The following is a 72,089-nucleotide window of genomic DNA, read 5'->3' as shown; positions in this document are numbered from 1 at the left end:
TAACCCCTAAACCCCAAACTAATAACCCATTACCCCATAAGCCCCTAAACTATAAACCCCTAAGCTAGCTTAACCCCTTAATTCTTAATCCTAGACCACTTAAACAATAAACCCCTAATTTACAAAACAAATATGCAATATAAAGACATATAATGAATAACTTGTAAAGGAACAGTATTCATGCCCGCCTTCAAGGTGTCCAAATTCTATAAAATCTTATTTGTTTATTTTTATTAAAAGTATTTTCCTATTGTATTCCTTGCATTTATTACAATGGAAATAACATTCTTAATCTCCCACTTTTCCTTACCAAACTTTCAATATTGATTATCTTAAAAAATCAAAAACTATTTAATTGTTTGTAGTGAAATTAATAAATTATTTCTAAGCGAAAAGTAGCCCTTATATATATAAAAAAATCATTAAATTTTCAATGCTCGTAGACTATGGAGAAACATTCTATATGGATCAAAATAATTGACCTCATCAAATGTCAATATTCGGACATTGTTATGGCTAACCTGGTCAAACATAAAAAAATGATTAATGTTGCATACACATTGGGTATTCGATGTTATAAAACTTCATTAGATATTTGACAAACCTGTTAGATATTCGACACATTCATGTAGTTCCTCAGATATCCAATTCTATTAGGGGATATTTAAAAGAAATATAGAATTCGAAATAAAATATGACAGTATGACTGATTTTATCAATAATATCAGAGTAAAGCATCAATTTTTTTACGCTAATAAGAGTACCACCATTATTACTTTGTAGGCAATGTGAAATGATCCTATCACAATTTGGTTGGAGATCAAACCTACATGGAAGATAAAAGAGGCTCCAAGGGACATGGATATCACATCCTCTCCATCATAAATTCACAACATTGTCTACTATAGCTATAAAGTTGGATCCCAGAAAACTTTGATCTTAGCATATTTCAGACACTGTGATTATGAATGTGGGAGATCCTCCTCTTTTAGATCTATTAGAAAGCTCATAGTGGTCAACTTCTAGCACCACATTTCCAACTATAGTTGAGGTTGTATATGTTCCATTACCCTTGGTGTATCTCACTGATAATGATCATTCCCTCTACGTTATTTCCTTCCCTGCTCCTTTACCATTGGTTTTATTGTAATATTGTGTGCCAATTCTTTTTCTATTTGTACATAACCAAATACTATGAAATATTTTAATGTGATAATTGTGGTATTTGACGTGTAATATTACTATAAATGAGACTATATTCATATTTAATGTTGATCTAACATGCACTACCACAACTACATTAGTTAATGTTGCTGATATACACAAATCCATTTCATTTTCTACCTTTTATATGTTAATCAACATATGAAAATGGCATTTATTGACATATATCAACCACATTTAATGTTGATCTAACATGCACTACCACAACTACATTAGTAAATGTTGCTGGTATACGTAAATCTATTTCATTTTCCACCTTTTATATGTCAATCAACATATGAAATTGGCGTCTATTGACGTATATCAACCACATTTAATAGATTTTCGTGGGGTTTATTAATAGAACTTTGTTGACTATGGTTAACAATGGCTAAATATGTTCAAATTATGGTTGAGGGTTGATTATGGCCAACATATAGTCGACTATGGATTACCGTGGTTGTTCATAAATAACTATAGTTGACTATGAGAGATTATGATTGACTATGGTTAATTATGGCTCACTATGGTTACCCATAGTTGACTATGGTTGGGTATGTTAGCCATGGTTAACTTGGTTGACCATGGTTTGTTTAATTTCACCATGATTGACCAAGATTTGTATCATAGATTACAATTGTCCATATTTATAATGGATGGCCACAATTGACCATATTCAACAATGGTGACCTTGGTTGAGATGGTTGACCATGGCTTGCCATGTTGAGCTTGGTTGAGCATGGATGACCATGATTTTCCATGGATGAATGTGGTTAGTTAGAGATGACTATGGTTGTTCATGCTTGGCCATCATTTACTATGGTTGACCATGGGTGACTATGGCTAACTAAATTTGGCTATGATTGATCATGGTTGGACATGGTTAACTATGGTCAACCATGGTGACCAAAGTAAATGATGGTTAATGATGGTTAACCATGGTTACTATAGTTACCTATAGGCTACATAGTTGGATATGGTCAATCATAGTTAACCATTATATAGCAAGGTGACCATAGATGACTATGGTTTAAAAAAATGACTATGGTTAATAATGATTGAGCATGGTTGATTATGGTGACTATGGTTGATTGAATATGACCATGCTTGCTTATGGTCAACTGACATTGGCAATGGTTGAGTATGGTTTACTATATGGTTACTATTGTTGATCAAACATGATCATGCTTACACATGGTCGATTGAGGTTGACTATTTTTAACTATGATTGCCCATGGTTTACTATGGTTGAATAAGATTGACATAGATGATTATGGCTAACTATGGTCAAACTTAGTCAACCATGATCAACCATGTTTCGATTTTTGTTTTCCACATTATAATTTTGATTTTTTGTTTGTCACATTATAATGTTGGTTTTTTATTTATCACATTGCAATGCTAATTTTTTGCTCATCACACGCAACATCAATTTTTATTCATCATATTGTGATGTTTATTTTTTCTTGTTAGATTGCAACAATGATTTGTGTTTGATACATTGCAACATTGATATTTAATTGTCACATTGTGATGCCAATTTTTGAACATGGTTGTCTATGGTAAACTATGGTTAACTATGGGTGTCAAACATGATTGAGAATGGTTGACTAAGTATGATCATATGATTGACCACATTCACTATGAGTGACCATTTGAACCATGCTTGAGCATAGTTGAGTTGGTTTGATAATGGCTAAATATGTTTGCATCATTCAAAGATGTTATAAAGTTATATTAAAAATTAAATATCGAAAATATTTCATCACATTGTGATGCTGATTTTGGTTCATTTTTATCATGACCCTAGGGAATCCTATGGTTATGAGGTGTTTTTTTGCCACACTTTGATCCCTCGACCATGTGGCATTGATGTGTTTCTCATATGCCTTATGGAGCATATATTTATTCCACTAGGACTATGCCTCACAACAAGTTTACTCATATAATCTCTATACCATTAGTTACTTAGCAAGATATCATAACTCTTCAATATAATGCAATAAATATCACTCTATTCTACATTTATTAAATATCCTTTCATAATTACATGAGAATTATATGAAAGACATCAATTCACCAGTAACATCACCATACACATGCACAAGACATCATAAAGGAACAAACCTTTACCATTTTTCTTTTATTAATGAGACTATAATATATAATTGATATGAATGCTTGGTCTATAACAATAAATAGCCAAAATAGCCAATATGAATAATTTCAATCATTGATCTACCCTTTAGACCTTGGCTAGGTCTCTTTGGCACCCTAACTGGTTGTCTCAACACCCTATGGGTCGTCCTGCCACTCCATGGGTCATATCACACTAGCGGGTTGTTATCACTTGTCTCAACTCATCCATGATTGGTCACTATAGGCCTTGATCATCCCTCCTTCAACTCGCTTATACCATTAATTCATTTCTTAAACATCCCCTTCACACTTGTTACAATGAGGCTTTGGCTTGAGCTAGAAAAAATTTTGTTCTCACCTTATTTAATTTGTTTATGACCATCATGTGGATTCCATGCTATATAGATAATTTCCTACCCATATAGTTTCTAACCTTTCAATATTAGGTCGGATCACCTTTGTAGGTTAGGCATCTCAGATTGGGATGACTCCAATGTCTCACCCAAGCGCTCTCACATTTTCCCACTCATTTTGTCTTGTTTTATTTCCATGTTACTTGACTCATTCTAGTCAACATGATTCCATGCACAGTTGTCATTCCATTTGGCTAATGTCTACCCTTTTTCAACCCAATGTGCCCCAGGTCAACCTCTTCTCCACTTGCTCGCTCATCTCGAAGAAGCCTTGGGTTGTGCCTATGGGTGCCCATGTCCTCATCCATGGTCTCATTTTGGGTATTCTTCCCATCACTAGGTGAAGTAGGGCATTTGATAAATCATGCCCATCGTGCCAAAAAGCTACCGACATGTGCCTAATGGAAACTGAAAATGTTAATTTTTTGAGACCTCATGTTGGCACACCCTTGCCCAACATCCCCTTTCATCATATTTCCTATGATATCTTCATCACAAATCATGTGATTGAGATGTGACCCATGGTGTGCACCTCGGTTAAAGGTGCACCCAACTCTAGGGTATGGAACCCTTCCCCACACTAAGTTATTATCATACCAACAATAGTCTAGACATAACCCTTTGGTCATCTCCCACTAGATATTATCATCATGATGTAGCCTTTCTAGATGATATCTCTAACTGCATCTCTAGAAATCACTCTTGCATATCGACATGTGATATATCCCTTAAGTTGTGAAACTAATCATGTATCTAATATGATGGTAACACCAAGCTCCACAAGAGATCATGTATCATAGTGAAATAACCTATCATCACAACTCCATCAATTTCTCGTTCTAAAGGCACCACCCTAGGTACCCCCGTAATCTTGGCTCGTCATCTGAATACAATAGAAAGAAATGTCCTCATGGCCCAATGAGATGAAAAAGAGTGTTAGTGATGGTGACCTCTAACTTCATCTCCCATATGATCTACTAGAATCACTCCTCCATACTTCCTCATCATGTAAGCCAGTAAAGAAGGATATGACCCTATCATTCCTTGTACTTCCACAACAAGTCTATCAAGCTCAAGATCACATGGACAACCTCTTGGGATAAAAATAAATGTACCATCTCTCTCCTTGGCCTAAATATACCGAGGCACACCTCCCTGGTAACAACTCTGAACCACTGTTGCCATATCATTCTATCCCACATACTCTATTTTTCCTGTCCTATTATCTAACTTCTCTATATTATCTACCAGAGTGGACATGATTGATGAGCCCCAAAAATGGGTAACTTATTTGGCTCATTTTTCCTATTGTTCTTCATCAATCCACCATTTTTCATAGTTTATGCATGTTTTTTGATTATATTTGTATTAGTTGAACGAATGAGGGTGGTCAGTTTACCAAGAAGGCTAATACATGGTTATTTCAGGTTTTTTGGACAAATTTTGGAACAAGGCCAAGCAATTATGAGCCAGATGACAGCCAAGCATGAAGGAACAAGGGTGAGGATTCATATGAAGGGTGTATCTTACATTAAATGTCCCTTCCTCAAAATCTCCACCCTCAACTTGGAGCTCAGCAGGCCACCAAAACGAATCCTAAAGGCAGTCGAGCAGCTTTGTGAAAAGTGACTGTTTACTGGCGGTTTGAACAGCCGAGCCCCTTGAGTTAAGGAGGGATGTTGAGGACCCTCGTAGTGCATAAATAGGAAGGCTTTCAGCCTTCGTAGGTTACTTTTTGAACTGTTGTGTTTTGCACTATAGTGCTGTCATTTTCTCAGCTCATTTTCGTAATTACTGTTGTATAACTTTCTTGTGACATGGTTATTGTTGAGTAATGAAAAGCAGCTTTATTTGGCATCAATTCCGAGTTTTTCTTATGATCCTATAGCTATTGGGGTTGGGCCCAACCCAAGTGCAAAGGCTTCCTTTGTGTACTGTTATTTGCTTTTTATGTCTTTGCAAATTAATTTTTGTTAAGTAGATTAAAATCTTGCTGGTTACCTACGTCATTGTTGATGATTAGAAAGGATTTTTATGTTCAGATTGAGTTGATAGGTTAATAACAGGGAATATCTTCAGAAAAAGGCCATCAAGCACCTCTGATCTCACCTCTCCCTCAGTGGGATCGTGAGCTGGGACAAAGGTGACCTTGCTGCCAACAGAAACACTATCTTTGATTCACCATGCAATCATTAGTGTTAGATTATCATTTGCAGAAATTGATACCAGTTGTGGTTATGTGTTTAGGTTCATGATTTCTTAGTTTTCATAGCTATTTCACGTAATTTCATTGCAAATAAACTTCTGTTCGTTTCCTTTGCCGTTACTTAGGTCAGATTAGAGTAAAGTAGCTAGGTCATTGGTTTTCAAAGTCATTGTTTGTTCAGTTTGAGAAATAACTTGTAGAGTACCTGTAATACCTCTCCATATACCCGTACTCCATCAATCCCATCTGCTCCATCCCCTAACTCGGATTCTTGCCTCACGTTTGCCACATTCGCTCGCGTAGCCCTAATTTTTGTGCAACATTGCTCTACTCCTCCTTGAACAAATCCAACCATCCTCATCACTCCTCAGCTCCATCCACCAAGTATTGGACCTCCTCACACCCTTATCCTACCCCCATACTCACTTCTCCACCTTTTTCTCTCCATCCACCCTCCAAAATCCCATTTTTGAACATCCTGTAGAAAATACAGAACATCCTTGTAGAACCCTTGCAGACTTCCTATAGAAGCTCACGAAAGCGGTTTCTTGATAGCCAAACTCTGTGAAACTCTCTGGAAGGGTGCTAGAGACCCCTTAGGCCCTCTTCTAACCTTCCCAACCTCCTGCAAGCATTTCCTCTTGCCAATCCACCTCTGCACAGTCAAAAACCAGTTAAAGCACATGTGTGACAATTCTGACACTTTACTCAAAAATACAAAAAGATGTTTTTTTTTTTTCAGATTTTACTGTAGAAGTAGCTTAGACACATGAATTTCACCTTCTTAGAAGTCAATGGCATCTCTTTCAGTAGCTTTTGTCCTCTTTCTTGCATCAGTAGGATTAGCTGGTAAAATTAGGGTTTGCTAGGGTTTGCATTTCCTTTCAACTTTTCAGTTTCTTTCTACAAGTAGATTAGCCTCCTTTGAGTTAGCTTCCATCCATCAGTTAGAAAGCTTATTCTTAGAGCTCATAGAAGTTGGCTTAAGCTCCTAGCAGACTTGTGCCAGCTGACCAAGTGACAGCTACGACAAGAGCTAGTACTTGTGCATACAGCACCGTCGCTTCCAAGTTTGTTACGAACTACCGGGTTGATAAGAGTAAAGAAGGCAGTCCCAGGAGTTGTAGTATTATTGCTGCAATACTGTAGCCCACCATCTTTTTGGCGCCAGTGCCGGGGAAGTGTCAGAGTATTTGTGATTGCTTCTTTTCTTCTATTTTTCTACTACAACCTTCTGCTAAGTAGTTTATTTCATTTCCATTCTGCAATTTCAATTCTACAAGCGTAGATTAGCACTTTAATTCCGCAATTTCAATTCTGCAAGCGTAGATTAACATTTCAATTCCGCAATTTCAATTCCACAATTTCAATTCTGCAAGCGTAGATTAGCATTTCAATTCCGCAGTTTCATTTCGGCAAAATAGATTAGTCCTTTCTTGCTTTCGTTTCAATTCCGCATTTTCATTTCCGCAACATAGATTTTAGTTAGTTGCAATTCCATCTGTTTCAGTTTTGCAGGTACAAGAAGAAAAAGGCAAAAGCAACCAAAAATATTTCATTTCATGCCTAGTAGGAATAGAGAAAATACCGGAAAATTCTTGCCTAACACCCCCACCACATCACTGAGTCACCCTTCTCTCTTCTTTGGTGGCAGTGATCTAGACGAACCTATATGTGAACCTCTTGAGATATATGAAGATCCTATAACATAAGAAGAGCGAGAGAACATTCCTCTTGAGACCATGGCCGAGCACAGAAACGGTAGAGAAGATGACGAGAGAATAGAAGGTACCTTCCCCATCTGAGAGACCAATGGGGACATGAAAATGAAAAACATAAGCCCCTCAGCCTTACCTCGCTTCCATAGATTGACCACTGAAGACCCTGATACCTTCCTATTTGAGTTTGTTGTCCTTTGTTGAACTTATGACTATGTTGAGGACGAGCAAAAGTTGAAACTCTTTCCTTCTACCCTCAAGGATGCAGCACTACGCTGGTTCATGGGGTTACCTGGAAGCAGTATCACCACTTGGGCTCAGATGCAGCAAGCCTTTAACAAAAAATATCGGGACTATTGTAGTTCCAAGGAAACAAAGGGAGAAATCTTCCGGATGGCCATGGGAAATGATGAGTCTTTAGAAGACTACGAGGAAAGGTTCCAACTTATTTATAAATGGGCCAGGTGCACACTTGACCTTGAATCTCTGAAGCTGGTTCTGCTCTGAGGAGTCCCTAAAGACCTTCTAGATACCCTTCATTTGCTAGTTGGAGGGGACATCTACCAACTAACTTATGAGGACATAAAGACTGTGTTTAGAAAACATTCTAGGGCAGCCCAGAAAAGAGGTAGGGGGACTCCACTTTCAGCTAGTGCCGCCTTCTCCAAGCATGAGTTTGCTAATCAGATTGAAGACCTCAAAAGTGAGATGAGACAAGCCATTGCCATGCAACTTGATACTTTCTGAATCCAACAAAAGAAAGAGGAAGCTGAGAGGGCTTTGGCCATTTTCTATCCCAGATGTACGAGGAAGCACCCTAGGAACAAGTGTCCATTGCACTCAATAGAGGTATGTTTCGTTTGTGAGGAATAACACCCCACAAACCAATGCCCAACCTTACTCGGATTTAAAGCCATGTACCAAGGGACTGAGGCAACCACTGAACCTCTCTACTTCCTCAACCAAAGGAGGCCGCATGGGCCCAGACCTTACCAGTAGGGGATACAAGGAATATCCCAAGATTATTATAGCCCCAACCAATCTGCTCACATACCTTCTTGGGCCCCCCCTACTCATCCTTCCTGGTCCGCACCTCCTCCGTGGTCTTATCCATCTCAATACCATACTCAACCCACTGCTCATTTGTTTCACTCACATGTCCAGTCACAACCTCAGTGGAATGCACCTCAACTAGGGTGGAGGCCCCAATACAACTCTCCTTCCACCATTCTGCCTCCACCACTGGCTCAACCACAACCATTACCTCCTGCTCCTCCAAGATAACCTTAGATGGCTGCTCAACCGAGCCCGAATCCCAACAACAGAAAGGCCCAGCAGGTATACACTGGGGAGACAACATGCCCTACCTATGCTGTGGAGATCTAGGATATCAACCTATGATCTTGGAACATCCTTCCAGATCGCCAAACTCCTCCCCTGGAGGATGAGGAAGAGAAACAGGAAAGTGAATGCAAAGACATTCCACCCTTTCCTGAGCGAATAACAGTAACCACGCAACCAAACCCAGAGGAGACTCAACTTTTGGGAGAACTTAAACAGTTGTGTGTGAAAATACCACTTCTCCAGGCCATAGAAGATGTACCAATATACAACAAATTGATCAAGGAGAAGTGTTTTAGGCACCCAGGCAGGCGAAAGAGAGATGCCTCGACTATCAATGTCATAGGACAACTGTCCGATCTAATGTTGGGGCAAGTAATCTGTCCAAAGTATTTGGACCCTAGGAGTCTTGTAGTTGATGTCCACATCAATGGCACCATAATCCCCCATACCTTGATTAATCTAGGGGTTGCCATTAATGTGATGACCAGGGACACTATGCTTAAACTCAACCTTCAGAGTTCCTTAAGGAAGACCTCGACAGTACTGTAGTTAGCAGACCGCTCCACCGTGACTCTCGAAGGGATTGTGGAAGATGTCCTGGTCTTTGTTGACTCTTGGGAGTACCCTGCGGACTTCTTGGTCCTTCAGCCAAAGGAAAAGCTCACTGGATACCCCCTCATTTTGGGCAGGCCTTGGTTAGCTACTGCGGATGCTTATATCAGTTGTCGAGCTAGAAGCATGAACATCAAGAATGGGCCTATGTCCAAACAGCTGGTCCTATACCCTCCTGCCCAACCTCTGCTAGAACATGAATTACCACGGAGATGAGGATGAGGTCTACTCTGCACCATTGTGCACAGTAGAAACCACCAGGGGAGGCCCTCAAACCGAAGATGACTTGATTGAGGATTTGATTCAAAATCCACCTCCCAGTGCACTGTCCTTAGAGGAGTTAGTGGAAGGTACCCAAGCCAACGCTTTAATGGACCTCTGTGTGACTGATCCGACCTCTCCCAGAGTTAAGAATGTGGAATTTGGCCCTGAAAGAACCTTAAAGATTAGCTCCTCCCTATCTCCCTCCCAGGAGAAGGAGCTATGTAGCTTACTGAACAATCATCTGGATGCTTTCGCTCAGAGCTATAAGGAGATGAAAGGAGTCCACCCTTCAGTCTGTACCCATCACATTTACATTAAAGAATATTGTAAACCAGTCAGGCAGCCTCAGAGGAGAATGAATCCAACCCTTAAAGACATTGTCAAAGAAGAATTGCAAAAATTGTTAGATGCAGGATTCATCTACCCCATCTCTGACAGTGATTGGGTCTCACCTCTAGTGCTTGTGCCCAAGAAAAATGGGAAGTGGAGAATCTATGTAGATTACCAAGAACTTAACAAAGCCACCAAGAAAGACCATTTCCCCTTGCCTTTCATAGATCAAGTGTTGGATGGACTGGCAGGGAAGAAGTTCTTCTCTTTCCTAGATGGGTTCAGCGGGTATAATCAGATCCAAATCAGCCTGGAGGACCAAGATAAGACCACCTTCACTTGTCCATGGGGTACCTTTGCCTATCGAGTCCTTCCCTTTGGGCTATGTAACACTCCTGCCACTTTCCAGAGAGCAGTATTGAGCATATTTTCTGAGTTGGTCCACGATTCGGTAGAAATCTATATGGATGACTTTACTCCTTAAGGGTCCAACTTCCAAGAAGCATTGACTAACCTGGGAAAAGTTTTAACCAAGTGCATTGAGATGAACCTGTCCCTCAGTCTTGAAAAATGTGAATTCCTGATGACTGAAGGGACTGTGATAGGTCATACAATTTCTCAGCAAGGATTACAGGTGGATCCTAACAAGATTGCTATCATCCAAAAGGTTCCCCCCCCTCAAAAGGTAAGAGATGTTCAGAGTTTCCTAGGCTTAGTAGGATATTATAGAAGATTCATTAATGATTTTAGTAAGCTAGCCTCGCAATTGTTTGGCCTCTTAGGGAAAGATGTTGAGTTTAAATGGACTGATGACTTTCAAGGGGCTCTGGATGAGTTGAAAGATAAGCTGGTGTATGCCCCGACCTTGAGAGGTCCAAACTGGGCCCTATCTTTCCACATCCACACCGATGCCTTGAACAAAGCCATAGGGGCAGCCTTAGGACAAGTTGAGGAGAAACTACTCTATGCCATATACTTCATCAGCAAAAACCTGTCCAAGGTAGAGATGAACTATACTGTAACCGAGAAAGAGTTCCTGGCTGTAGTCCATTCCCTAAACAAGTTCAGATACTACATCATTGGTTATCAAACATTTGTACACACTGATCATGCTGCGATTAGATATTTAATGAATAAGCGTAATGTAAATGCTCATATCATTAGATGGTTACTTTTGTTGCAGCAATTTGACTTGACTATTGTCGACAAGCCAGGTAAGGAAAATGTTGTTGCTGACTTTCTGTCTAGATTGGATTTGCCTACAGGTGAATAAGGTACAGTGGATGACCAGATGCCAGATGAACACCTGTTTTCTATATCAGTACTCTCTCCATGGTTTTCGAATATAGCAAATTACTTTGTCTCAATACAGCTCCCTCCCCATCTATCCTCAAAGGAGAAGAGAAAAATTGTGAGGAAGAGTGCCCCCTTCACTTGGATCGGGGGCAACCTATTTAAACTTGGCCTAGATCAGATCTTGAGGCGTTGTGTTAGGGAGGAGGAAGTCTTTGACATCCTCCTAACCTGTCATGATGGGCCCTGTGGAGGCCACTTTGCAGCAAAAAGGACTGTCTTCAAAATTCTACAGGCAGGCTACTATTGGCCTACTCTTCATCAAGATGTCAGAAGATACATCAGCCAGTGTAACCAATGTCAGAGGATGGGGAACTGAATCCAAGGGATGAAATGCCTCTCCAACCTCAAGTGACCTTCGAGCCATTTGAGAAGTGGGGCATGGATTTTGTGGGTCCTATCAACCCTCCTTCAAAGCAAAGGTCTTAAATCAATGTGTGCACCAACTACTTGACAAAGTGGGTAGAAACGAAGGAAATCAAAGCAGTGACAGAAGAAAAGGTGGCTGAGTTCTTAAGGGAAAATATCTTCTACAAGTTTGGCTACCCAAGAGAGTTAGTCACCGATCAAGGAAGCCAATTCACCTCTAACCTGATTGAAGACTTGCTCGTTCATCACAAGATCAAGCACAGGACTTCCACCCCATATCATCCACAAGAAAATGGGCAGGTGGAAGTCACTAATAGAGCATTGGAAGGGATTTTGACTAAGGTGGTGAGAAACAGCAGAAAGGATTGGGCAGGTCGCATGGTTGAGGCCACCTGGGCCTACAACACCACTTGGAAGACTACAACAGGTTTCACACCTTATGAGCTGGTCTATGGGAAGAAAGCTTTGATGTCCATAGAGTTCAAGTACAACACATTGAGGGTGGCAACTCAGCTAGACTTAGATCTCAGCCATGCTCAACGTGAAAGATTGCTGCAGCTGAATGGATTAGATGAACAGAGAATGCAGGCCCTCCTCCACTCAGAAATAGTTCAACTATAGAGGAAGATATGGCATGATCGACACCTTAATGAAAAGCAATTCTAGCCAGAAGATTGGGCGCTGCTGTATGACTCAAGATACAAGGATTTCAAAGGGAAGCTGAGGACACAATGGTTAGGACCATATACAGTGGAGAAATGCAATGACAATGGTTCAGTCCTTATCAGGACCATTGATGAAGAATCCATCCCCATGCTTGTCAATGGGCATCGATTGAAAATCTATAGGAAACCCCTTTCAAGGCAGGAGTTCATTGAAACTTTGGAAAAATCAGTGCTGGTAGTGGAGCAGGGCTCTGCCTCTATTCCACCCACACCTTGATCATCAAAAAAAAAAAAAAAAAATAGGAATAAAAAGATCCTTGAGCAAAAACCTCTCTGAGGTGCCCAAGGCAGACAATGAGGGTGAAAACCTCATGGAGGTGCCCCAGCTGTCTCTCAAAAAATAAAGAAATGGAATAAAAAAAGATCCTTGGGTGAAAATCTCTTCGAGGTGCCCAGGGCAGATAGTGGGGGTGAAAACCTCATGGAGGCACCCCAGCTGTCTCTCTCTCTCTCTCAAAAAAAAAAAAGAGGAAAAAAAGAGAAGAGAGAAAAGAAAAAAAGAAACAGGCCTAATCTCTGTAAAATAATTGCAGGTTGCAGGGAATACATTGCAGGTAAAGAGGGTCGCGCAAAACGAGGACAGGGGTCCGTACCAGGCTACAGGACATCCTTACAGACACTCCCTCCATGGCCACTTGCCTTTCCTAGGATTTGATCACATTCGGGTCGAGATTCCACCTCCTACAGGAAGTTCTGGGCTTTCTATAGGAAGTTTTGTATTTCTATAGGAAACATCTTGTAGAACCTTTGGGTGGGCCAAATTCAATTTTGGAAGGGGATCTGAAGCTTGGAATCTGTTGGTTAGGCCTGCAGCCACCCCTCTATTCCATCCATCACTGTATGTCACCCCTGTTTCATCTCTTTCCACCTCCATTGCACCCACCTGGTTATGTGTTCCTGCACAGTCATACAAGAAACCCTGTTTTCTTCAGATGGACAGAAAAAATTTTCAAGTGACAAGTCAAGCAGCAAAGGCTCACACACTCTACCTATTCAAGCTCCATCTAGACTCTTCATCAGCGAATATAGCCCTGCTCGTTTAGCCTGCATCCCAGGAGGAGAAGCAGCTACAGGACATCCTACAGGAATCCTGTAGCGGCTGATCCCTTTGGAAGACATACTCTAGAGGCAGGGGCAGTAGAAACCAAAAAAGGGAACATGTAAAAAGGCTCCTCCTCGACGTGAAAACATCCTCGACAACTGAAACCAAACAGAACCTATGCATGCAGCGTTGCCAACCGAAGGATCGGGTTCCAAAGCCATGCATACAGCATCAAAAAATGAAAGAATGGGTTCTAGCACCTGTGCATGAGGCAGAAACAAGCGAAGCAGTGGTTCCAAGTCCTGAAGTCTGCATAACGCATCCACATCCACGCAGGTAAGTGTCTAACCTCATTTGTCAATTGCATAAACTATATTTTGAAAACTACATGTCTGTGAAAATTGTTCGGATTGAATGAATTCGGTGGCCAGTCAACTGGCCGCCCATAGCCAGTCACATAGCTTCGTGGGATCCGAACAAGCTCAGTTACGTTCAAATTTGCCAACAAGACATGCAGCCGACACATGTGGAGTGTCCAGTCGGGGAAAATCGGCAGGATTGGCAATGGTGGTGGTGGTTAATGGCAGAGGAGAGGTAATGGCGGTTAAGGACATGCAGAGAAATGATGGCCGTGACGTTGGCTAACGGTTCGGTCCGGCCACCTCACCCCCTCGCCACGAATTGTGCCGTAGTTCAAAAATGCTCGGCTGAATACTCACATTACCCGTTGTTCATTTGCACTTGCAAACGTCTTCGGCTGAAGTACGCATCCTCTGCTTCCACAATCTGTAAAACACTCTTCCATGCATGGTATATTTCGAAAAAGTGGTGAATTGAGCTGTCTTGAATTGGAGGGTTAGAGACAAGTCTTCCTGTGAGTCAAAAATAGCAATTTATTTGTGTGTTGCACGGAATTTCTTAGTTGGTTCTGCATCAAAATTCTCCTCCACCGTTCTTGTTAAGAAAATTCCTCCAGTAGAAAAGATAAAGCACTATGAAGGCTAACCTGTGTATGAAGAATGTGAATTTTACATGGTTGTATGTATGCTGGGGATGAAAATTGAGCTCTACACTCTGTCTATGGAAACCTAATTCTTCCTTTTATACATGGACAGCCGAGTTTTGGGCAGCCAAAGCATTAGAACCAAGGAATTGGTGCAAGTTAAAAAATAAACACCTGAGAGATCCTGTCCTTAGGTTCAAAGGAGGAAATCATAAAACAGTAGTCCCTCTCTGCTCAGAGCATAAAAAAGAGCACTCTCACCATGCCAGGGGGATTTATCAGGAAGGAATCCTCGGATTCCAAAAAAATTCGTGAACATCCCGAGGTGGTGAACCTCTTCACCCGTGCCAATTGGATGACATTTTGTGACAAAATTCTGGGTCATGACGATGAGATAACAAAGGAATTCTTAATGTCCCTGCAACCTATATCAAAGACACTGGCCACTATGAATTTCAAAGGGTTGACCCGAAAGCTTACCCCTAAACTCATTAGTCGAGTTACTGATCTGCCATTGGGGATACCCTAGAGCAAAGAGGAGAGGGCATTGGGCCAAAAAGCCAAGAAAGAATTCTTCCTACCCAAGGAACAGTTTGCAGAAGATAAGAACGAGGTCCAGAGAGCCAGCTTACATCCTTTTTGGAGCGAAGTCAGTTTCCAAATCATGAAATACATTACCTATGAGGGGTGGTTCAGTATTGTCTATGGCTATCATTTCCGGTTGCTGAGTGAACTCAGACATGGGATGGATTTACCTCCAGAACAGAAGTTAAGCATCCCCTATTTTCTTCTGCAATCATTAATTGAGTGTGGCACAAAATTGAAGGAAGGGACACCAGATCAGCTAGCCCATCATGGGCTCATCAAGCTTTTAGTGGAAGATGGCCTTCACACCTACACTATTCCCCTCTCCTAGGAGATTTTCTGCAACATGTCCAGAGACGATGATATTCGAATTCTGGTCGAGGAACTCACCTTATCCAGCAGTGAGGAGAGGGAACATTGAGGCAGGAGAGAAATCCAGTGGTAAAGAAACACATGACAGATCACCACAGGAAGAACAAGAAGAGAAAAAAGGGAAAGGCCAAGCTACTGAGCCTAAAACTATGGGAGGAACAATGGCACAAACACACAGGGAGAAATGATTGCAGAGTAGAGCAGAGAGGACTGAAAAATTCCAAACAAAAGAGGTCACAACCAAGGCAACCACATAGAAATTAAAAGGAAAGACACATCCAACCAAGTATACCGAAACAGTTGGAACAGTTTCTACAGGAAGCATGAAAACAATTGACACAGGACTTTCTACAGGAAGCATGGAAACAGAGTAGCAAAAGGAGAAATCACATGAGATTTTGGCCAGGGAGGCAACAGCTGTGATGGTTGCCTTAAGCACATCTCCAAAGCAAAAATGGAAGCGAAAAAGGGAGCCTTCCATGTATTTTAAGGCAAGAAGGAGCATGCGGATAAAAACTGGCAGACCCCAGCCACAGTCAAAAGAGCCAATTACGATTGTGGACACCCTAGCTAAATAAAAGGAAAGGTCTCCTTCAAAGGCATCCATCACCTATGAACGGGGAAGCCTGAAAACGTCCACCTGGAGAGAAAGGATTAAAATTTTGGACACAAAGACCTCTCCACAGGATGCTAAGACTGTTCTACAGGAAACACTGGCTAGGCTAAAGGAGACCAAAGAATTGGAAGGAAAGGTAGCTAAATCAACACAGAAGGAAGAAAAGGCTGAGAACATTGTGGAACCAAGCCCCCATCCTGGCTTGGGCTCCTACTATAACTTGTTAGAGGCCATAAATATCATTCCCCAAAAATTTGCAGTGCCACTTTTCTTTGCACTAGAAGAAGAGAGAGTGAGGACCCACGCTTGGATGAAGATCGCCAAGTCCAAGTGTGTGAAAGATATAGGTCCCCTGGAGGAACAACTCAAAGAGGCAAGAAAAGAATTGGCTATGGTACAACATGTGGAAAGTAGCTAGCGGGCCAAGCTATAGGAAGAAAACGAGCTGCTTAAACAGCAGCTACAGCTACAGGGACAGTATAAGGAAGACAGGCCCCATATTTTGGGAGAAAAATAGCAACAGGAGGAGCCCAAAACAGACAAAGAAACGCTGATGAACAACAGAGAAGAGATGGGTTGCAGGCTGAAATTGAGACACTAACTAGACAGCTACAGGAGAAGGACTTGCAAGCAGCACAGGAGATACAGTCTTTGAAACAGCAGGTGCAAGAAAAGGAGGCCAAACTGGCCTGCATGGCCAGCTAGGTGATGGAAGCTCTGCAGTGTAGGCAACCTGCCAAATCATACACCCTATACCTTAAGGATCAATGGTTGTAGTTTCAGATTAACACCTTGGCCCAAAGAGGCATCACTCCATTTCAAAATTACCATCAATTCATGGCTTTATGTGACAGCAGCTCATCAGAGGACAAGGCCAAACTATCAGAGTTCTACCTCCACAATTTGGCCCTTCCCAACATGAATTTGTGGGACCCCAACGCTGCGGTAGGAGACGTGCAACTTATGGCCATGGCCTCGTGGATAAATCATGAAGAAAAGAGAGCAGCATAGGTCCGAAATATTATGAGCAGGGAACTTAGTGAGCCACTAATGATCGGAGCAAAGTTGGAGGATCCCTCAGCAGTGATAAGTGCCCACCAGCACTTGGCCAATAGCCCTCAGGATTTACTAGATTACATTGAGCAACAGGCTAAAGCTATTGCCCACTTTGAGGACATGGAGAGACTGTTGGGGGATAATTGCCTTCATGCCTGCACAAGGCGGTGGAACACACTACCCCACAGCTTGAAGATAAGAGAATACCACTCTCCAACCAGGATGAGGGAGGCCTTGGCAAGGGTACCCCTCTAAAAATAGTCAATGAAAAATCTGTAGGCCAATTGGATCGGCCTAAAATTCAGTCCTCCCTTGCTTTTGGGATTGCTAGAAGGAGTGAAGGAAGAGGAGGAAAACAGACAATGGGAGGAAGTGGAAAGAAAAGCAGGATTTCATGACCGGGAACAAGACATCACCGTGGAGCCCTGGGATGTGAGAGAGGCAGTCAAAGCTATCAAGGATGATGAGCTAGATTAGTTTCTTAGAGGATGAGAAACCCATTTAGCAGGGGGGTGATGATGAGCCCCAAAAATGGGTAACTTATTGGGCTCATTTTGCCTACCGTTCTTCACCAATCCACCATTTTTCATAGTTTATGCATATTTTTTGAGTATATTTATGTTAGTTGAACGAATGAGGGTGGTCACTTTACCAAGAAGGCTAATACGTGGTTATTTCAGGTTTTTTGGAAAAATTTTGGAACAAGGCTAAGAAATTATGAGCCAGATGATAGCCAAGCATGAAGGAACAAGGGTGAGGATTCGTAGGAAGGATGTCTCTTGCATTAAATGGCCCTTCCTTGAAATCTCCACCCTCAACTCGAAGCTCAGCAGGCCACCAAAATGAATCCTAAAGGCAACCGAGCAGCTTTGTGAAAAGTGACTGTTTACTGGCGGTTTGAATAGCCGATCCCCTTGAGTTAAGGAGGGCTACTGAGGACCCTCGTAGTGCATAAATAGGAAGGATTTCAGCCTTCATAGGTTACTTTTTGAACTGCTGTGTTTTGCACTATAGTGCTGTCATTTTCTCAGCTCATTTTCGTAGGTACTGCTGTATAACTATCTTGTGACATGGTTATTATTGAGTAATGAAAACTATCTTTATTTGGCATCAGTTTTGAGCTTTTCTTAGGAGCCTATAGCTCTTTGGGTTGGGCCCAACCCGAAGTGCCAAGGCTTCCTTTGTGTAATGTTATTTTCTTTTTATGTCTTTGCAAATTAATTTCTATTAAGTAGATTAAAATCTTGCTAGTTACCTAGGTCACTGTTGATGATTAGAAAGTATTTTTATGTTCAGATTGAGTTGATAGGTTAATAACAGGGAAGATCTTCAGAAAAAGGCCATCAAGCACCTCTGATCTCACCTCTCCTTCAGTGGGATCGTGAGCTGGGACAAAGGTGACCTTGTTGCCAACAAAAACACTGTCTTTGCTTCACTATGCAATCATTAGTGTTAGATTCTCATTTGCAGAAATTGATACCAGCTGTGTTTACATGTTCAGGTTCATGATTGCTTAGTTTGCATAGCCATTTCACGTGATTTCATTGCAAATAAACTTCCGTTCATTTCCTTTGTTGTTACTTAGGTCAGATTAGAGTAAAGTAGCTAGGTCATTGGTTTTCCAAGTCATTGTTTTTTCAATTTGAGAAATAACTTGCAGAGTGCCTATAATACCTCTCCATCTACCCATACTCCATCAATCCCATATGTTCCATCCCCTAACTCGGATTCTTGCCTCATGTTTGCCACATTTGCTCGCGTAGCCCTAATTTTTGTGCAACATTGCTCTACTCCTCCTTGAACAAATCCAACCATCCTCATCACTCCTCAACTCCATCCACCAAGTCCTAGACCTCCTCACACCCTTATCCTACCCCCATACTCACTTCTCCACCTTTCTTTCTCCATCCACCCTCCAAAATCCCATTTTTGAACATCCTGTAGAAAATACAGAACATCTTGTAGAAAATACAGAACATCCTGTAGAACCCCTACAGACTTCCTGTAGAAGCTCACGAAAGCAGTTTCTTGATAGCCAAACTCTGTGAAACTCTCTGGAAGGGTGCCACGGACACCTTAGGCCATATTCTAACCTTCCCAACCTCCTACAAGCATTTCCTCTCGCCAATCCACCTCTGCACAGTAAAAAACCAGTTAAAGCACATGTGTGACAATTCTGACACTTTACTCAAAAATACAAAAAGATGTTTTTTTTTCAGATTTTATTGTAGAAGTAGCTTAGACACATGCATTTCACCTTCTTAGAAGTCAATGGAATCTCTTTCAGTAGCTTTCGTCCTCTTTCTTGCATCAGTAGGATTAGCTGGTAAAATTAGGGTTTACTAGGGTTTGCATTTCCTTTCAGCTTTTCAATTTCTTTCTGCAAGTAGATTAGCCTCCTTTGAGTTAGCTTCCATCCATCAGTTAGAAAGATTCTTCTCAGAGCTCATAGAAGTTGGCTTAAGCTCCTATCGGACTTGTGCCAGCTGACCAAGTGACAACTACGGCAAGAGCTAGTACTTGTGCATACAGCATCGTCGCTTCCAAGTTTGTTACGAACTACCAGGTTGATAAGAGTAAAGAAGGGAGTCCCAGGAGTTGCAGCATTATTGTTGCAATACTGGAGCCCACCAATGATATCCACATTCCATAAGATAAAATACTCTAAATCATTGCAACTCAGCTCTCCACATGCATCTCCACAAAACCATTGTTTACTCTCGAGATGTTGTTAATTCTCATTTTCGTATTAAGGTTTCCTCTGTAATCTAGTGAGAACCCCACTACTTACATCAATACAACCTTACCTACGTCTTGTTGCTTCAAAGAAGCCACTTTTTTCTTGATACTAGGGAAATTCCTTGGTAAGTGATATTCTCAGTAGATCCAACAAGATATGTCCTTCTTCTCTTTGGCTACACCTGCTGGTTTGTCTTCTTTGGAGTCTTTCCCTTCTCTTGGTCCTTCTTCTTCTTCTTTCCCTTACTACTTAACACTTTGTCCTTATCATTCCCATCTTCTTTTTAATCAAGGAGTTTCTCTACAGTGGTGATGGTTGATACAAGATTCTGGACTCCTTGATTCATGACTTCCCTCTTTTTCCATTGCTAGAGATTGCTGACAAAGGACGACATCCTGTCCTTATCATGCATATCCGTAAGCTCCAACACAATACCTAAGAACTCCTTAATATAGGTATGGATATTTCCCATATGATTTATCTCTCTCAAATTATCCCTTGCCACCCATGCTTGATTCCTTGGTCCAAAATACATGTGCAAAGCCTCTTTTTGCTCCATCCAAGTCTCAATCCTATTTTTTTTTATGAATGGCTACTAAGTATTCAACTTGTGTTCTCCACCAAAATTTCATTGTTCCCATGAGATACATGGCTCTTGCATTTACTTTCATCTCTTTTCAACAACACTTTATTTGTTCCAGAAAAAGTTTCCAAGAAACTTAGTGCTTGTAGTCTCATCATACATCTTTGGTTCTTTCAACTTCACCTTCATAGACGTACTGGTTAAACTCTTCCTCATTTAATGCTTCAACACTACCATGGTATCAACCTAATCTCTTGTGAGTTTCATAAGTGACTTCACTTGATCCTCTGTGTCCTTCATACAATCTTTTTGATCCTATACTTGTCTCACTACATAATAAATGGAATATTAAAATGATTTAATGGATCCCTTAAATTCTTGAATGGCTTATCAGGTTTCTTCAAAACAATTTCCATGGCCTTGCACATTGCCTACCATCTATGCCTAGGTTGTCTCAAAATATGGAATCTCTCATATAGTGCCACTTCATCTTGGTCCATTAGGTTAGACCTAGTGTTAATAATCATGACTTATTTCTTCTAGATGTGACCTTTTCAGACTCACTTCAAATTTCTAACTGTAACATATAATGAGAACCAATATTTAAAATCTTCTTTCCCAATTGGAAATAAATTGAAAAATCCCCTTCCCTAATGACATGCAACTAAAAGGAAATTGTATCTATAATTATCCTTTGACTCTTAATTCTTTCGGTACCACTTCTAGTGTCAGTTCCTGTACTTATAATATGTAGAGTAGTAGCCTTCTGAACCTGCCTCTAGATGGTCAATGCTACTAGCTCCTATATTTTCACCTTTATTTATTGTGAGTATCAACTCTAAATACCAACTTCTCATGGTAAAGAGCTTCACCTAGTATTTGCATTTTCTCTAATACCACCTACAAGTTGGTGAAGATCACACTACTACTTCTGCTTTAGCTCTAATACACCCTATCGTCACCCTAGGGACTCTTGTACTTACAAGGTTCATTTTTGGGTGCACAATGATCCCTTGAATGAGAAATATAGACCCATTTAAATTATCCCTATACCATTAGTTAGCGTAATATCATAACTCTTTGATGTAATGAATAAATATTACTGACACTTCTACATAAATTAAGTTTCCATTCATAAATACATGAGAATTATATGCAAGATATCAATTCATCATTGACATCATCATACACATGCACATGGTTTCATAAAGGAATGACCTTCCATCCTTCTACATTTATTAATAATATAACTTTACAACAATCTACCAAGAAAAAGGTTTGGGATACAGGAGTAAATAGCCAAAATAACCAAACAAGGAAGTTCAAACCTTAGTCCAACCTTTGCACCCCACCTGGGTCTCTTCAATAGCTTAATGAGTCATGCTGGCACCTTACAAGTTGTCCTCACACTCCAAAGGGCATGTTGGCACCCTTGCGGGGCACTGTCAACTATCTCAGCCTATCCTTAGCTAGTCTCAAGACTCAAATTGGGTCTGCAAGACTAAGAGCCTTGAGCATCCCTTCTCCATCTACATCATACCATTCATTTTCTCCTTTCACCTAGAATGATTGTTGGATTTTCCTTGTTTAACTTGCTTCTCTCCATAATGTGACTTCTCTACTTCACCTCTACTTATATGGGTTGTCTCCTACCTCTATGTGTTTTCCACTTTCAATCTTGGGTCATCTCACCTTTGTAGGGTGGGTGCCTTAGGCTGGGATGACTCCATTTTCCCACCCAAGAATTCTCATGTCCTCCCACTTCTTTCCAATTGTTTTTCCATGCTACCCCACTCATTTTGGTAGACACGCTTCCACACTAGGTGGTCATTCTACTTAGACCATGTGACCATTCATGCATCCCAATATGCCTTGAGCCAACCTCTCCTCCACTCGACTGCTTGTCTCGGGGGCACCTTGTCCAGTGCCTAGGGGCACCCATTTCCTCATCCATAGTATCATTTCATGCCTTTTGCCCAGTTCTTGGCCAAGTTGGGTGCTCGTGCCATTTTGCCACCAATCTACCCACGTGTGGCTAATGGAAACCCCATATGTGAGTTCTCAACACCTCGTGTTAGCGCACCCTCGTCCAACATCCACTTTCATCGCATTTCCTATGATATATTCATTGCAAATTGTGCAATGGAGATGTCACCTATGATGTGCACCTCGGTTAAAGCTGCACCCAACTCTAGTGCCTAAAAGTCATAATGAAATGCTAATTTTTTCTTCACCACATTATGACATTGATTATTTTTTCACATATTACGATGTTGATTTCGTGTTTTTCATAGTGAAACATTGATATTTTGTCTTTCATATGTGATGTTGATTTTTATTCGTCACAACAAAACATGGATTTTATGCTCATCACATGTGATGCCAATTTTTATTCATTACATTATGATGTTGATTTTCAAGCTTTCGATTGTGACATTGATTTTTGTTTGATACATTGGGATGTAGATATTATTTTATCACATTTCTATGTTGATTGTTAACATAATTGTGTATGTTGTGAAGAGTTCTAGCTATGGTTGTCAATGTTTAATTGTAAATGAATATGGTTGACCATATTCACCATGGGTGACCATGTTGAACATGGAAGAACTTGGTGACCATTGTTGACCATAGTTGAGCTACTTTGGCTATGGTTGAATATGGTTACACTACAATTTTTTTTATAAAAATATTAATATTATTGTTGTTAATAATAAACCTTTCTAAACCCTAATTTCCTCTCTATTTTCATATTTTTCTCTTAAATAAATATTCTTCATATATTCTCTTCTTTCATGATTTCTTCTATTGTTGGCTTAACGGGGCCTGATACACATTTAAAGTTATTCATGCCAACCAACAAAGCCCTAACTACTGGCCCTTTTAGCAACAACCTACATATTTCAGGCTATAGTCTCACCCGAAGTAGTATTGGGGGATGCTAGAACCAGGTTTCTGCATCCAAAGGTTCGTGTGATGGTATTCCCAAAGTTCTTATAGCTCAGATATGCCTTCGCGCAGATATATCCCTTTCAACTGTCAACTACTGCAACTCTATCGAAATGACCTTCAAATCTTCACGAAGGTACATGATTGTAATTAGCACACATAAAAGGTACAGATTCACTACTTTCATGCAATAAACTGCATATTTAAAAGACTTTACGACCTAGATCTGTTGTCGCACAGATCTATCCCTTCCGAACAATTAACTAAAGCAAATCTGCTTCACGATCTTCATGAAGGTGTTTAATTATTATTATTATGCATAAATATTACAGGTCTATCCATTTCACATAGAGATAAAGAATTAAGTCACATAAAATAGATCACAGAGCGAAGATACATAAACTTAACATAAATAAATAAATAAGGCACAGATGCATAGATTTGGCTCAAAATAGTCTTTATTATGAATAAGCATTCAATTACATACTTTTCCTCCCTAGGCACTTAGCTCCAGGGGCTCATGCACTTAGCTACAGACTTGCCAAGGTCTCCACGCACTCAGCTGAAGGAGCCTTCCCCTTTCACCTAAGTATAGGAAATAGACTTTTCCTACCTTACGACCTTGCTCTTACAATGATTCTCTATATAAAGTTATCTCTTAGACTCACTATGACTCAACTATATATATCCTTTTCATTACAATACCATGGCTTGCGAACCATGGATGAGTCTCAAAACCGACCTATCACCTACCCATACAAGGGACTAATGCCCCTTTGACTCTTTCTTAGCTTCACGCTCTGCTTCCATATTTCACAAAGACTTTACATTATTTCACAAAAACTATTACAAAACTTGACTTTACTGACAAAATTTGACCCTAGGGATCCCATCCTAATAGGCCCCCAACACAAATATGTTGACTCACCCTTGAGTCACTTAGTTGGCTTCTCCACTTTGTTGTGGAGTTCGTTGAACTTTATCTTCAAGACTTCAAGGTCTGTTCTGCTATGTACTACACCATGTTGCACTTCTTCAACCAACTTCTCTATAGCTGGCCCCTCCATCACGAGGCGCATTGTCCTCTGTGTCTATTGGAAAGTCTTCAGCTTCTCTTGGATAGCCAGAGTAATCTAGCTCACTTCTTCTATCCATGGTTGAAACTAAGCCTTGAAAAGTTGTTCTTTGTGCTCCAGCTCCTCAACCTATACCTACAGTGCCTTCATTTATTTTAAGCGCGTGAAGTACTGGACTGGCACCAAAGTGTGCGCAGTCGCCCTAATCTCATAAACTTTATGTTGTGTCTCTCTGATCTCTGTACCCATTCACTAAAGGTTGGAGCCCTCCTGCAAAATGGTCCATAGCTCCATTTCATTTTCAAAAAGACAAGTACAGCTTATTACTACATTATCCAAGGTAGACATATGTTCTCTGATGGTTGTGCCACATTGCTCGTTGATCTCTAGCGGAGTAGTCAACTGCAGCTTCAATTGTAATTTGGAGATCTTCATCTGAAAATCAAAAGTAACTTGTCCTACCTTCTCCTTAGACTATTGCACTGCAATGACCAATTTCTGAACCTTTGCTGAAGCTTTCATATCCTCTAGAATGTGTAGCTCTAGTACTGAATTACACGCTTGTGTAATTGTTGCTTCTAGGCTCTGGCTTCGCGCTACTAGCTCTTCTTTTTCCTTGAGATCCTAAACCTTTTCGGTGAAGATATGATCATTGTTCATTTTTACTTTCCTAATACCAAAAGCACGTGTTTCTCTCTAATCTGAAGCTCATATGGGACACCCTCATGAAGCACATGAGGCTATGAAGTGGAAGCGTGACTAAATTCATACCCACACCCTTGATCTTTCATAGTTAAGTGTTATCTTCTTTTGTCTCTATGCATAATATTCCATCTAGTAAGGGAATGAATCTAACCTCAACTCCATCGTGGACGTCTTCTATCTATCGAACCTCTGCGGGGTTCTTCCTCCCTATCTATCGAACCTCTGCGGGGTTCTTCCTTGGTGACTTTCGCACTGGTACAGGTTGTGGATCGAAAGGCAAATAGCACAATATGATTGTGTGTCTCAGATTCAGTATTGTTGAATGTATCAGGGGAAGCTACGATGAAGGCTTTGTGGGACAAATTAGGGACTTTGTACCAATCTAAGTCTCTGGTGAATAAACTGTTCCTGCGGAAAAAGTTGTATAACTTGAGGATGAAAGATGGAGACTCAGTGACAGAGCATCTGAACACATTTAATACTGTGGTAAGTCAGTTAGCATCTATTGATATTAAAATTTCAGATGAAGATAAGTGCATTAGTTTGTTGTGTTCTCTACCAGATTCGTGGGATAGTCTGGTTATTGCAATAGGTAGCAATAAAACTGCCTTGTAGTTTGATGAAATAGTCTCATTCTTGTTGATGGAGGAGATGAGATGGAAAAATATGGAGAGCCAGAATAGTGATGCCTTGTCTATATGAGGACGTTCCTAGAACAGGAACAAAAATAAGTCATTGAGTGGGAGATCTAAATCTAGAGGGAGATCTAAATCTCCAAGAAAACCTGTAAAGGTGGTGTGCTAGAAATGTGGAAAGGAAGGGCACTACAAAAGGGACTGTAAATCTAAAGCTCCTGATAAAGGAAAGGGATCTTATGATGCTCCCTCTGCAGAGGCAAAAACCACCTTAGCTGAAGGTGGGGATGTGTACTTGGCTTCTTCAAGTACACATGTAGATCATGAGGCATGGTTAATTGACTCGGGTGCATCCTTTCACTTCACTCCCCATAGAGAGTGGTTCTGTGAGTATGAGAAATACGATGGTGGTGATGTCTTCTTAGGGGATGATAGGAAGGCTAGAATCGTTGGTCACGGAGAAGTAAAGTTGAAGCTGCAAGGTGGAAGGGTTAGAACACTTCGGGGTGTTCGGCGTATTCCTGCATTAGCTAGAAATCTGATTTCTATAAGCAAGTTGGATGATGCAGGTGTAAAAAAAATGTTCGAGAAGGATACCTACAAGATGGTTTGAGGAGCACTGGTATTGATGTGGGGAGTTTGGAATGGAACTCTGTACAAGCTGCAAGGTAGCACGGTTGTTGATGGGTGAAACAGTTCTATGGTTCCTGAAAGTGGAGCAGAAAATATAGTGGTCTCTAGAGAGAAGGCCATGTTATGGCATCAAAGGCTTGGACATATTGGAGATAAGGGCCTTCGAATACTTCATGGTAAAGGTATGGTAGAAGGTATGAGTAATAGCTCTTTAGATTTTGATTTCTATGAAAATTGTGTATATGGGAAGTAGAATCGGGGGAGTTTCCCCTCTGGTGGTAAGAGGGCGAAACAAATATTAGGGCTTGTGCACAGTGATGTGTTTGGACCTATGAAGGTTCCATCACTGGGTAAGTCTGTGTACTATGTATCATTTATAGATGAATTCTCAAGGAATACATGGATATATTTCCTTAAGAAGAAATCTGAAGTCATTGACAGGTTTAAAGAATTTAGGGCTCTCGTGGAAAATCAGACAGAGAAGAAGATAAAGGTGTTGAGGACAGATAATGGTGGAGAGTTTTACAACAAGGAATTTGAAGAATTCTGTAAGAAGTGCGATATAGCATGGCAGAAGACTACTCCACATACACCTCAGAAAAATGGAGTTGCAAAAAGAATAAACAAGATGTTGATGGAAAGGACAAGAAGCTCTGCTCAGTGGTGTCGGGTTAGGACAAGAATTCTAGGCAGAGGCGATGGATACTGCATGTTACTTGGTCAACAGATCACCTTCATCAGCGTTGGAGGATAAAAATCCATAAGAGTTATGGACTGGTAAGAAACCCTCTCTTTCACATCTGAGGTTATTTAGATGTGATGCATATGTACATGTTCCAAAGGAGAAATGAACCAAGTTGCATAGTAAATCTGAAAAGTGCATCTTTATTGGGTATAAGGATGGTTTAAAGGGTTATAAGCTTTGGAACCCAGTAACAAGGAAGGTTTTGTACAACTGAGATGTGGTGTTCAGAGAAGTGAAATATGTTATTAAAGATGAAGTCCAACCGAAGGAACCTGAGAAGATAGAGTTTGAGCTAAAGGAGGAAGAATCAGACTCTACAGTAGAGGAGGAATCAAGAGATGAAGAGCCATAAACTCTGGGTCTGAGAAGATCAGTTCAGGAAAGAAGGCAGCTAGAAAGGTATAGTCCATCTGCTTTCTATTCAAATTTTGTTTTATCTATTACTAACGATGATCCTAGAACTGTGAAGGAAGAAGTAGATTCAAAGGATGGAAAACTTTGGAAAGAGGCCATGGTTGATGAAATGGCATCTTTGCACAAAAATGAGGCTTGGGTTCTGGTTGAGTTTCTGGTTGGAAGGAAACCCATTGGCAGCAAATGGGTGTTCAAGAAGAAGACAAATGCAAAAGGAAAGGTGGAGAAATACAAAGCTCAGTTGGTAGCAAAAGGTTATTCCCAGATGCTGGGAATTGATTTTGGTCATATTTTTTCTCCTATTGCCAAGGTAACTTCTATTAGATTACTTTTATCTGTTACTGTTGCTCTTGATTTTGAGGTAGAACAGATGGATGTGAAGACATCATTTCTTCACGGGGATCTAGAAGAGGAAATCTACATGAAGCAACCTGAAGGCTTTGTGGTGAATGGTAAGAAAGAACTGGTATGCAAGTTAAAGAAGTCTTTGTATGGCTTAAAACAGTCACCCGGGATGTGGTATCAGAAGTTTGATACATTTATACAGGGACTTGGCTTCACCAGAAGTAAAGCAGATCACTGTGTGTATTTTAAACTAATTGGTGACTCTGTTATTTATCTGGTCTTGTATGTGGATGATATGTTGCTGGTTGGAAATGACAAAGAAGTTATCCAGAATTTGAAGACCCAATTGTCCTCCAAATTCGACATGAAAGATCTTGGTGCTGCAAACTATATTTTGGGCATGGAAATTAAAAGAGATCAGGCAAAGAGGAAGCTCTGGTTAAACCAGAGGAAGTATGTCGAGACAATATTGCAGAGGTTTAATATGAAGGATAGTAAACTAGTGAAGGTTCCTATTCCTGTAGGTGTGAAGTTATCTGTTGAACAGTGTCCCAAGACACAAGAAGAGGAAGAGGACATGTCCCATGTTCCATATGCAAGTGCAGTTGGTAGCCTGATGTATGCAATGGTCTATACTAGACCAGACATTGCACATGCAGTGGGAGTATTGAGCAGGTTTATGTCAAAACCAGGAAAGGAGCACTAGACAACAGTGAAGTGGGTTTTCAAGTATTTGCATGGCACTAGTGATTATGTTTTGTGCTATCAAGGAAGACCAGGATTGGACAGAGTGTTGGATATTCATGGTTTTGTTGATGCAGATTGGGTTGGAGATCTAGATCAAAGAAGATCTACAAGTGGGTATGTGTTTAACCTATTTGGAGGTGCAGTCAGTTGGATGAGTAAGAAATAATCTATAGTGGCACTATCAACTACAGGAAGAATACATGGCGGCCACTCATGCAAGCAAGGAATAAGTTTGGTTGCAGAGATTGTGTTCAAGTATGGGGTTAGTACAGGAAGCTATAAGGATAGACTGTGGTAGCCAAAGTGCAATTTTCTTGGCAAGGAACCCTGCATATCATTCAAAGACAAAGCACATTGATGTTCAGTACCACTTTGTGAGGGATATGATAGAAGACAAAAAGGTGTTGCTGGTAAAGGTGGACACTTTGAAGAATACTGTGCAGATGCATTAACAAAATCTGTGAGCTCTGAGAAGTTCTCTTGGTGTAGTGTAAGAGACCTATCCTAGGGTCTACTAATAGATCTAATTAAATGCAATAAGAGGCGATAATTTACTTACTTACAAGACTTTTAAACAATTTTTTTTTTACCATTTACTTTCTAATCAGCATAACTTAAGGTGAATATTTCATTTTAATAAAATTTACAAGAGTAATCTATGGAGGAATTCCAATACTGGTGGCTGGTGGAGATGCCTTTGTCCTGTTGCTCCTCCTGAACATTTCTCTTGATGGACCCAACTGGATTTACCTCCCAGCCAACTAGGAAATAATCCCTAGCCCAAGAAACCTCCATAGGTTCCCTAGCCCTCTGAGCTCAAGTCCAACTAGATGTAGTGTGTGTGTCCAAGATTAATTATCCAGACCAAGATGAACAATATTTCCCTCTTCTCAACAACCCAAGAAACCTCTACAGGTTCCTGAGGTCTTCAAGAAAAGACAACAAGTCCTAAAATCACAACCAACCCCACAATCATAAGTAAGACCCAACCTCCCATTTTCTCCCTTCCCCTTTCCCTTTTATACCCTCCCTCTTATCCATCTCAACCACCCCTCATTAATGTCACTAACTTCTCATCCATCCTTATAGTTGACTTCTCTTCTCCCAAGTAAAGTTGGGAGTACATTTGGAAATGTGACATGAATATAAAATTGGGAAATTAATGGGAGAGGACCATGTCTTCTCCCAAGTAAATCTGAAAGTACATTTGGGAATGTGAGATGAATATATATATTGATAATTAAATGGAGAGGACTATGTCTTCTCCCAAGTAAATGTGAGGGTACATTGGGGAATGTGAGATGTAATTAAATGGAGAGGACCATGTCTTCTCCCTAGTAAATGTGAGGGTACATTGGGGAATGTGAGATGAATATATATATTGATAATGAGTTGGAGAGGACCATGTCTTCTCCCAAGTAAATGTGAGGGTACATTGTGGAATGTGAGATGAGTACATATATTATTTGAAATAATGGAAGGATACCATACCCTACCTAAGATTCAATTTGAGAAGGTAAGTTGGGAATTTGAATCATAGAAATCATGAATTTTATATTAGACCAATATTTCTCAATATTTTCAGATAATGTAAACATTAATAAAATTTGCAGGATAAGATTTAAGTGGGGCATTACATACACCCCTCCTTCAAAAAACTTTGTCTTGAAGTTAGAATGGAAAGATACAGGGAGTTCGAAAGCATAGCAAATCAGAGAGAGTTATAGCAATAAAATTTGAAAAGTCAGACAATCACATTACTTCCCATCAAGAGTCTCCAATTGATCTATATCCTCCTATCCATACTGACCTACTTTTGTTCTGACCCTATCCGTCCTATGCTTCTTTATTAGTGGCAATGACCATACTAACCACTGATAAAACCGACATGGTGGAAGCGTCGAATACATCGACCTCACTTCCCCAGTAGGCAACTAGAAATCGTCATCACACATCTCGAGGAGCGTGTCCACCACTACCCTCCCACGATTCTAGATTTCAGAGGATACATAGTGGGAAATGCCTCCACGCCTCCTTCACAACTAGGGTCAATTCCCTAACATGTACCTCACTATAGAGCTGGTTAGACTTGTCATTGAATAATCCAGTCAGGTCATCTTGCCACCTTTCATTTGCATTTTACTTGTGTCATAAGAGTGCATATCAAGTAGATACCAAATGTAATAGAACAATGTACATTGTACCTTTCCTCACTGGTCATCTCGACCTTCCCCAATGGAATAGTAGATATTGGTTATCATACAATTCTTTCCAATATGTAGTTTAGTTCTCATCCATGCATATATATAACCACAAAATAGATATAGATACATGATCTTAAACATCATGTTTATTAAGCCCAGAATCCACGTGTCAATTTTTTTTTCGTTCATACTGGAAATAAATCTTACATTAGATAAATCATAATTTCACTAAGTCATTGATTAGATAAATCATATCTATATAAGCCTATACTATGCAATAATAACTCTAACAAGTCATGCACTAGATAAATTGTAACCAAGTAAGTCATACATTTGGTCATACATCCAACATTTCCATCATCAATACCAAATCCATCCATTGATTTTCATGTGTCCAACCAAATGTATATAATGTTCATAAATAACAACATGGAACTGCATAATAGAACCTTAACGTAGGTGGCTATCTATGTTAAAATGGGCATCATAAATTCTCATGCGACATCCTTGTGGAACCCCTCAATAACAATTAGAGTTGAAACAGATTCAACTGTCTGTCATGGAAAATAGCATTTGAACTCGGATATGCTATAAGGTGGTATCAAAACCAAAATAATGGCAAGCAATGGATTAGTGCACTATCAATTCCACTAGACGGTGCTAGTATAAGTTTCATGCATATAATTTCTTTAATACCTTAGTGAATATAAAAGTCCTACTCTTCCAACTTGTTGGTTTTTCATCTTCCAAACCAATTAGTTAATCTTGAAAATAAAAGACTCAAAACTTCAGAAATTGTTTCCAACATGATTTTCATACTTTATGTTTTTTTTAAATTGAGAGAAATGTCCTCTAAATGTCAAAGGTTCAAATTTTATTATATTTTTAATCATTCTTTACTAGTACTAAAACAATTTCATGATATATATTGCAGCTCACAATATGGCCAGACAAATGAGAAATAATTAAATGAACGGAATGATTCCCTTTGCCCTGTTGCTATTAGTATTTCCCTTCTAAATGACACAACATCTCTAAAGATGCCTACTCCTTTCACAAGTGGCTAGTGACCACAAAAGTTGCGAAGAAAGTTGAGGTTCCTTTTATCCAAAACTAGAGACACATTATTTTTCACGACATTTTTATTCAACACTAGAATAAGGGTAAAAGTGTATTCTAATATTTTCATTGGTATTTTATTGACTAAATAATCTTTCATTCTAAAATCCCAATTTCTCTATGAATTGATCTTCTTATTGAATTTAAGATAATCAAAACAACTATCACAATAAGCCTTACACAAGTCCATGGTATTCAATCTATGTTTTCACTAGAAAATTCCACCACCCCTAGAATAATCATTGATGTCACATATAGGATATTTTGAGCAAGACCTTGAATGATTGAGAACCCTTGATTTATGTTATCCATTCCGATAAGGTACTTTTTACACTCTGGGTTGTACCCTAGATTAGCTATCCCAAGTAAAGGCAGTTTTTCTGGAGCTTGTTAGTAATTAAGCAGTATAAAGAATCATTTTCCTAAACGATTAATTTGAGACCATTAAGTTTCAATTGCGATGAAGTATAATAGTTAACAGAGCAAGCTTTTGATGTCTCGGTTTGTGATTTTTTTTTGAAATTTCCATGAAATATTCAAATATTACATCTCTTGCCAAATCAATAATATAGACAAACCAATTGGGTTTAGATTTTAGTCTACTAGTTTATTCTATTGGGAAAACCTACACTTTATTCTCAAGATTTATTTTCGTGAGAAATTTTCATGCGTACTGCTTATAGAGTGCATATTTAAAAACCTGCGAAATTCTGTCCACTTTCTTATAGACCGTTGAAGATTCCATCCCGATATTTCTTGGGTTTGACTTATTTTTCGTGATTCTTTTTACTACGCATTTTCTCAATATCTAGGCAGTTAAGTCTACTGTTCATTAATATTTATAAATTTCTTAGATTCTATTTCTTTTGGCAGTTGCCAGTGACCTGTAGTTGCAGTGTAAAGCATGTTGACCATAAATGAGTTTCGAGTTCCAAAGCAATACATGAAATTTATTTTTTTGATGTATGTTAAATGGTGGACTTTTAGCATGATATTGATTTATTGAATTTTTTATTATTTTCAGGAGGAATTTGACACTTATGATCCCAAGGCACTTTGGTATTTAAAGCTGCAGTTCTTGAAGAAGAGGTCGAAAATCATAGAAATTGTTGCAGCACGTGATATTGTATTTTCTTTGGCCGAATCTGGTGTTTGTGCAGCATTTAGAAGAGGTGAGAAGATAGACATGTTTAAGAATACCATTTTCTTTCAAAGTGTTAATTATGTGGCTGATATTCTCTTCCGTTTTGTAAGGTGGTTTCTTGCTAGTGTCTGAATTTTTTTTCTGCATTGACAGAGGCCAACAAGAAAATATGCTACCTGAATATAAGCCTCGAAGAAGTGATATGCAACCTCTTTTATAATAAGAACAATGATTCTCTAATCACAGTGTCAATATATGCCTCGAGTAATTTCAGTTCACTGAAATGCAGAACAACACCCATTGAGTATGTTTTTCTTTGAATTATTCTGATCCAAGTTTGTGAATCATGAACTTCAAGTTTGGTTTGGAATATACGCAATCGTATTTAAGCTTTGTGCAACTTGAATGATAGATGTTTTAGTAATGACACGAATCATGAAAATTTGCAGGTATATCTGGAGGGGTCAACCAGATGCAGGCTTTGCCTTATTCGAGTTCGAGCCATTGAAATGGCCTGGTTTTGTAGAGTTTGATGATGTGAACAGAAAAGTTCTCACCTACTCTGCCCAGGATGGGTAAGCTTGGCATTTATGTGAACAAATTTTTGATGCATAGTGTTTTCGTAAAACTTTACTAGATCTCCTAATTGTGTTGTGGTGTTTCTGATGGTTTTAGCATCTATAAGGTGTTCGACTTAAAGAACTAAACATTATTGTATTCAATATCAGATGAACATGTTCAAGAGATAAAGATCAAGTAGAGATGATATTATCTACTTTATCTAAGAGATTGTAAAATAGAGCTCAAGTTCCTTTGAAATGGATATTTCAACAATTGTCAATCCTAGTGTTAGAGTTAGTCTGGTCAGCCCTCCGTCAGAGATCAAAACTCTTTGTGCATTTCAATTTTAGGTGTCCCGCTCCATTCACTGAGCTGCATTTCTCTAGGGACATGCCATGATATGATGGAGAAATTTATGCTAATCATTTTCCCTTGTGTCTGGCTCCTGCTGGCTCAGGTCTTTGTCCATAATCACCGAAAGTTCATGATAGTCAAGGTCTGATCCTTTACAGGACAAAGTCATTTTTATGTTTGGGTCTAGGAGTTCATAAATTTGGTCTTTGAAAACATGTCCAGAACAAGCCATGCAGGCTAGAGGGAGGCCTTATATAACTATGGTTCAGAAGCTTCATCATCACCTGGAGAGACATCGACTCTTCTTCAAAACTCTGTTTTGAAGAAAAGTCAAACGAGGTCAATTATGACAGATTTTTCCAAAAAGATCACCAATTGACTTTTCAGATGTAGTTATGATTTATATGGCCAAATGCTCTGTCGTACAGTCCCTGCAAAGAGGTGCCGAAAATTTCATCATTTGAGCCAAAATGTCAGAGGGAAAGTGAAAATCAGTGTGTTTAAAGGTCAATGAAAAACTACTAAACTCAACATTAGAAAAGGGGTTTTCAAAGAGGCAAAAATCAAACCCATCTCCTCCAAGGCTATAAATACATGTTTTGACCCAAATCAAAAGCATTGTGCTCTTGCAAGACTTGGAGAAAGCATTTCAAAGGTGTGAGGGTGATATTGGAGAGTTTGAGTGATTGGAAGTAGGTTTTGGGAGCGTGCGGCACATATAACCAGGGGCGCAACTCACTCATCGGGTGCAGCGCACACGCAGCCAGCCCACCGTTGAAAGATTGCACAGGCGCGGTGCATACAAGGCGCGCGGCGCACACAGTCCAGCGGCCAAGAAACGGTGCCAAACCACTTCAAACTTCGGAGAAGGCTATCAAATTGAAAGGTAAGCCTTATGACATCACCTGCTCATCAAGTTTTGTTAAGGATATGGTGTTTGTGAAGAGGTCAAATGTCACCCAAAATGCATAATGTCAACCATGAGAAAATCACCAAGAAAACGAGGGCTAGGGTTGTAAATTTGTGTTGCTATTGCCAAGGCTGCACTCCACTTGCCTATTCCCCTCTCCTAGCATTTTTCCCATCCTCCCTTACCATTTTTCCTAAACCCCTGCCCTAAGTCACTACCAAGCCCCCTCCCTATTCCTCCACTAGTTGGTTAACTCAAAGTCACCACAAGACTAGCTCATTGGGCAAACAAAGCTGTTGGAAGAGGGGGGTATGGCCGAAGAATCAGAGAAGAAAACTATTAGGAGTCGCTTAAGGTGTTTTCATAGTGCGTGGTGCACACACCAAGGAGCGTGGCGCACTCACTGGGTGCGTCACACATAGGGCCCGCCCACTGTGTAACTACAACACTGGCACGACGCATACCCGGTGCACGGCGCACAGAAATACAAAGCCCAAAAACTATTCAATCTCCCTAAAATTTTTTGGAGGCTCACCAATTTTGAAAGGTAGGCCACCTACCTCCATTCTTGCACCAAAATTGAAAGGGATAACATGGTTGTAGGGGTAGAAATCAAATGCAATTTTTTTTTTGTAAAGCAAACAAAAGGGAAACAAAGAAATCATTGATCCTAGGGTTTATGCTACAGTGACAGTGTTGCCAATATATTTCAAACCCTACCCCATCAACCCTATACCCAAACTACTCCTAAATCCCTGATAAATCTCTCCCTTTAAACCCCTATTCCCATTTCATCATTCCCCTCCTAATACTCCCTGTTTTATTGTCCCCTTGGTGGCAGATTTTCAGAGCAACTACCAGCTTCATTGGAATTCAAGGGTAGCATAAAACTCAGGGTACAAACAATAGTAATGGAATCCAAAGTTTCATCAGAGTATGAGGAGGAGACCCACAGTGACATAGCTTCGGGAGAAAGGGCCCAAAGGGGACATCACCAGAGTGGCAGAAATCTTAGAGACGAGCCAAACACCCTCACCAATTTGCAGGCATGCCCTCTTGCTATGTCTTGTTTCCAGCACTTAGCATGTTTCGAATTTTTTCAAAGGGTGGAAAATGTCAAAGTTCATCATCAGTTGGCCGGACTTTTTTCACTTCACCTACTTGGAGGACAGTCTATCTTGGCTAGGGTCACTTTCACATTGACACCCGAGACCATATCAGTGGCAACAGGCATACCAAAGATTGGAGAGTAGTGGCATAAGAAAAGGAAGGTAGAGAGGCATCATTATGAGCCTTACATCAAAGACAGCTGTTTGAGCCACCTCACGAGAGTTTTTCCATTCAGATTTTTGAAAGATGAGTATGGCCCGCTCATGAAATTGATCATGAAGTACTTCAGTTGCGAGGGGAGGCTTTCTTGCCTTTATGCCTATCACATCAGGTTGCTCATGCACTTTACCAGGGTGCAAATGATGAACCTCCCATTTTTCATCTGCAAGAACATAGAGAGGATGAGAAATTTCATGCAGCACAAGACCCCTCGACAGTAGCTCAACAGTGTGTATCACTTTTCCATTATCCGGATTTTGGTAGACCATCAGTTGGGATTGCAGGGTATTGCTTGGGAGGACTTCATCTCTCGTGACTTTTTCAGCGCTCCACAGGTGGTTTCAGAGGCAGAACATGAGGTAGGGAGCCCATCTCATCAATATGAGCGACATGAGACTGCCACTATGCCAGTATACATCACCTATTAGAAAGGCAGTAAACCATTATTTGCAGCAGCAAAGAGAGTGTTATCTCCACCCGGGGTGGAAGGGGCCTCTTTTCCGACATCAACATCACAGGAGCAGGGTAAGGGCAAGGAGCCAGTGCAGGAGGAAGGGCCATCAGGTGAGCGAGAGACCGATTTTGTTCTCCTCCAGGATGTTGAAGATGCAGAACCAACAAATGAGGAGCTCACAGAGATCATCAAGGAGCAGCAGTCAGCGATTGACTCCTTGTCCCTTGACTTGGAGAGGGCCAAATGGAACATGAACTACTTGGAGCGGAGAAACAAACAGCTTGAGGACCAACAGACGATCATGGAGCTGTAGAACATACATGAGCATCACCAAGCTGCTCAAAGAAGAAGGGTTGCGCTCACATCTTTGGAGCAAGCAATCAATGAGGATCGGGAGGCCAACCTTGAGAGGGTCAAGATGCATTTGGAGAGGCTGCTGGACAAAGCCAACCACGACCTTGCTCTATTGGGACATATGGCTTTCTGTTACAGGGTGCGAAACATGAGTGCACAGGCCCGGATAAGGAACTTGAAAGCAAAACTGAGGAAAGCCACAAGAAGGGAAAAAAGGTCAAAAGAGAAAGATAGGCTTAGAATATTGGCTAAGGCTTCCTTGGCTCAGCATAAAACCCCATAGGGAACCTCTAGCCCAAATTTCAAAAAATTTAGGCAATTTTTGGTCACAGGGAATTTTTTTGGGAAAAAAACAGGGATTTTCTCCCTGTGCGCCGTGCCACTGGCGCGACGCTAAAATTCTAGGGCTCCAAATGAGAATGGCTTGTAGATTTGGATTCAAAATAAAAAAGTATGACTACTGGTGTTCGGGCAAGAGATTTGGGCAAGGTCTGGGTCTCCTAAAGGTCAAAAAACACTCAAAAATGGCCTCTCTGCCACTTTTTTGACACACAGAAAGCAGTCTTGGGAGAATGAAGATTCAGAGGGGAAAATGAGCACCAAATTCATAAATACTAGTTGGGTTAGAAGGTAGATAGGATAGGCTTTCCAAAAAGCCCACTTGGGCACATTTCAGACACGTGAAAGTTCCCCAAAACAGGTCCGAAAGTAGCGCGACGCACAGAGGAAAAAATTGCCAATTTGCTTCCGTTTCGCAAAATTTCAGTTCGCGAGTTCTCCAAGTGGGCCCGGTCATCTACACTTTGGTTTTTTTGGCACCAAAGGCAGCATTTAAAGTGTTTTTTCTCCATATTGGCTTCTATCCAAGTGGCGAAGGAGGACAAACGGTCACCCCAATGCCAAATGTCATGTTTGCAGCACTGCACCTGTAGCTGATGGTTGGCTCTCCATCTCCATTTTGTAATGATTCGAGTAACTTCCCAAACCTTGGACGTTCTATCTCTTCCTCACACATTCTATATATTGTATGCAAGTTATTTTCAAAGGGTTGGTTGGCTTGTAACTTCTGGGAGACTATGGGAAAGAAACTTTGTTTCTTCACTGTGTATTTTTGACAGAGAATTAATGAAAGGAAGCGCCTCTGTTTCATGAGATTCTTATGGTTGTGAGTGTAGCAAATGTGTCTCTTATGTTTTCATATGTATTTTTTTATGTTTCATAATTCAATTCATGTTCATTTCCAGTGAAATTTTCTGAGTGAGATTAGGTAGAATTCAATTTTATTGCTCTGTCTGTGGGAAAATTTCATGTTCAGTGTTATTCTTCTGTTGAAAAGGATTCATGTCACTATGCCCTTTTCACTTTCTTCAGCAATCTATTCATGCTGCGGTACCTCAAACTAACTTGTTACATTTTCCGCCTACCTTGCCTCACAGAATAATCTGTGCCTTTGTATTAAATTCTTTGTTCTTTGTTGAGCGTCGGTCCCATAACATCCCAGAAGCTCGGTCATTCATGAAAATTGTTTCCAAAATCCATATTCACTTACTAGCCTAAGGTAAATATTTCATTGTAAGTCATCTCAGACCATTTTCGATTATCTATTCACTGAGCATGACTCGGAGAGAGCCCTATCCTGCTCTGGTAGGGCTAGCTACCAGACTGAGTGTGGTTTGTGGTTACCCTAATTTTTGCCTTCAGCCTGAGGCAGGTTTAGGTGCTAACATAGTGGCAACTCCACTGGGGACTAAGTTGAAATTAAATCCCCTTGTTTCATAATAATTCTAAGCTTCCAGATGATGAGCTTAGGATTGGAAAGGCTGAGTAAGTTGGTTGCGTCCTGTGATTTTTCCCAATAGCACGCTGGCTTCAAGACGATATACCAGAGCCAATCCAGACCCGGATCCTCCCCATATTTACGAAAACCCCAATTTGATCCCAAGACTCCTTTGTCAAGAAAGCATCATAACTCCCGTGTTCAAATCCCATTCATGTCCCAACATTTTTGAGTATCTTGAAGAGCTTGAGTTTGACGAACGATTTGAGATATCACTGTTTGAGTCTAAATCCGAAAGGGCTTTTGATTATACCGTCCCCAATCCGCAATTTATTGTGGACCTCGAAACTGAAAGAGATAATAGGTTAATTGACAATTACATTGTAGCGCAGCCCCAAACTCCAATTGCAAGCCCCTTGCAAACTGTGCACACTCCTCCAACACCTCCAAGGCCAAATCCACCAAGAATGATGGCTGCCCGTTTTGCACCCCTTGTTCTACCCTAAGTTCTAGATGACATGCCAACGGATTATCAAAGTAAAATCCCGTTTTTTGATGGCACTCCTAATAGCATTACAACTCAGCAACATGTAGACAAAATGGCAGACTTTTATGAACTTCATGAGATTGATGCAGAGAACGTGGCAATGAGGCTCTTTGTACAGACATTTGCAGGTGATGTGAGGAAATGGTTTAGAGGTTTGACGACTGCAAGTATCACTACCTTGGCTGAACTACAAAGACAATTTTTGAACTGGTGGGAAGTGAAAAAGAATCCCCTTCAAATTCTGGCCGAGTATGAACAAATCAAACGGAATGCCGGTGAGTCGGTCCAAGATTATTGTGTTAGATTTAATGCAGTCTACAACGAAATTCCATATCATATAAAGCCACCTGTGGGACTAGCAATGATGAAGTTTCCAGATGTTTTTGATGCTAACATGGCATACCAATTAAGAGAAAGAGAACTGGCCACAATGGAAGACATGCAAAACATTGTGGTCAGCGTTGAGGCAAATCTGCTGTCCAAAAGAGCTAGAGCGAAAGCAGAGAAGAAAACCACGGTGAAAGAAGAATCTTCTTCAATGGATCAACTTCTAAAAAAGGTAGAGCAGATGCTTGAAAGGGTAAAACTTGATAAACCAGAGCCACAAGTTAGGAATCCTAACTTCCGTGGCCAGTAACAGCCACAATATAGAATACAACAGAGAGGTCAATGAACTCAAGAGCAGAGAGCACAACAGCTGGTACAAACACCTTTGCAGCAGAATTTTGTGCATGGACTTGTTTCAGATGAGGACGAGAATGTAATAGGTGAAGAAAACCATATCTTTACTCCAGATGAGCTGCCTACTTACATTACCGAAGAGGAAGAATGTGCAGTGAATTAAGCTGCACACCAAGACACTGATTTTATTCTAGCTAGTGATACCGTGTTGGAAGAAGAATCAGAAGAATATCAAAGGGGGTATATGAATTCTCTGTCCGCACAAAAACAACGATGTTATCTCAGAAACAGAGATGTGCCAGCCAAACCAATTCAGAAAAAGAAGGAGGGTGAAACAACAAAAAATGATTCATCAACTACACAAAGGAAGGGAAAGGAGGCGGTTGTTCTGGAGAGCAGCAAATCAAAATCAGCAGAACAATCACAGCATCCCGCCACATCAAAAGAAAAGGAAAGGAAAGAGATCCTAGTCAAAGAGGTAAGAAAAACTCCCGCTTTTAGCCTAGAGAATGAGATTTCTAAGTTAAAGATATCCATCCCCTTGACTGAAATAACGAAGAACAGCGGTTATAGAGGACAGATTTCTAAAATGTTGAATTTAGACCTAATGTCCGACATGGTAAATGTAGAAGATGATCAGCCTGAAATGATTTTTGGACCAACAACGAATGGCGAGTCTCCTGATAGCGATGTGCCACCCTTCTATATCAGTTTACGATTGCATGATTTTGTGTTACACAATGCTATGTTCGATTCCGGAGCTTCTCACAATCTCATGCCCAAGGCTATCATGGATAAGCCTGGGCTGGACATCACCTGGAAATATCATGATCTCTATTCATTCCATTCTAGCAGAGTAAGGTGTATAGGACTCATCAAAGACTTAATTGTGAGTTTGGATCAGCTTCCTATGAAATTTTTTTTGATGGATGTGGTGGTAGCAGATATTCCTCCAAGGTTTGGCATGCTTCTTTCCAGGTCTTGGGTAGCGAAATTGAAAGGGACACTACAACTAGATTTCTCCTATGCAACAATCCTGGTGTTTGGACAAATGAGGAAGTTATATCGGGAACAAAAAATGAAATATATGATCACAAGCAAGGAGAAACCTATAAATCATCCTATTAACTATGTACATATAGATTTAGAGTCTTTTGTTTTGTTTTCAGATAGTTTAAATGAGATAGATAGTTAGATAATAGAAGCAGATGACACACTGGAAATAACAGAAAATTTTAGAGAAATTTTGAAGAAAGAAAGACAAGAAACGCAGGAAAATGTTGGGAAATCAGCTGAAAATAATGGACAGCAAGCAGACAAGGCACGGAAAACAGATTTCCAGCACTTACAAGAGGAGGAAGAAGGCTTGTGGACCATGGATTTCGATGGAGCAGTGGGGAATGATGGCACTAGAATTGGAATTTGGGTACGCAGTCCTTTCTCCACCTCAACCAAAGTGCCTAGCAGCGTGAGGGTTTGCACTTACAAGCTGGCCTTTGAATGTTAAAATAATGAAGCTGAGTATGAAGCTCTGATTGCTGGCCTGAAGATTCTTAGAAAGCTGAATGCAAAGAGGATTTCGGTATATGGTGACTCCGAGTTGGTAATAAAACAGGTCAGAGGTGAGTATCAAGCAAAACATCCTAGGATGCGGGCCTATCGTAATGCAGTTTTAGACATCTTGAAGTTATTTTCAGAATACACCTTGACATGTGTGCCTCATATACAAAATAGTATTGCTGATGCTCTTGCCAAGGCAGTGAGCAGCTTGAAGATCCCCATGACCTCCAGCAATAAATTTTAAATTCATGTCAAGCATCGTCCAACCATTCCAGACAATCAGCGATATTGGCAAGTGTTTCAAGATGATGAGGAGATTAAGGATTTTCTGCTCAACAAAGGCAATTTCAAAGAAACATCAATTGATGTAGAAAACGATGAAGGCAAAGGGAATGGTACAAATGAAGTGCAAATCAATCAAATTGACGTATTGCAGCTGAAGAATAACATCATTCCTAAAGGCTTGATACCTCTAGAGGAACTTTTTGATAAGGATGATGTAGCCTGCAAGCCAACATTGCAGCCAACGGAGAAGGGTGTAGAAGAAGTCAACATCGGTACAGCTGCCAATCCAAAATTGGTAAAATTGTCCAAAGCATTACTGCCAAAGATCAAGGACAAATACATCAGTTTGATGGCTTCATTTGCAGATGTGTTTGCTTGGGATTATTATGATTTAAAGACCTATGATACAAATATTATTCAGCACACAATACCCATCAAGCCCAACCAAAAACCATTTAGACAGAAGCTGAGAAGGATAAATCCAAAATTACTGCCATCTATCAAAAAGGAGGTAAATAGGTTGTATAAGTCAGGTATCATTGTGCCCATCAGATTTTCAGATTGGATATCTAACTTAGTGCCTGTACGCAAGAAGACCGGTGAGATCCACCTATGCATTGATTTCAGAAATCTAAATAAGGTCTCATTGAAGGACAACTATCCACTGCCCAAGATGGACCATATACTTCAACGAGTAGTGGGGGCATCTCGTATGTCACTGCTTGATGGTTATTCTGGATATAACCAAATTTCTGTCCATGAAGATGATAGAGACAAGACAACATTCACCACTCCATGGGGAACCTTTCACTATGCCAAAATGCCCTTCGGTTTAAGGAATGCAGGTGCTGCATTTCAGCAGGCAATGGACTTGGCTTTTGCAAATGAGAAGGATGTGTTTTTGGTGGTGTACTTGGATGATTTGATGGTATTTTCCAAATCTGATGAAGAGCACATGCATCACCTAAAAATTTTCTTTCAAAAATGTAGGAAATATGGTCTATCGCTGAATCCTAAAAAGAGCTTGTTCGCCATGGAGGAAGGAAAATTACTTGGGCACATCATTTCAAAGGATGGCATTCGTATAGACCCAGCCCGTGTGCAGGCAATTCAGCAAATCGTTCTGCCTAGGAACAAAAAGGAGATACAATCATTCAATGGTAAGATGAATTTTCTGCGTCGCTTTGTGCCTAATCTTGTAGAACACTTGAGAGAAATGACAAACATTCTTAAGAAGGACAGCCAGGTGGAATGGACAGAGGAGGCTGTAAAATCTTACAACTTGGTCAAATTGACCCTTTCTTCAGCTCCAGTTCTAGTCAGCCCGGACTACACTCAGGATTTCATATTGTTTTCATTTGCTTCTGAGCACACTATGGCAGCGGTATTATTACAGAAGAGAGATGATCATGAAAGACCCATTGCATTCTTCAGCAGGGCTATAAGGGACGCAGCTTTAAAGTACAACATCATTGAGAAGCAGGCCCTGGCATTGGTGAAGGCATTGAAGGATTTCCGGGTATATATCCTACATTCTCACATTCTGGCCTATGTTCCTAATACTGCTGTAAAAGATGTTTTAGTGCAGACCGATCCAGAAGGGAGAAGAGGCAAATGGATTGCAGCCTTGCTAGAATATGATGTGGAAATAAAGCCTACAAATTTGGTCAAAGGACAGGGGTTGGCGAAGCCAATGGCCGAATCAAACTTGCATGCATTGGACATAAATCTGATCACTTCCATGTCCGATGAGAATGAGGAAGCAACATCCATTCAGGTATCCGAAATGTTTGCTTTGTCCCCATGGTATTCAGATATAATATGTGTGCTAAAAAATCTATCACAACCGCCCGGCATGACTAGAAACAAAACGAGAACACTCAAATTGAAGGCTGCCAAGTTTTCTATTTTGAATTCTACACTGTATTGGAAAGATCCCGGTGGCATTTTGCTAAATTGTTTGGTGGAACAGGAGGCAAAGAAAGTCATGGAGGATTTCCACGGAGGAGAGTGTGGTGATCATCTTTTTTGGAAGTCAACAGCAAACAAAATTTTGAGAGCAAGGTACTATTGGCCTACTTTGTTTGCTGATGTGCATAAGATGGTCAAGCGCTATCATAAATGTCAGATTTTCGAAGGAAAACAGAAATTACAGCCTTTTCCACTTAAGCCTATTGAAGTGAGCGCTCCCTTCCAGCAGTGGGGGTTGGATTTCATTGGGGAAATTCATCCCGCTTCTTCCAGACAGCATAGATGGATCCTTACAGCGACGAAATATTTCACAAAATGGATTGAGGCAGCCCTACCAGACAAGCCACAGACACGGTAATCATTTCATTTCTCAAAAATAACATCTTGTCTTGCTTTGGTTGTCCAAACAAATTAATCACTGATAATGCAGTAGCTTTCAAATCGAAAAGGATGGTAGAATTTTGTCATAAGTATCACATAATTTTGGGTCATTCAATTGCCTATCATCCACAAGGCAATGGATTGGCAGAATCCTCGAATAAATCATTGGTCAACATCATCAAGAAGCTGTTGGAAATAAATAAAAAGAGCTGGAATAAGAGGTTGGTCCATGCGCTTTGGGCAGATCAGATCAGTCAGAAAAAGTCTATTGGTATGTCACCGTTTGAGCTTGTTTATGGAGTTGACACAGTATTCCCCACCTCTCTTGATGCCCTGGTGGTCAGACTTCTTCAGGAGGCCGGCAGTGAAGAAGATCCCATGTAGAGAAGGCTGAATCAAATGATCCACTTGCAGTAAACAAGAGAAGAAGTTTTCAAGAACACATCCAAGTTACAGGAGAAGATAAAGAAAATCTATGACAGAAAAACAAAAGCAGATAAATTTTAGTTAGAGGATGTGGTGCTGAAGTGGGATGCAAGGAATGAAGATAAACGCAAGCACGGAAAGTTCAAAAATCTGTGGAAAGGTCATTTCAAGATTGCAGCATATAGGGGTCAGAATGCCTTTCTTCTGAAGGAAATGAACATGGAAGATTGTCCTGGAGGGCTGATCAATGGTCGGCTGCTCAAGCGGTATCACTGCTGATCTATTAACGCTGCTTCCACTGTCATTGTAAATACCATTTTTATTTCAGTTTGGTTTCAGTTTGTAAAGTTAGTTTTTGAGTTATTTCAATGTTAAATAGAGCCAATTTCTTAGTCATTTCAGTTTCATAAATAAGTCAGATTCCTGTGCTGTTTATCGAAATGATGACTCCATAGCCTAATGGACAAAAGGCACTATCTAGCTCCTCCAGGGATCTGTTGTTCTTGGCACCTCCAAGGAGCTACCATCCCCCATTGGAGCCAATGTTAGAGTCGGTTTGGTCAGCCCTCCGTCAGAGATCAAAACTCTTTGTGCATTTCAATTTTAGGTGTCCCACTCCATTCACTTAGCTACATTTCGCTAGGGACATGCCATGATCTGACAAAGAAAGTTATGCTAATCATTTTCCCTCGTGTCTGATTCTTGCTGGCTCACGTCTTTTTCCATAATCACTGAAAGTTCATGATAGTCAAGGTCTGATCCTTTACAGGACAAAGTCATTTTTATGTTTAGGTCTAGGAATTCATCAATTTTGTCTTTGAAAACATGTCCAAAACAAGCCATGCAAGCCAGAGGGAGGCCTTATATAACTATGGTTCAGAAGCTTCATCATCACCTGGAGAGACATTGACTCTTCTTCAAAACTCTGTTTTGAAGAAAAGTCAAAAAAGGTCAATTATGACAAATTTTTCCAAAAATATCACCAGTAGACTTTTTAGATGCAGTTATGATTTATATGGCCAAATGCTCTGGCATACAATCCCTGCAAAGAGGTGTCGAAAATTTCATCATTTGAGCCAAAATGTCAAAGGGAAAGTGAAAATTAGTGTGTTTAAAGGTCAATGAAAAAGTGCAAAACTCAACATTAGAAAAGGGGTTTTCAAAGAGGCAAAAATCAAACCCATCTCCTCCAAGGCTATAAATACATGTTTTGACCCAAATCAAAAGCATTGTGCTCTTGCAAGACTTGGAGAAAGCATTTCAAAGGTGTGAGGGTGAGATTGGAGAGTTTGAGTGATTGGAAGTAGGTTTTGGGAGCGCGCGGCGCATATAACCAGGGGCGCAGCGCACTCACCGAGTGCGGCGCACACGCAGCCAGCCCGCCATTGAAAGATTGCATAGGCGCGGCGCACTGGGAATTGCGCACGGAGAACACAGTCCAGCAGCCAAGAAACGGTGCTAAACCACTTCAAACGTCAAGGAAGGCTATCAAATTGAGAGGTAAGCCTTATGACAACACCTGCTCATCAATTTTTGTCAAGGATATGGTGTTTGTGAATAGGTCGAATGTCACCCAAAATGCATAATGTCAACCATGAGAAAATCACCAAGAAAACGAGGGCTGGGGTTGTAAATTTGTGTTGTTATTGCCAAGGCTGCACTCCACTCGCCTATTCCCCTCACCTATCATTTTTCCCATCCTCCCTTACCATTTTTCCTAAACCCCTGCCCTAAGTCACTACCAAGCCCCCTCCCTATTCCTCCACTAGTTGGTTAACTCAAAGTCACCACAAGACCAGCTCATTGGGCAAACAAAGCTGTTGGAAGAGGGGTGTATGGCCGAAGAATCAGAGAAGCAAACTATTAGGAGTGGCTTAAGGTGTTTTCATAGTGCGCAGTGCACACACCAAAGAGTGTGGCGCACTCACTGGGCGCAGGGCACACAAGGCCCGCCCACTGTGTAACTACAACACTGGCGCGACCGATACTCGGTGCGCGTCGCATTGGGCAGAGCGCGCGGTGCATAGAAATACAAAGCCCAAAAACTATTCAATCTCCCTAAAATTTGTTGGAGGCTCACCAATTTTGAAAGGTAGGCCACCTACCTCCATTCTTGCATCAAAATTGAAAGGGATAGCATGGTTGTAGGGGTATAAATCAAAGGCAATTTTTTTTTGTAAAGCAAACAAAAGGGAAACAAAGAAATCATTGATCCTAGGGTTTATGCTACAGTGACAGTGCTGCCAATATATTTCAAACCCTACCCCATCAACCCTATATCCAAACTACTCCTAAATCCCTGATAAATCTCTCCCTTTAAACCCCTATTCCCATTTCATCATTCCCCTCCTAATACTCCCTGTTTTATTGTCCCCATGGTGGCAGATTTTCAGAGCAACTACCAGCTTCATTGGAATTCAAGGGCAACATAAAACTCAGGGTACAAACAGCAATAATGGCATCCGAAGTTTCATCAGAGTATGAGGAGGAGACCCACAGTGACACAGCTTTGGGAGAAAGGGCCCAAAGGAGACATCACCGGAGTGGCAGACATCTTAGAGACGAGCCAAACACCCTCATCGAGTTGCAGGCATGCCCTCTTGCTATGTCTTGTTTCCAGCACTTAGCATGTTTCGAATTTTGTCAGAGGTTGGCAAATGTCAGAGTTCATCATGAGTTGGCCTGACTTTTTGCACTTCACCTACATGGAGGACAATCTATCTTAGCTGGGGTCACTTTCACATTGACACCCGAGACCATATCAGTGGCAACAGGCATACCAAACATTGGAGAGCACTAGCATAAGAAAACGAAGGTAGAGAGGCATCATTATGAGCCTTACATCAAAGACAGCTATTTGAGCCACCTCACAAGAGTTTTTCCATTCAGATTTCTGAAAGATGAGTATGCCCCGCTCATGAAATTGATGACAAAGTACTTCAGTTGCAAGGGGAGGTTTTCTCGCCTTTATGCCTATCACATCAGGTTGCTCATGCACTTTACCAGGGTGCAGATGATGAACCTCCCATTTTTCATCTGCGGGAACATAGAGAGGATGAGAAATTTCATGCAGCACAAGACCCTTCAACAGCAGCTCAACAGTGTGTATCACTTTGCCCTTATCCGGATTTTGGTAGACCATCAGTTGGGATTGCAGGGTATTGCTTGGGAGGACTTCATCTCCCGTGACTTTTTCAGCACTCCACAGGTGGTTTCAGAGGAAGAACATGAGGTAGGGGGCCCATCTCATCAATATGAGTGACATGAGATTGCCACTATGCCAGTATACATCACCTATCAGAAAGGCAGTAGACCATTATTTGCAGCAGCAAATCGAGTGTTATCTCCACCCGGGGTGGAAGGGGCCTCGCTTCCGACATCAGCATCACAGGAGCAGGGTAAGGGCAAGGAGCCAGTGCAGGAGGAAGGGCCATCAGGTGAGTGAGAGACTGATTTTGTTCTCCTCCAGGATGATGAAGATGCAGAACCAACAAATGAGGAGCTCACAAAGATCATCAAGGAGTAGCAGTCAGTGATTGACTCCTTGTCCCTTGACTTGGAGAGGGTGAAATGGAACATGAACTACCTGGAGCGGAGAAACAAACAGCTTGAGGACCAACGGACGATCATGGAGCTGTAGAACATACGTGAGCATCGCCAAGCTGCTCAAAGAAGAAGGGTTGCACTCACATCTTTGGAGCAAGCAATCAATAAGGATCGGGAGGCCAACCTTGAGAGGGTCAAGATGCATTTGGAGAGGCTGCTGGACAAAGCCGATTAGGACCTTGCTCTATTGAGACATATGGCTTTCCGTTACAGGGTGCGAAACATGAGTGCACAGGCTCGGATAAGGAACTTGAAAGAAAAACTGAGGAAAGCCACAAGAAGGGAAAAACGGGAAAAAGAGCAAGATAGGCTTAGAATCTTGGCTGAGGATTCCTTGGCTCAGCATAACACCCCATAGGGAACCTCACCATGCAAGGGTTTCTAATTCAATATTTTCTTTATTTTTTGTAGAAGACTTGTTTTCTCATGTGTTTTTAAAGCTCTGCAAAATGTTGGAATCAAGCTGTAAGGATCGTAAATTTTATAAAAGTCAAAGCTAATCTCTGCAATGCTTAAGAGACATGCAATGGAAATACTTCCCTTTATCTTACAAGTGTATAAAATGAATATATTATCACCAAATTTTTAAATATTTAATTATTTGGGATCACCATATGCTTAACGCTGTAATGATTGGGATGAGTCAGTTGCTTTACATATTTTTTTGGCCTTGTATTCTACGTATACTGCCTTGAAAAGAAAATACCTTCTGATGAATGTATTAGGTAGCATAGCTTCTACACGTTGCTAGATATGTTGCTAATTTGTTATTTGTTTGGATATGTTGCTAATTTGTTATGTGTTTTAGGCCTCATCTACCGAGGCCGCAATTTTTCCTGGACGGTGAAATTCTTGCTAGAATCCAGTGAATCTTTTTTTTTCAAGAAATCTAATCCTCGGAGTGTTTGAAATGGATTCAGAACCCTCAAGAACCCCTGGGGCACCCAAAATCCTGAAGCTTGACCGCTATAACTAGGATTTAAAAAACAAGCTGCGGGATTTTGAAAATCCTGCTGGAATTTCCATTGTTTTCTAGAGAAAATTGTGAACTCCTTAGACAACGGCTTTTTTTGTTTTATTGGCTTTGAACATTGTGATGTTTTGCTAGACCATCAAAAGAAAATGATTTTGTATGCAATCATTTGGGAAATTCCCTTGATTTCAATTCTGTAACAACTTTAATAAAATATCCAATGCACATTCAAGTGGAAAGCAAGTTGGGAAAATTGCATTTTTCTGTTTTGGTATTCATAGAGATAGTACTGTTCTGAGTTATGCCTCCAAATATGGTATTACTTGCACATATTGGATCCTGAGTTTGAACATGTCCCCAGAGGATTTTGTTGTTGTTGGGCAACTTTCAGCGTTGACTATTTCTACCTCTGTGTATGGCTTTATTTTTCAAGTAATTTATGTTTTTTTTTAAGTTAGCTAGTTATCTATTATCTATTCATATTCACATAAAACTGTACATACTGTCCAGTACAGAGTATGACATCCAATTTTTCCAAAAATATAGACATATCTTTTGTTTCTAGGTCAGTGAGCATACCTATTGCTCAAATTTTACACTCGGTTGTTACTGCATGGATTTCACATAGGCTTAAATACTAGTTTCAGACTGCTGCTACAGCAGTGCCAGAGGACAAAGATCAGGCCAAGGAGGCAAGAAGCAACTCCAATCGATGCAAATTCATATCACGAGGAAAGATCCCCAGGTCATTGATTTTTAGGGGCCCTAGTTTTCCTGTTTTTGAAGACTGCTTTGATCATAACATCTATGGGGCCTCTGTCATAGTTTATCTAGAGCTAATAGGATTTCATATGTAGTAAGAAAGGGCTCAGGGAAGCTATTGTGACAAACTGTGATCCTAAATCTGATCCAGGGAACATTGAGGAGACTTGGTTATGGATTTTTGGTAAGGATTGAGCAGGCATTTGGTGAATAGGTTATTAGCAGTACTTCACGTGTTTTCTGAAGGGGAATGGTTATGATACTGTTAATTGAAGCCACAACTCAACACAAATCATTATAAAAACTCAGCCTCAAATTGTGTTAATAAATTTTAATAATCGGCATAAGATTTATTTATGAACAAGTCACCCTTACTTGATTAGGGATACATTGCATAAATTGATATTTCAGATGGATCAAGTCAAAAAGCTTTAGCTGAAAAGCTAAAATAAAAGATAAAATCAGTTTTAAGTATGTAAGATTTTAGCACTGTCAGGGAGTACTAGACTTTGCAAGGTTTTGTACATCTTCGCACCTATACCAACAACAAGTCACGTAAAGCTGAATGTTAAATAATTTCAGTTTCAAGAATGTTTCAGCAATGAAATTCTGTCCAGATAAACTAGATTTTACTAGTTCTGTGTAGCTCATGACCTAGTTGAGAGATACTGTAGGTTGTTAAGGCACTAACTAAATTTATCTGGAACATACTTCGGTTCATTTGGTGCAAATATAAATTAAAAGAAACTTAAAACTGGTCTATTTCATTCTCGAGAGCATGCATTCTACTAAGGCTAAAGGCAAATAACTTTTTATTAAATATTATCATAGTTCGCAGTATCTTAATGGATGTTTTAGCTTCTTAAAGAAAATTTGTTTTCCTCAAGAGTTTCTAAAAGTCATATATTTGGGACAATTTGACGAAGCCATTCATCTCATTATCTTGGCGATAGAAAAAGGTTGTGCAAAGAAGTATTTAGATATTCCAGGGTTTAATCCTCTCTAAATTATCAATAGATTGATGGGGAAATGAAGAGAATTTAACTGATCTTTATTTGTCTACTTGTGCATAGTAACCCTACGCTACCCAATTTACTTGTGTTTCATTCCTCTATTCAAAATCCAGGGTGTAGACATCCCAATTGACAAGGACCGATGCAGCTTTAACCTTTCTTTCATGTCACAGAGTTTGCAACTTTTTCCAATGCCACCAAAAAAATTGCTATAACTATATCCACACTGCACCAAAGCGGCAACTGGTAAGGCCGACACCTACAACTACGGTGGGATGGTTGAGTTGCAGTTTCGATCTACGCACTTTGGAAGGCACCCAAAAACGAGAGAATAGTTTGGACAAGGATTTCAAGGAAGTCCAAAATTTTATGGTTAGAATTCCTCTTTAAGTTATTGTTATCCAAGTGGTTAAAGAGACAGACCTGAAGAAGGTCTATGTTATTCAAATGAAAATCTCAGGCTCCCTTATTCGAGTTATGATGATAAATATACTTGCATTTCACTTTTCTCTGTATAAGAAGCGAAATAATTTTCTGGAATGAAAAGGGAGATGGCGACAAAGAACATGCGATGGTGTAACAAAGGGGCACACACATACATATTTATACACGACAAGGGTGTTTCAATGTGGACATCTTTCACAATTTCATTATTAATTCCGATAAGGATGATTGGGCACTTCACGAAATGGAAGCATTGACTTTGAGTATCGGTCCCCCAACTGTTCTAATCCCATTTACTCGATATAAATAAGGATCTGGATGAGGTTGACCAAGTAGAAAACTTACCTCAATTTTCATAGTGCCTCGATGGTCCCCGCATCATAGGAACGACCATCCACCTAAATTCAAAGGGTGCTAGCTACTTGCAAACAAGGCATGTCAAGTCTACTAACATTCGGATATGAAACCTACCAGATGGGAACACTAAAAGAGTTGGTTGGGGAGCCAAAAACTACCCAAGGGAAACTTTCACTTCCCATCCTGCTGCAAGAACTGAGCCCGCCCTCGAGGTTTCCATGTGGCGAAGTTTTTGTGGTCATACGGGGAGATGTCCTTGTCTCTGCCCACTACAAAATGCCTGACGTAACTTCTGGCAGGAGGAGAATTTTGTTTGTTGCAGAAAGAAATACACAGAGATTCCGTGACAAAAATTCAAGATTGTTGTTCATTTCAAAACCCTCTTAGCAGCCATGGTGGAAGAGTGCTTCATACCGACATGTGATTTATCTTCATTTTCAACATCTCTTTCTTCTATTTCTTCACCCGATTCAAGGGCCTCCTCGACTTCCTTGGATGACATGACCGATAACGGCAATTCTCCATGGAATTTCTTGCCTCCACCAATAACCCATGTTAATGGCGGCCCTCTTTTCGACATGAAGTCTGTGAGAGCAAGCCTCCCTTTTCGAAAGTAGGTCTAATGGAAACCATTTTTTCATTAATAAAATTGTTCTGTCTCAATTTCGAATGGAGCTACTGTAATACTTTCTTCATTTTGACTACTTGTTTGCATAATTTGCAGGAGGGGTTTGTCCAATTATTGCTTGGCCGAATCCATGGAAATGCCCTGCAAGGCTTCTTCCTTTGGTCGTAAGACTAACAATAAAAGCAGAGGTTTAATCCCCAACAGAAATGATATGAAGCTTACTGGACACTAATCTACAGATCCAGTGCCCAACAATGAGAGCTGAACTTTGTACATAATACTCAAAATGAACCTCTTTTTTTTATTTATTTATTGTGAACTTCTCAAGACCTGCTATAGCTCTGGGTAGATTCAAACCATTATGTCATCGATGCTCTTGGTTGAATCCATGGAAATTCCCTGCAAGGCTTATTCCTTTGGTCATAAGATTAATAATAAAAGCAGAGGTTTAATCCCCTGCAGGCTACTTATTACTAACTCTTGTCAATTATGAAACTTATTTCTTTTACTTTTCATGGTGATAAAGAAGGTATCCCTTTTTCTTTCTTCATTCTAAAAACAATTTTTTATATGAATATATTTTAGGATGATAAGTCCTTATGAGGGTTACAAGCTCCTTATAGTGGAATTTGGTGTTTAGTAGGCCAGATTTTGAACCAAATCTTTGATACCATGTGTAAGAGACCTATCCTAGTGTCTGCTAACAGATCTGATTAAATGCAATAAGAGGGGATAGTTTACTTACTTACAAGACTTTAAAAAAAATAAAATTTTACCATTTACATTCTAATCAACATAACTTAAGGTGAATATTTCATTTTAATAGAATTTACAAGAGTAATCTATGGAGGAATACCAGTACCGGTGGCTGGTGGAGATGCCTTTGTCCTACTGCTCCTCTTGAATGCTCCTCTTGACGGACCCAACTGGATTTACCTCCCATCCAACTAGGAAATAATCCCTAGCCCAGGAAACCTCCATAGGTTCCCTAGCCCTCCGAGCCCAAGTCCAACCAGATGTAGTGTGTGTGTCCAAAATGAATGATCCAGACCAAGATGAACAATATTTCCCTCCTCTTAACAACCCAAGAAACCTCCACAGGTTCCTAAGGTCTCCAAAAAAACACAGCAAGTCCTAAAATCATAACCAACCCCATAATCATAAGCAAGACCCAACCTCCCCTTTCTCCCTTCCCCCTTCCCTTTTATACCCTCCCTCTTATCCATCTCAACCACCCCTCATTAATGTCACTAACTTCTCATCCATCCTTACAGTTGACTTCTCTTCCCCGAAGTAAAGTTGGGAGTACATTTGGAAATGTGACATGAATATAAAATTGGGAAATTAGTGGGAGAGGACCATGTCTTTTCCCAAGTAAATCTGAAAGTACATTTGGGAATGTGAGATGAATATATATATATTGATAATTAAATGGAGAGGATTATGTCTTCTCCTAAGTAAATGTGAGAGTACATTGGGGAATGTGAGATGTAATTAAATGGAGAGGACCATGTCTTCTCCCTAGTAAATGTGAGGGTACATTGGGGAATATGAAATGAATATATATATTGATAATGAGTTGGAAAGGACCATGTCTTCTCCCAAGTAAATGTGAGGGTACATTGGGGAATGTGAGATGAGTACATATATTATTTAAAATAATTGAAGGAGACCATACCCTATCTGAGATTCAATTTGAGAAGGTAAGTTGGGAATTTGAATCATAGAAATCATGAATTTTATATTAGAACAATATTTCTCAATATTTTCAGATAATGTAAACATTAACAAAATTTGCAGGGTAAGATTTAAGTGGGGCATTACATGTAGAGAAACAATGGGTGTTGCAGGGCTGGATAAATGACTAATCTCTATTGTGGCCCATGTGGAAAGAAAACAACAAGTGGGAGAATCTTGGGTTGTGTTACATTCTTTGCACGACTAGCCCAAGTAGTTAATTGGGGGTTAGAGGGGGGGAGGTCACAGGGGGTTTGAGGGGTACTCATTGTTACCGGGAAAAGTGTCTATTTAGAACTGCTCTATCCCACTAAGGTGTGACAGCTGCCTTAGAAACAAACAGAGAAAACTACTTTTGTATTTCCTTTATGAACTATAAATAGAGAGGAATAGGAAGAACCAACCTGTGTCTTGCGCTAATCCTTTGATCCAATCCCTCTCTTCTTTGACAGCTTCCAGCTACCTGCTCCTTTACTTGCCCAACTTCACCAAGTACCTGTAAGATCACAGAAGAAGAAAACTATACAAAGACATGGATCTATATTCATAAATAACTTAGGATCAGATTTAAGTTAACCATACAAATATAACAAGCATCAATGATACAAAAGCATGGAGGAGAAACTCAAATAGTTTTTATTGATAAACAAGAAGATCCAAGAGGAGTTACAACCAATGATTCCTGACCCAACATCAACCTCCCAGCAAAGAAGCCCCTCTTCACCTCCAACAAAGCATAGATCACCCAATTCTCTGATGTTTGTCTCAAACCAACAGCAATTCCTTACAATGTGCAAAATTCCAGCCTCTGGATCTCTAGGATGGGGGATCCATATATAGATGTATGCAAGGAGGATGAGTCAGCTTGTGATTTGATTAGTGGCTTCTCTCTGTCAGTTCTTGCTTCCACTTGGAGACTGAAGGCCTCTTACTCATCCTTAGTCAAATTCAGTGAGGCAAGTGTCATAGGAGAAGATTCTGGAAGCTTCCATTGTCTCTCCACCTCGCGGAATGACACTGCCATTTGTCATTTCTCGCTCAACGCACCCTCATAGTGCATTTAGGTGCGTTGCAACGCACCTAGCCAGTGGATTTAGGTGCGTTGCAACGCACTTAGCTAGTGGAGCAGCTGAAATGATCCTATTTTGACTTATTCTGAGCAGTTTCTGGTGGAGAACTTCTGGGAGAAGCTGTAATTTGTTGACCTTGTTCCTTTAGGGGTTAGAACAACACTTATAGGGACTTAGGAGGCCTTGGTTTATGGACATTTCATGCCTGGAGTTGTAAGGCACAAAAATGTCTATAACAGTTGCCCCCTAAAGTATGAGGTTGTTACTCGGGTGAAATGCTTTATTATGAGGATCTGAAGTTCTTTCAATGCTGGGAGGAGACCTGTAATAAGATACAATACAATACATTATCTTCATACTGTTTTCATGATCTAGCTGAGGCGGGCATTCCCATGCTCAGCTTTATAAATTCATTTTCATGTACATAGGACAGACAATCGTCTGATTGTAGACTGATGATTCTGATAGAGCCATCATCCTTTTGGTAGGATGATTATCTGTGCTGCAATGCTGTACATTTTAATGTCTTTATTTCCCTGAATATATATCGCAGCCCGGATGGATGAAACTAGATCCGGGTCTTCAATCTCGTTCGATCTTCACTCGAAGTACAAGTCGATCCATGTGAGAAATGTTTTGAAGTCGAACATGTAAAGACATCGCTTGATTACCAGTCAATGATGTAAACTGTTAACAAGCGCGAGAGGACTCACCGATAATGATAATGATCCTCAAGGTACTGCAGTACAATTCACGTGGTGTGAATAAAGGACTTGGCGTCGAACACCACGCAAAATCTCTCGGTCGAAGGTCATCAATGTAAACCTGTCGCCGAAAGTGAGAAACTTGCCATTGAGGCATGCAAGCTTCAAAGTACTGAATGGGGTGTTCCTAGACCAACTTCTTGGATAATGAGCTGATGTCGACAAGAAGTGATCCGTCATAGGAGGGCCTTAATGAATCCCACATCAATGACACGGAACAGAGCAAATGATTTTGATGGAGGTGAAAACGATCTGATGATATACGGTTCAGGTTGGCGGTCATGAAAAAATGGAGTATAATGTATGGTAGTGGGTGGGACACAGGTGGCCTTTCTGGATGACTTCTCTTGAACATGTCGGCGACACTGATGTGATGGATTGGTAGCATTAACCCCAAATGTGGATGGTATGGTGTGACCATGGCAATGTGACTGGTGAATGAAAAAACCCAACCCGACTCGGGCACGGAGTGGAAGTGTCATGTTCAAGAGCGACTTGCTACCAATAAAGATTCTTTTGAGTTTTCTTCCCAATTTTTCCCCAGTCATTGCTGACCAATACCTCTTTATTTTTGTCAAGCTTGAGGAGGATAAAATATGCTTGTTCTATAATTTTCCCTTCGGGCAAACCCATCGCTATGTTTTAACGAGCCTAGCAATAGTGAAACTCGTTCTCGTCTAAAGACAAGTTTGTCGCTATTAATCTTTTTAACGAGTTTAACGACAAAGATAACTCGGTCCTTTTCATTTTTAGAGAGTCTGAAAAGGTACGTAAAGGTAACTCCAAAATTCCTTTTTCGTCATCTAATCCCTTAAGTCCAAAAAAGTATAAAACAATACAGAAGGGATGAATTTTCGATAGCTTTAACGAGCCGAACAAAACAAGCGCTTGATATTTTTGTGCAATAATCCCTCAGGTCCAAAAAGATTAAAATCTAGATGAGGGATAGCATTTCCTATCCCTTTAACGAGCTGGAAGGCCAAGGACTCGGCAATCCTTTCATATTTTACGAGTCAGTTGAAAAGAGCTTAAAGAAGACTCGTCTTTTGAGGAACGAGTGATAAAATGGGTAGCAGCTGATTCCAGGTAAGGTTTGGAATTTTCCAACCACAGCAGTGTTACAAGGATGGCTAGTGAAATCACTCTTCGTAGATGTTCCTCAAAACGGGTAAACAATCAAATGGATGTGAATGATCGGCCAATGAAAAAGTGGAGGTGACGGTGCAAACACGACCAAGGCTTTAATGGCTGAAGTACTACATTCACGGTGGTTATTTACCAGGGGATAGTTCATTTTTTAATGAGCTTAAACGTGGGTGGAAACATTTGCTCGATGCGGGTTTATTTTTTAATGACCTTGAACCTTGCGGTAACACTGCTCGATTAATCCAGTCATATGATAAGAATGTCTCATATAAAACGGCAATTTTTAGAGTTTTGCCCCACATCCTTTCTTCATGCAAGTTAGGTGACGACCAATCCTACGAGTTTAAAGGGTTAGAGGTCCTAAAAATTTTAAAAAAATAAATAGTCACCCTTCGCTTGCACTCCAAAAGGTTTGCATGCCCCCAGGTATAAAACAGAGTTTCAAGGTTACCTCTACTTCTATCCGCCAAAACATTTGTTTTACCGAGAGAGGCCTACCTCTTACAGGTTACCCAAAGATTGTTCTATTCGTGGCGCAAACAAAACACTTCTTTGGCAATATCTACCGAAATAAACAAAGGTGAGCGGCGATGCCTACCAACTCACATAACTTTGACAAGAGAATCTTGTTCTAGAATAACCCCTCTTCCAATCACGGACGGGGTACAGACTAGTCATATTCTCCCACGGAAACCTACCCTATACCCGAAGTTTTCCTGCCGAAGCAGACCAGGGTGCATGCCCCCTGGGTTTCAGTCATATCCCTCCGAATTACTCGTGCTCATCGGGAGGACAGACTGGAGATTGAGACATTTCTTGCGTGAAAAGACCATTTAGGGATGGTATATGACTATTTTCTATGCGTGATCCGGGAAATGAAAGCTAGTCCGCAAGCTTGACCACTCTTCCTTCGTGCGGAAAACACATTACTCTAAAGAGTGAGGAGACAATTGCTCCCATGCAATAAATATAGTCTCGTCCAAGGAGTAGATTGTAATCCAGGGGTCCTTGAACTACCATTACGTTCATGCGAACTGTTTTCCTTCTCAATGTTATGGGCACATCAGGAAGGATCCCTAAAGGTCGACTGGTTCCTTTATCAAAGCCCATCAGATTTCTCATCTTAGGCAAAAGCGATGGCGAACCAAGCACTTTCCAAGCAGTTGAGGAAAGGATACTCACAGAAGCCCCCTCATCTATGATGGTACCAGCCATAACCATTCTATATATTTGAACGATAATTCGGAATGGTATGCTTGCTGGTAAACGGGGTCTGCCTAGTTGATTCCAGTCGAAGGAGACAACTAGGTTGCTTGGAGGTGGGACCGAATAGATGGCCGGGTACAGCTCTGACGAACTTCCTTACTGCAGTAAAGGAACGGGTAAATTGCCCCCATGTTCGTCGGAGTCTGTGTTTATGAAGAGAATTTGGACGGTGTCATCCTCGTTCTCTTCAGTGACTGTATCATCTGAAGATGAAACCTCTGAAGGAAAGACCGGGTCAACTGCCGCCTCGACCTTTTGACTTTCGTCTGGTATGGATCCATATGGTTTATCTTCAATGATAGGTGCTTCAGCCGACCACCTGAGCGGGCCAGCCGGATTTTCAACTAGTGACGGACTCGGCAAGAGTTTTTTATATCCAGGAGGAAGTCGTAACGGTGAAACCGGACGATCATCCAAAACTCTTTTAGCTTCGTCTAAGAAGGGACAACGGTGGACGGCATGATCTCCTTCGCACAGCTTACAAGGAAATCTACATTTCCCTTTTTGTCCTGGGGCTTCACTTTCACTAGTTGATGGTGTGCTTTCAACATGATCACCAGAGGTTGACGACATCGAGTTGTGCAAACGAGGAGACCAGTCCCTTAATATCCGAGGGATGGAAGGACAATCTCTGTGAAAGTGGTCTCCTTTGCAAATGACACATGGCGATTTAGGCCTGGTTGGTGCAGTGTGTGGATTTTCATTAGACGACACTCGTTTTCCCCCATTCGCCTTTGGCTCCTTCTTCTTCTTCTCTTTCTTCTTCTTTTCCTTCTTCTCCTTAGGAACTTGGCTTTTGGCTTTACCAGCCCCATCAAGCGAATAGGAAGGGGGAGAGGAAGAATTAGAGGAAGTAGAAGGCTGGTGGGCAACTCTGGACTCGTCTAATTACTGATTCGATTGTTCAGGAATAGTGGTGTTCTGAACGATAGAGGTTGAGAAGAGCCATACGAGCAAACCAATTGTCAACCCTGGAAGCGACAATGTGGCCATATGGGGTGCACCAACATCTCCCCAAGAGGAGAAGGGACTAGGATTTCCACCAAGGGGAATTCCTTGGTTGGTAGACTCCATTTTCTCAACCCAAGATCAACGTAGGAAAGGGGTATGAATATTCCGTTTAAAATAAATTTTTATACGCTTTGACACAACTTGTTTTTTCAGTTTTTAAGAGTCGAGAAAAAACAAAATATGACTCTAGTCTCCTTCGATTTTTAATGAGCCTAAAGTGACAAGTGCTCAGATGGACCTTTTCCGTTAAGGAGTCTGAAAAGGAATGAAAGGGACTGCTCTGGAGGTCTAGGTAGAGGGAGTACCAAACCAATCGCAAAACTGCAGAATACTTTTTACGGTATGGCAGTCAATCTTCCCGAATGTTGTGTTCAGTGCATTGTGATCAGTAGGGCGGCCGACATGGCTTCCTATGGATAAAGGATTTAAGCCTATAGGGGTCTCCCAAAATATACTCGACGGTACGTGGGAGCACAAGTCTGTACTGGCACTTATCGTCTCAAAGTGGAGGAATCACCCAACCATCAGTGAGGACAACAGTTACCAGGATTTACGACGCCGGAATACGTCTCTAGCCTAGACCTCTAAATGTTGTGCGTTAAGTTCCAAAGCATTGTTAGATTCATTGAATTTATTTTAAGTTGATCTTTCTTATGAAGTTTGCCTTTTGGGTTCACCACGAGATGTAGATGTAATTCCTAATATGCAATCTAAAGATGATAAACAAACTTTTATCTCTTTTCGGCAATGAAAATCCTAGCTACTAGGGGAAAAGAAAGACACAATCTTTTCACAAAGAGCAAAGAGCACACTGTAAATGTACTTTCCAAAATCAATCCAAACAGACTGTCTATATGCAAATGCACATGCATGTATTTGTTTTTCACTTTCTTAGTATTGATGCTAAAAAGAAAGTTGATGTACAAATCTGAATTTGCTTTCAAGCGACAAACACAAACAAGCTTCTTTTCGAAATCAAAAGGTAGAGATGATTACGACACTTTATGATTTTTGAAATAAATACTCGTTTTGACACTAGAAAGTCACAAATTCAAACCAAAGGCAATAGTAAAAGCATAATCGACCATCAACAACAAATAAACTTTCTCCTATGATCGAAATCGACACTTGCGACAGATCTAAATCAAAGGACGACAGTACGATTATTATACTTTTGCAATGGAAAACTGTAAACGACTCAACAAACACACAAAAACATCTACAGTTCTTTTGTACAAATGAGGCGGAATATCAGTAAGGAAAAGGGGTTTGAAACAGTCATATACTAATCACAGGCTGCAAAATTCAGAGACAAAACTGGAAAGAATGAAACACAAGAACCTCAGCTGCACAGGGCTAGGCTGATCAGCGCACCTGTAACACAGAGAAACTGCATTGCAGCGCAGGTTGCCCTTTCAGGAAGTGCGTTGAAATGCAGAATCTCTTCACAGTGCCTGCGCTGGGCCAGAAATGAGAATTCTATCCGGGTTCTGGGTCACAGTTTGTAGTTTAGTCTTTGGTTTTTGGCCGAGTAAAAGCAATCAGTAATGCACAATTAGGGGTAGATCTAAGGAGGGTCTAAGAGCTATCACAAGGGCAATCAGATAGTCTATGAATTAGCTGTTCAAATCATAAACAGATCCAGTGAATGGATTGAAGCAGCAACTGTCTACTTTGCATTTGTTATGGAAAATGCAGTTCGAATGCTACTTATAAGTTTATGAAACAAACAACAAGAGATACACAAACAAACTAATTAGACATTCTCCCCAGCGGAGTCGCCATTTTGTTACCGGGAAAAGTGTCTATTTAGAACTTCTCTATCCCACTAAGGTGTGACAGCTGCCTTAGAAACAAACAGAGAAAACTACTTTTGTATTTCCTTTATGAACTATAAATAGAGAGGAATAGGAAGAACCAACCTGTGTCTTGCGCTAATCCTTTGATCCAATCCCTCTCTTATTTGACAACTTCCAGCTACCTGCTCCCTTACTTGCCCAGCTTCACCAAGTACCTGTAAGATCACAGAAGAAGAAAACTATACAAAGACATGGATCTATATTCATAAATAACTTAGGATCAGATTTAAGTTAACCATACAAATATAACAAGCATCAATGATACAAAAGCATGGAGGAGAAATTCAAATAGTTTTTATTGATAAACAAGAAGATCCAAGAGGAGTTACAACTGATGATTCCTGACCCAGCATCAACCTCCCAGCAAAGAAGCCCCTCTTCACCTCCAACAAAGCATAGATCACCCAATTCTCTGATGTTTGTCTCAAACCAACAACAATTCCTTACAATGTGCAAAATTCCAGCCTCTGGATCTCTGGGATGAGGGATCCATATATAGATGTATGCAAGGAGGATGAGTTAGCTTGTGATTTGATTAGTGGCTTCTCTCTATCAGTTCTTTCTTCCAATTGGAGACTGAAGGCCTCTTACTCATCCTTAGTCGAATTCAGTGAGGCAAGTGTCATAGGAGAAGATTCTGGAAGCTTCCATTGTCTCTCCACCTCACGGAATGACACTGCCATTTGTCATTTCTCGCTCAACGCACCCTCATAGTGCATTTAGGTGCATTGCAACGCACCTAGCCAGTGGATTTAGGTGCTATGTAATGCACTTAGCTAGTGGAGAAGCTGAAATGATCCTGTTTTGACTTATTCTGAGCAGTTTCTGGTGGAGAACTTCTGGGAGAAGCTGTAATTTGTTGACCTTGTTCCTTTAGGGGTTAGAACAACACTTTTAGGGACTTAGGAGCCCTTGGTTTATGGACATTTCATGCCTGGAGTTGTAAGGCACAAAAATGTCTATAACACTCGTAACCCCACTTTATGGGGTCTGGGGTAGCGCCACGGAAAATTTTGGTTTTGGACCCTATGTTATGTTGGGTGGACCCACCTATGGTTTTGTGCATGATTTTCACACATGTTTTTGACACGATGGTTTTTGGTCCATGGTTTTGGATGTGATGGTTTTCAGTCCATGGTATTAGATGCTTCGGCATGTATAAATATGTATTGTAACATTGAAAGGAACATAATGAAAAATCAAGCCGGTAGTCCCGGTTTTGGGATCCAGGGGAAAATCTCTGTTTATATGTGTTTTATTGTTATGCTCTCGCATTGTTTATTTTCTGTGTTTTAGAATTCGTATGTAGGTAATTTCTGTACAGGGTTAAAACCTACAGGAAATGCGTACCCCTATCACTCATCAATACCTTAAGGCACCCAAACCGTGTTAAGACGTATTCAAATAGGAAGTTCACAGTTGTAGCATTAGTACAATCCTTTACTGGCTACACTTCTTCCGATCTGGTTAAGTACTCTGTCGCAGTAATAATATACCCATGCTTGTCTTCCTTCCTGGTGGTTGTATCAGACCTACAAAGTAAATTTACCATTTTTCAATTACGAAACATAAGGGGTTAAGGGAAATTCATCTATTCACAAAGGCTTCCCCATCCTTTGACAAGCATTGCATGCTTTACAAAATGCCTTAGAATCATTATGCACTGTCGGCCACCATAACCATGCACGTAGAATATTTTGTGCATTTTCTTTACCAACATAGTGTCCTCCCACCACTCCTCCATGGGCCTCAGTGAGGATACTAGCGTGCTCAAACTCTGGAACATATCGACACAATATTTCATCTGTTCCCATCTTATACAAGTGTCCCACTATCACAAAAAAATCAACAACGCAAACCACTAGTTCCTTTTTTTGTTGAGTAGAATATGCTTCCGAAGTTGTTCCAGTGGTTAGAAACTGAATAATGTCTGAAAATGATCATTCGCAATGTGCACAACAAATATTTGTGCATCTAATAATCCATCATCTAAATTAGTTGGCTCTTCACCTGTCTCAATCCTGGAGAGATGATCTGGTCCCACATTCAACCATCCAGGCTTCACAATTACTTCAAAAATCATATTCCTAAAACAACAACAACCACCTACAAATATTCCCCCCCCAACATAGGCTTGTTGACCAGGTACTTGAGAGCAGAGTTATTTGTGTACATTTTAAATGTGTGCCCAACAAATAATGTCAAAACTTTTGCATTTCGTAGACCATCACCATCCCTTCACGCTCTGTAGTGGAATAGTTATTTTTAACTTTTGAAAGTTTCTTACTTGCAAATGCTATGGGAAGATCAATATCATATTCACTGGGTTTGGTCAGTACCGCACCCAGCACAAGACATGAGGCATCTACATGCACATGGAATTATAGTTGGTTAGTATACTCGGCTCTCACCTGAGAGTCCCGGGTTGAAGTCTTGGTAATAGAACCATTTGTTGGCTTAAGAGGGCCTGACCCAGGTTCAAAGTTATTCGTGCAAACCAAAAAAACGTTAACTTTTGGCCCTTTTGGCAGCAAAATACATAGTGCAGGCTACAGTCTCATCTGAAGTAGTATTGGGGGATGCTAGAACTAGGTTTTTGCATCCAGAGGTCTGTGTGATGGTCTTCCCAAAGTTCTTATGGCTCAGATATGCCTTCGTGTAGATCTATCCCTTCTGACTATCAACTACTACAACTCTATCGAAATGACCTTCAGATCTTCGCGAAGGTACTTGATTGTACTTAGCACACATAAAAGATACAAATTTACTACTTTCGCACAATAAAATGTATATTCAAAAGCCTTTATGACCCATATCTTCCGTCACACAGATCTACCCTTTCCAAATAGTTAAATATAGCAGATCTTCCTCATGATCTCCACGAAGGGGTTTAATTATTCTTATTATGCATAAATATTACATATCTATCTGTTTTACGCAGAAATAAAGCATTAAGTCACATAAAACAGATCACAGAGTGAAGATACATAAACTTAACATAAATAAATAAACAAGGCACAGATGCACAGATTTGGCTCAAAACAATATTTATTATGAATAAGCATTCAATTATAGACTTCAGCTCCTTGTGCACTCAGCTGCAGGGGCCCATGCACTCAGCTACGAAATTGCCAAGGTCTTTGCGGACTCAGTTGCAGGAGCCTTCCCCTTTCACCTAAGTACAGGAAACAAACTTTTCTTGCCTTAGCACCTTACCCTAAGAATGATTCTCTATCTAAAGTTATCTCTTATACTCACTATGGCTCAACTATATATAGCCTTTTCATTACAATACCATGGCCCGCGGACCATGGGTGAGTCTCAAAACTTACCTATCACCTACCCATACAAGGGAATAATGCCCCTTTGACTCTTTCTTAGCTTCGTGCTCTGCTTCCACATTTCACGGAGACTTTACATTCCTTCATAAAAACTATTACAAAAATTTATTTTACTGACAAAATTTGACCCTAGGGATCCCATCCCAACATCTACACCAACTATTTTATGACCAAAAATTTTGCATGAGTAATGGCATGTTGAAAGAAATTATCATTTTTGTTTTTTTTGCTTGCCTTTGCCATAATATTGTTGATTCATATATTCATTTGTGCTTTTGTGAGGCTGGAATGGCTATGATTTTCTCCCTTTGCTCCTTGTTTTTCATACTCTTTATCTTTTTTTAGATGATTCAGCCTTTTTTTGGAAAATTCATGGCATTGATGTCTTCTTAGATTTTTGTTGAGTGAATAACCAACATTGTCTAGTTTGAGATGATTTGACAATCAATACATTATGTGTTGGACCTGGAAGATAAATATTTAAATGAATCAACATAGTTGAGGGGTTTTTTTCTTTCCTTCTCTATTATTGATGTGCTTGATTCTCCCTTGTTATTATTTGCAATCTATTCATAACCAAGCCTTCTTTTTAATAATGGATGTTATAGCCTAAATCTACCTTAGGTTGAGAAAGGCAGGTCTAGGGTAACATCAAACCACGCTTAACCTGGTAGCTAGCCCTACCAGGTCAGGAGAGGGCTCTGTTCTTGTCAATCTCAGGAAAATATGGCAAGTAAAGCTTGAGATGACTGATTTAAAGACTAATTTTAGGCTAGGTATATGCTCAGAGGAGTTTGATTGAGTTTTATGTTGGTTTGCTGGATCAAAAGTGAAAGGCAGTTTTGGGTCTAGGGAATGGACTCAATCTTGCAAAGGTTTCTGTGGGGCGAGGTAGGAAAATGCTTTAGTACTTTGAATTAAGTGAAATGGAGAGTCTTAATACTGATGAGGAGTTGGAGAGGGCATGTAAGTGTGATGAGTCCTCTTCAAATAGTAGAAAACATGTAAAGCTAAACAAACCCTAGTTAGAGCACTGCAACATCAATGATTTCTACCTTTATCCTTGATTCATTTAGTTAAGAAGAAAAGAGAGAGATGATGGCACACATAAACATACTATCTCAGTTTTCCCATCTAATTGAGGATGATAAGATGAGATATGAGCTAATTGAGTACCCAAAAAAGAAAATAATTCCGTCCAAAAGTTTCTAGTGAAAATAGGATCTTTGTCACTTACAATAATCTTTGGGTTTCCATGGAGCTTTTGAATTGTTTCCATAAAGGCAGTAGCAATTGTACTGGCTTTAAATGGAGAGATAATGCACAAACGTGTGCATACATGGCAAGTCTATCAACTACCACCATGATGACACTCTTTCCTTCGGACTAGGGTAAACCTGTGATAAAATCCATTGAAACCTCCTCCCAACGTTGACTTGGAATGGATAAAGGTTGTAACAGAACCGAGGTCTTAATTGTCTCAACTTTATTTTGTTGGAAAACCAAACATTCCTCCACAAAATTTTGAATATCAGATTTAAGGCCATCCCAAAAAAATTCCTTCTTAATCTTGTGGTAAGTTTTTAAAAATCCCGAGTGCCCTCCTAAGGGAGAAGTGTGCAATTCTAGAAGAATCATTTTTTTCATTTGGGAATTATTAAAAAGGTATAAGTGATCTTTGTACCATAATGAATAGTTTTTCTAGCTAAATGTAGCAAAAGTATTAGGATCTTGCAACAACCTTTGAATGAGGGCCCACACTTCTTTGTCATTCTTCCATTCATCCCTCACTTCGGTTATCTAATCTAGTTGGATAATAGAAATGGCACAAAGCAATGCTTCCACATCCTCATCCTTTCTTGAGAGTGCATCTGTAACATCATTTTTATTCCCTCTTTTGTAGAGGATTTCAAAGTAATAACCCAACATCTTTGTGACCCATTTTTGTTTCTCTTCTGAAGATAATCTTTGTTCTAAAAATATTTAAGACTAACATGATCTATTTTTATGTTGAAGTGCCTTCCCATTAGGTAAGGTCATCATTTCTTAAGTGCATGTAGTATTGCAACCATTTCCTTCTCATAAAAAGTTGTGTAAATACTTTCCATTGATTGGACGACTTTCAAAAGCAATGGGTCTTCCTTCTTGCATTAAAACAACACCAATTCCATTTCCCGAGGCATCACATTCCACAATAAAGGTTTTCTAGAAGTCTGGCATGGCTAAGATTGGTGCTTGGCACATTGCCTCTTTAAGATTATCAAAGGCCTTAGTTGCTTCAAGAGTCCAACAAAATGCATCTTTCTTCAGTAATGTTGTTAGAGGTGCTGCTATTATCCCCTAATTCTTAACAAACTTGTGATAATACCCTGTCAACCTGAGAAATCCTTGCAGATGCTTTATGGATGTGGGGATTTTCCATTCCTTAATGGCTTTAATTTTGTTAGGGTCTACCTTAACACCCTCATGAGATACAATATGACCCATATATTCCACCTCTTGTACTCCAAAGAAGCATTTGGATGTTTTTACATATAATTGTTTCTCCTCTAATAACTTGAGAACCTTGTCAACATGGTCAACATTATCCTTCCAAGAATTGTTGTAGATTAGTATGTCATCAAAAATTACTAACACAAATTTTCTAAGGGTTTGAAAATCAAATTCATCAAACCTTGAAATGTAGAAGGTGCATTGGTAAGGCCAAAAGGCATGACCAATAATTCATAATGACCTTCATGAGTTCTAAATGTTGTTTTCAGAATGTCTTCTGTCTTCATTCTTATTTGATGATATCTTGAACAAAGATCCGACTTGGTGAAGTAAATTGTTCCATGTAATTCATCCAATAATTCCTCAATGATAGGAATGGGAAATTTATATTTAATAGTGAGCTTGTTGAGCTCCCTATAATCTGAATAGATGTGCCATGATCCATCCTTCTTGTGCACCAATACTACTCGATTAGAGCAAGAACTTTGACTAGGTTGATTTATACTAGCCTCTAGCATTTTTGCAACCATACGTTCAATTTTACTTTTTTGGGTATAGGGATATCTGTAAGGCCTAATGTTTGGAGGAATAATTCTTGTAATCAAATGAATAACATGATCATGATCACGAATAGGTGGGAGGTATTTTGGAATCTCAAATACCTTGGAATGATTGTGCAAGACTTTTTGGAGTTTTGGAGAAATAGATGATTTCAACGTTTGAACATCTAGTGAACATAATTGTGAAACTATGCCACATTTTTATTTCTTTAGAAGATTTCTAATGATATTAGAGTTGATTATCTTTCCTGGTTTCCCTATGATACCCCTTAATTCAACTTCCTTTCCTTCCCAAAAAAATTTCAAGAAAAGTTCTTGAAAATTAAAATCCATCATACCTAAATATTGTAACCATTGGAATCATAATACAACATCAACACCACCCATTGGAATTGAAAGCATTGGACTATTCAATACATATTCTTTCATAGATAGCTTGATATTATAACACTTTCTAGAGAAATTTATGGTTCCTTCATTTTCAACCATCACTTGACACTTTGATACTAGATATAGGAAGAAATTTAATTCCTTTTCTATCTTACAATGAATAAAATTATGGGTACTACCTGAATCAATCAACACTATTACTTTTTCTTCTTCATATGTCCTTCTATATTAATATTTTGAGGAGTGGTAATTCCTGCTATTGCATTACAAGATATGGTCAGATTCATTTCTTCTTTCTCTGGGGTTGATTCCTGGCGTATATCCTCTTCTTTAGATGTTTCTTGTTCCTTTTCTTCCTCCCCTTTGCAATCTATGTAGAATAATTTCTTCTCATCCCAATTATGACCTTTAGTGTATTTGCTATCACAACTGTAACAAAACCCTTTTTCTTGTTTTTCCTCCAATTATTGTGGTGTCAACCTCGTAGGTTGTGGAAGACTAGGACCAGTAACACTTACATCTTTATAGTTGTGATTGGTAGACTTCCTTGTTGCCATAATTTTGCTTTCAACTTTTCTTGCCACCCTGAATGCCTTCTCCAAAGAATCAAGTTCCCAAAGGTGAACCTCATGTTGGATATTAGCTTTTAAAGTCCCTATGAATACATCAATCCTAGGGTACTTTGGAATATCGATTACCCTAATATTCAATTTTTGGAAGTCTTCAATGTGCTATGCCGTTGAACCCTTTTGTTTGAGATTTATCGATTGGCTAAAGAAGGTGTTGCTCTTTCTATATTCATAATGTGCTATAATTTCCTCTGTAAAAATTGACTAGGTGACAAGTGGTTCACAAGAAAAAAGTCATATATACCATACAAACTGATTGGGTTCTAAATATAAAGATGCAATACATACCTTTCGTGAAGGTTTCACATATTGTAGATCAAAATATTGCTCCATCTGTAATATCCAAGTTACCGGATCCTTGCCATCAAACTTCCTCATCTCTATCTTTCGAATGTGGTGGTCCTTAAACCCTACATGGGAGTCTCTAAAATCATGATTGATATTTCTTTTGTCTTCATCATGATTTTCATGTATTGCCTTGTCACGAATGGGATGCCTTTCTTCTAACAACTTTACCAAACCTTCTTTCAATCCTTCTATCTTGACATTCATCATTGTTTCCATGTCTGATTTTAAACCACCATTCAAAACTACCATGTCCCTTTCTATACCATCTATCTTAACATTCATCATGGCTTCCAAGTCATTTTTTGTTACTTCTTGCGAGAGCAAAATTTGTTGCATTTGGTCTTGCAATTTTGATATATCATGTTGCATTTCTTTCTGTTCTTCATGTGTCATAGTGGAGCTTGCAGGTTTCTTACTAGGTGTTTCCATTTTCTTTATTCAGGGCATCAATTAATGATAATTATGCTTCAATATGAGCTTTGAATCATTTCAAACTAATTTTTCAAACCAAACTTATGCAAATTTTTAACAATACTACATAATGTTTTTTCTTCGTAGGAGATCGATATTTAATGTGTTGTATCTCTAAAATTGTTGATCTCCAAGGTATGCAATGGCGTCCTGTGCTAGCCCTCTCAGTATTCTTTCTAACCCCATAGATATGATCAATATTGGAGTCTTCAAGAAAGAGTTAGGCCAAATCTCCCATGATGACCTGATTATAGACTTCTTCAGTAAAAAAAACTTGTACGAAGTACCATGTAACAATGTTTCAACCTTCAAACATGAAAAAGTTACATAAGAAACTACAGTCTGTCCTTTTTTTTTTACCTTCTTACATATTTTAAATATGATACTCAAAGAGAAATTTATGATGATTTTTCCAAGGTCACCTATTTGGGATGTAATTCGAGATTCTACAAAAATTCTAAATTCCTTGGATCTTATCTATGAAAATATAGTGAAACAAGATCTGAATTTCAGACCCAAGGGTCAGAGGTATTTTAGCTCAAATGGGTTTGGTTTTTATCTTCTGAAACGTATCATAAAAGATTTTATAGTGAAAATTCCATGACCTATTTGCAGCAGTTAAACCCTAGAATCCAAAGCTTTGATACCAAATGTTATGCAATGTTATGAAACCAGCTCAAGAAAAGATAGAAAAGATAGGTCAACGCCTTAGAATTCAGCCTCTTCGAGGGGGCAACCTCCTTTACATTACATAAATGAACAATTCTTGGATGATACAAATGACAGAACCTCCTTTCTATATATAGGAGTCTAAGGATTCACAATATAATCCAGCCGACCTAACAATAATAATATAAAGCCACAAAAATAACAATAGAGGGATTCTATGGGGCACATAAATAACAATATGGGGGTAATAGGGCACAACAATATAAATAAGGGGTATAACTACAATAGTAATGGGGTAATCACTAGTATTATAGGGACCCAACATGCCCCTCTCCTTCAAAAAAGTGTTGTCCTCAACACTTGAGTAGTTCTGGATATTTCTGCATAAAATTCTCATCCTCCCATGTGGAATCTTCAGCGGATAAGTTCTTCCACTTGATAAGATACTCTGAAATTGATCGATTTCGTAGCTGTCGAGTTCTTGTTTCTGTGACTGCTTCCGGTTCCAATATAATTTTTTCTTCCTCGTCAAGTTCTGGCAATATTGTTTGAATTGGGAGCTTGTCACCTATAACCTTCTTTAAACATGAAACATGGAAAACTGGGTGCAATCGAGAAGCTGCAGGAAGCTCCAATTTGTATGCCATAGTACCAATCTTTTGCAACACCTTGTACGGACCATAATACTTTGGTGATAATTTATTATCCTTCTTAGCTTGCTTTAGGGACATTTTCTTATATGGTTGTAGCCGTAGAAATACCCAATCACCTACATCAAAACTTCTTTCACTGCGATGTTGATCTGCCTGTTGTTTCATTCTATTTTGTGCCAACACGAGGTTATCCTTTAAGAGTTGGAGGACTTGTTGTTGATGTTCGATGTGATGTTCCACTGCTTGAACCTTAGAATTTTCTCTTAAATATGATGTGATGGATGGTGGTTGATACCCATAAAGTGCCATAAATGGGGTCATTTTTGTTGCTGTATGGAAGGAAGTGTTATACCACCATTCAGCCAGAGGCAACCATTTGACCCATTGTGTCTGTTTATCAGATACAAAGCAACGAAGATATCCTTCCAAACATTTGTTTACTATCTCAGTTTTCCCATCAGATTGAGGATGATAAGATGAGCTATGAGCTAACTGAGTACCAAGACAAGAAAATAATTGTGTCCAAAAATTTCCAGTGAAAATGGGATCTCTGTCACTTACAATAATCTTTGGGTTTCCATGTAGCTTTTGAACTATTTCCATAAATGTAGTAGAAACTATACTGGCTTTAAATGGATGTGATAATGCACAAAAGTGTGCATACTTGGTAAGTCTGTCAACTACCACCATGATGACACTCTTTCCCTCAGACTTGGGTAAACTTGTGATAAAATCCATTGAAACCTCCTCCCAACGTTGGCTTGGAATGGATAAAGGTTGTAATAGACCTGGTGTCTTAATTGTTTCAACTTTATTTTGCTGGCAAACCAAAAATTCCGCCACAAACTTTTGAATATCTGATTTAAGGCCATCCCAAAAAAATTCCTTCTTAACCCTGTGGTAAGTTTTTAAAAATCCTG

The 72,089-nt window shown here is 40.0% G+C and overlaps 1 pseudogene; it reads left to right on the top strand.

The window, feature by feature from the left end:
- Positions 1-13,956: 13,956 nt before the first annotated feature.
- Positions 13,957-34,149, top strand: LOC149178013 (uncharacterized; annotated as a pseudogene).
- The last annotated feature ends 37,940 nt before the right edge of the window (positions 34,150-72,089 follow it).

Source organism: Pinus tabuliformis, chromosome 4_1 (genome assembly GCF_031772625.1).
Source record: "Pinus tabuliformis cultivar Carrire ecotype Pingquan chromosome 4_1, CPIR1, whole genome shotgun sequence".
NCBI classification, from domain to species: Eukaryota; Viridiplantae; Streptophyta; class Pinopsida; order Pinales; family Pinaceae; genus Pinus; species Pinus tabuliformis.
Note: the sequence above shows the minus strand (reverse complement) of the source record. Positions and strands in the feature narration are given on the sequence as shown.